The sequence below is a fragment of the Ceratotherium simum genome, chromosome 5 (genome assembly GCF_057802395.1).
Source record: "Ceratotherium simum simum isolate JZ-2026a chromosome 5, ASM5780239v1, whole genome shotgun sequence".
Classification (NCBI taxonomy): domain Eukaryota; kingdom Metazoa; phylum Chordata; class Mammalia; order Perissodactyla; family Rhinocerotidae; genus Ceratotherium; species Ceratotherium simum.
This window is the reverse complement of record NC_141904.1, coordinates 15,226,506-15,298,594: the sequence shown is the minus strand read 5'-3', so window position 1 is coordinate 15,298,594 and position 72,089 is coordinate 15,226,506. Positions and strand designations below refer to the sequence as shown.

At 42.3% G+C, this 72,089-nt stretch overlaps 1 protein-coding gene across 2 annotated transcripts; it reads left to right on the top strand.

Annotated features, from left to right (window-relative positions):
• The first annotated feature begins 42,716 nt into the window (after positions 1–42,716).
• CLDN18 (claudin 18) lies at positions 42,717–67,561 on the top strand. 2 transcript variants are annotated; one of them, XM_004419333.3, is made up of 5 exons: positions 42,717–42,936; positions 61,399–61,563; positions 62,180–62,297; positions 66,312–66,422; positions 67,390–67,561. In XM_004419333.3, the coding sequence occupies exons 1-5, from the start codon at positions 42,717–42,719 to the stop codon at positions 67,559–67,561; spliced, it is 786 nt and encodes a 261-aa protein (XP_004419390.1). The 2 variants fall into 2 exon arrangements, with proteins under 2 accessions (XP_004419390.1, XP_004419389.1); XM_004419332.3 differs by lacking the exon at positions 42,717–42,936 and adding an exon at positions 52,097–52,316.
• Positions 67,562–72,089: the final 4,528 nt, after the last annotated feature.

Here is a 72,089-nt window from a genome sequence, read left to right as displayed (position 1 = left end):
AAATATTTAGAGGGAGGAGAGGATGCTGGCACTAAGCATCCTCAGAATATGTCCCAAGCCATTAAATCTCAGGTTTGAAAAATGACAACTTTGACAAACTGCACTCTAACTGAGAAATATCATTACTCTTTCAAAATGCAGAGTCTCATGTGTGATGAGCAAATCTGCATGTATGTGCTTAAAAGCCAGATGGAAATTTGGAGACACTCAATGTACTACTGAACTTGTTTGATTAACACATCTCTTCCTGGGGTTTTTGAGGTGATGTGGCCCAAACCTAGGATGAAGTTGGTTTTTCTGCCACCTGGAATGAAATGGTTTATAAGGCAAAGTAAGAGTGCAGAGATAAGATTTCAGATGAAGATTTCATATTGAAATAACTTCTTTAAAATACTCTTCAAACACATCAGAAACAGTCATTTATGTAAAAAATAATGATAAACTAATTACATTTGTATGTTATTTATCTGAAGGTTAAACTTCCCAAAACTTCAAGCACAAATGTAGCCAAGAATCCAGAAGCAAAGATGACCACATTCCTCCCATCCATCAAGACCGAGCCAAGCCTCACCTCCTCCAGAAGCTGCACACCCTGCTCCCAGGGAGCCATTGGCCCATGCTAACACAGTGCTGAGTATTCACGTGGAGAACTGCGCATTTATTTCCCTGAATCCCCCCAGTGGACGGGGAGCTCCCTGAGAGAAGGGACCATGCCTTTTATCTCTTTGTCTAAGTGTGTTCTCCTGACATGAAGAAGGAGTCAATAATTGCAGGAAGAGAGGAGGAGGAGGAAGAAAATAAAAGGAGGAGAAGGAGGTAGGAGAGGAGAAGGAGAAGATGGAGAAGACTAAATAAGGAAGGAAAGAAAAGTCCATACAAAGGAAAAGTAGAAGCATTTCAGGTTATCATTTTTTATATGAAAACAGAGTACCACATTATGGAAAATTATGTGCTAATGGAAGGAGAGAGAAAAGAGAGCAGAGACAGCAGACAAAAGACCCGTGTGAAGCAGGCGCTTTCTTCTCTGTGCTCCAGGAATGTAACAGCGCAGCCCAGACCAAACCACTTGGGGTAAATAACTCATATGGGGCACAAGACAGAGTAGTTACTGGAAATAAGATACAAGGTGGGGGCTTAGTCGTAAACGAATATGAGAACCTCATTACTTAGATCTGGAGTACAAGGACTTGCTTAGGGGAGGATTGGGGCCAGAATCCTAAGTGGGGCCAAGTTAATGGCACTAGTTAATAGGCTTAAAAAGGGCAGGAACAACAAGCCAAGAAGGTCACTATACTTACACTTATTCTCTGTAAAGCTTCAATGATTTTGATATTTGCTAAGCTAATTTTTCTTGAAATGGTGGTTAGACCTGGAATTGTAATACAGCTAGTATATCTAAAGATGGGAGGCAAAATGTCACCAGTTGGGTTCTTCAGAGGCAAACACTTGAAGTGGAGTTTGAGGTACAAAATGTTTTTGAATCCCAATAAAGTGATCTCTTTATTGGGATTCAAAGGCAGGAAGTAGGATTGGGCAGAGAAGTGAAACTGAAACGTAGCCCTTGGTAAAACCTTAGCTAACCCGATGGAGGGATCTAGAACAAATATTGCTGATCGTAATTGCCCACATCAGTTCAAAGTGGCCAAGCTTTTATACTCCTGCTGTGCTCAGTCACCAGATGCAGGCTGTCCTGTAAAGGTTTGACCTTAGACAACATGGCTCTCTATACAAAAGAAATTTTACTTCTTCCTTTCCAATTTGGATGCCTTATTTCTTTTTCTTGCCTGATTGCTCTGGCAAGGGCATCGAATACTACGATGAGTAGGAGTGCTGAGGGGGTGCATCTTTGTCTTGTTCCTGATCTTAGAGGAAAAGCTTTTAGCTCTTCACCATTAAGTACGATGTTAGCTATGGGCTTATCAAATATGGCCTTTATTATGTTGAAGTACATTCCTTCTGTACCTAATTTGTTGAGAGTTTTTATCATGAAAGGATGTTAAATTTTGTCAAATGCATTTTCTGCATCTATTGGGATGGTTGTACGATTTTATCCTTCATTCTGCTAATGTGGTGTATCATGTTTGTTGATTTGCAAATGTGAACTATCCTTGCATCCCAGGGATAAACCCCGCTTGATCACAGTATATGATTGTCCTATTGCATCGGTGAGTTGCTACTGCCCTCTAGTGGTTATAACACAATTCGCTTTCCTCCAAGAAAAAGGAGTCCCTGGCTTGGTGACTTCCTGGGGATGTGGAAATACAATCTTCAAGTCTCTCAGCCCTATAACCAGTGAGCTTTATTGTTACATACCAATAGGATGCCACAAGGAAAGGCAAACAAGAGAAGTGCAGACTGTGGGTAAAATGTGGGACAAATATCTAGCTAATTTAAAACAGAGAATAAATAAATCTCACAACTGCCATCAAAACTTGACAATACCTTAAATATATTAGTGACATAAAACAAATCCAATTGGTGGGTAGAATCTAAGTTCTTTGTAAGATTTCAGAATCCTCTTTGGTACGTCTTAGCATGAGTGAAGATTTTGAATCAGAACTAAGACAGATTCCAACTTATCCCTACTTTACAGTGGCACCTATGTCCTCCATTTCCATAATCCTCACCACCTAGCACATGGTCTAATACTTAGGAGGCACTCAGTCAGGTTTTATGGAATGGGTAAATGAGTCCACACAATTGCATATGTCAGATGGCTCATCCCATAGACAGAACATTAACAGCTCATATTTAACAAGCACTCAGCTGTGTGCCAGGCACAGTTGTAAGCACTTAAGATGTATTCACTTATTCGATTCTCATGACAACTCTATGACATAGGTACAATCATTATCGTTACCTCTCTACAAAGAGGGGAACCTGCCCAGGCTTAGAGTAGGATTGCACTCACTACTCACTCGAAGTTAGGCATGACCATAACATTTGGTTGGGCCAATGAAATGTGAGTGGAAGCGACATATCACTTTCAGGCGTAAGTTCTAAGAATCAATGCATAAGACAATACCTTCTTTTCCCCCTTCCAAGATGATTGTGGAAGAACACGTCAAGATGAACCTCTGTCAGCCTGGTCCCTGAGTGACTAATGAACAAAAACAACCCACGCTGAACACGCATCATGGACAAGATATAAACCTTCATTAGGTTAAGTCATTGAGATTTTGCACTTGTTTGTTTCTTCAGTATAACCTGGCCTATCCTGACTAACAAATGTAATAAATGCAGTTAAGGTGCTAAGCTCTTTACTTAGGTCATCTCACTTAATTGTCAAAACAGCCTTGCAGGGTAGATATTGTTACCTCTGTTTTAAGGTTGGAGATGTTATATAGTCTGACCCAGTCCCCCAGTTGCTGAGTGAGAGAACCAGCAAAGCACATTCAATAATCATTTATCACTTGCTTGTTATTACCATTCACTGTATGGGCTGGAGAGGAAAGCAGAAAACTAATATCACACGTTCTTAATCAAGGAGATTGTTATCTTTCTTGGGGAGGCAACTAAAGATGGCTAGCCATAAAAAAAGGGGAGCTAGTGGTCTGTGATGACCTGAGTGTTCAAAGAAGACTCTATGGGAGGGCTAGAGAGGTGATCAGCATGGGTGGGAAAAATATATTTATGTTTGTGGAACAGAGAGAGAATATCTCAAGCACGGCTACCAGCATGAGAGAAATGGATAATGGCAGGAACAAGGAGCATGTTAGTAGGGAAAAAGACCCAGCCGGCTAGAGCAGAAGGTCAAGTTGAAATGGAACAGCAGATAAAATTAGGCAGGGCAAAACCAAAAGAGTATAGGACATGAGTGTCAGGGGAAGAATTTCATTCATTCATTCATTCATTCACTCCTTTGACAAAGAATTCCTGACCACCTGCAATGTGCCATGCACAATGAATGGAGTTTATGGTCTAGGCGAAAATAGATATTAATCAAATAATTACAAGGGAATTATGAGGCAAAGGAGGAGCAAGGGAAGGAGCCTCCATGAGAAGGGCCCTGGGGAGGTGGTGACTCAGCACCCAGCTGATTCACAGAGCCAGTCAACCAGTGCTTGTTGAACTTGTAAGGTGAATAGAGAAGAAAGAATGAGTCTTAGATTCATTATGGTGGATGACCAGACAAGATTAAGTGACTTACAGGACAGAAATGAGAGGTTGGTCATGGTGCTATAACAAGAATATTTTATCTGAAATCACAAGACCTGGGTTCATGCCTCCATGACAGCATTTAAGATCTGTGTGACCTTGGGCACATCACTCGATTTTTCTGTAACTTAATTTCCAGCTGTGGACTTTGGGCAGCTTACTTAATCTCTCTTCCATTTCTTCATCCGTAAACTGAGGGTAATAAGCACTACCTCACCTGGATCGTGAGGACTGAATGAGATAGTGTGTGTAAAATAGCTGGCAGGCATAGGTAGTCAATAAATATTAATCATATCTTTATAAAATTGTCAGAATTTTAAGGAAAACTATGCTTTTACATTAAAAATATTTTTGAAGTTATGTAAGGGTAAAAGAAGAGATTTCTATGGCACCAATGGAGAACATGGGGAAGACCCAGTGCAGAGCATGTACTTAATTTGAAACAAGTGTTGGTGTGCTCTTCTCCGTTTGACAGAACTCTTGGTAGCTGCTCCGCTATACTCTCGGAAACCCTGAGGGTATCAGCTCAGTTTACAGGCTGCTCACTGGGCTCTGCTAACTCAGGTGTTACCCTTCCCAAAGCTATACCTACTCTAAGCCTGGCACTGATTGCCAGCAACAAGCTTGAGAAGCAATGTGCCTATTCCAGAGGAGACATGAGCATTTCTAGAAAGCATGTCTGGTGGAGGAGTGGAGATGGGGGCAGAGAATCAGGCAGCTTCTGATGAAAGGCATTACTGCTGAGGACGCACAATAGGTGTCCACACAGACTGAAAGAAATTTCTGGGCTGGCTTCCCACTGTCAGTCCCACCCCGGGATGAGACTGTGCTAAGGATACAGGAAGATAAAGACAGCTGAAAGGGGGAGGGGGCAGCTCTAGCCCCAACCATCCCCCCAGTCCTGTGGCATCCGTCAGACCATGGACACTTCCACCATCAATGAGAGAGAGGAAGAGGGAAGGTGGTAGCCAATAGCCCCCAGCATATCCCTGCTTATTTCCGATCCTCTGGGGACTTTGCCATGCAGAAGTAGCCTCCACCCTGCCTGGTGCAGCCCAGCTCAGCAGGTACGTGAGTGGTGGAGCACAAAGCTGCTAAATTTCGGCCCCGCTTGACCTTGGAACTACAATGTACCCATCAGCCCTGGAGAAGCACCTCACTGGCATCTGAAGGTAGAAGGAACAAAGTGGCAACACTGAATTCAATGTTAAAGCAAACATGTAAGCCCCTCTACCCATAGAGGACCTTGCATGCAGCTGAGCCACCATCCTCGTCTTAGAAGACGGTGCTTAGAGACCTCACACTGGGAAGCTCATACCTAAAAGAGTCCGCTGCTGGGAAAGGCTATTTGGATCAACTTCATGTTGTGAAACTTAGATGGCAACGTCTACCTGCAGGCCAGGTAAGGAGGAGCCCTGACAAGGTGTGTGTCCCCATGAGGGAGCTGGGACCAGAGGCTTACTCCACTGCCCTCTAGTGGGTTCTTGGATGCAGTACCCAGGGCTCACCTTAGAGCCTGACTTGGAGTTGGCCTTCAGAAAGTGCCCCTAGAAATGATACTAATAACCATATCTTCCACTTATAACCACTGTGCTAAGCACTTTACATTACTTCATTTAATTCTCACTGCAATTGTATCTTCATCTTTCAGATGTGAAAACTGAGGTTCTGAAATGCTCAGTAACTTGTCCAAAATCAAACAGCTAGTGAGTAGTAATGTAATTCTACACTTAAGTTCTTAATCACAGTGTCTGAAATTGGGTCTGTGATGAAAATTCCCCATGGTTATGGGTCCAGGAAAGAAATTGTCTTTCCCTAGCCAGATACCAGGAAGCAGTGAAAGTCTCTGAAGAACATCCTTACCTTACAGAGATACAGACGGCATTTTTCAGTAGAGAAGTTTGGAAAATAAGTAGAATATGAAGAAGTTCTTCCCTCTGGGTTCATGACTGAGGGCTCTGGATGGAACTCAGGGTTAATAGGAGGAAGAGGAGAAGGAAGAGGAGGAAGAGTGACTAACCTCGAGGACCTACTGGATGCCAGGCATTTTCTAAGATAGTGGAATTAACAATACATATAAACATTACATTATTACATTTACCAATTAAGGACTGGAGATTGTAAGGATTTTTTAAAAGACCAACCTAAAATAAAACCATAAGAAAGATGGAAAATAAAGGAATCAAAAAAGATATAGCATGCAAGTATTACCAAAAAGAAAACCAGGCAAGCAATATTAATTGCATCAGAAAAAGATTTTAAGATTAATAAAAATAAGGAGGAATACAACATAATAATAAAACGAACATTCAAACAAAAAAATATGTAATAATAAAGGCTGTAAATATGCACCCAACATCATGGACTCTGAGACAGATTGTATTTTCCAAAGCTGGCCACAAAAATATCTCCCATCCCACATGCTCCTCTGCAATGTGACCCTGCCACTCTGCATCAAGAAGGAGAGTCTGATTTCCCTGCTCTTGAGCCTGAGTTGGCAACGGAAGTGATACTATAAGGCTTCTGAGGGGCAAGGTCAGAAGAAGCCTTGCAGCTTCGCCTTGGGCTCGTAGAATGCTTGCTCTCCAGACACTCCCCCTTGGCATGCTCCCTCCCAGCTCCCTTGGGGCTCCAGCTGAATGCCATCTGTGAGAAGGCCAAGCCCACAGAGGGGTCATGTGTAGGTGCCCCAGACATTAGCCCCAGTCTTTGAGTCACCCCCACTCAGGCCCTAGACATTCGAGTGAAGAAGTCTCCAGGTGATTCCAGCACCCAGTCACTAGAATCACCCCCACCCATTTGTGTCTTCACTGCTGAGGACCCACAGGCTGTGGAGCAGAGACAGCCCATCCCCGATGTCTCCTGTTCAGATTCCTGACTCAGAATCCATGAGCACAATAAAAATGCTTGCTGTGTTATGCTACTAAGCACACTCTCTTTTTTTTTTTCTTGCTAATTATTTGTTAAGGAAGGCTGGTGTTTTTCTTGCAGAATTTCCCACAGTCTGGATTTTATTGATTCCATCCCCATAGGGTCATTTAACATGTTACTTTGTTCCCTGTACTTCCTATAAACTATTAGTTAGCTGTTGAGATCTAATTGGATGAAAGTTTGGATTTGGGGCAAGAATCCATCATAGGTGGTGGCATGTACTCCCAGCACATGAACTCGGGAGACTTTAGAAGCCACTGAGAATCATTGCCCACCTCCATTTGCTCATTAAGGGCTGCAAAGCGGTGATCTCCTATGTATATCATTCTTTATTTATTAACTAAAATTATTCTGAAAAGAGCTTTCCCTCACCAACTATTTAGTTACCCTGATGTATAGTTTGTATAGGAAAAGCAGGATAAATACTGACACTTTCCCTTTTTAAAGTGTTTGTAGAATAATGAGTTGATATCCTAACATCAAAGATTACCATAAGGGATATTTTTAGCATCATTGAGTTCATGGATTTTAATATACACGATGTATTTCAATCCACTGCAGAAATTATTCTTTTTGATGATCATATTGTCCCATCTCTGGCCAGTGAGAATGAACTCCTTTAATTAGGCTTCAGGGTCCTATTGTTATGACCATGGTAGTCTTTGATAGCTTCTTTGTTATCTTTTGTGACAGATGTTCCAGGCTCATTTTGTACATTTTTCTGCCCCAGATCTGGACTCACCGATTCTTCAAGAAACTCTGATTCCCTTCAGTGGGAATGATAGTGAGAGAAATGCATTTTTTAGTGGACAGATTAGAAATAAACTAGTTATGTGGTCATTTCAAGAAGATAGGAGGAAAAATTTCTTTGAAAAAAGTGGAATAGTAAAGTTAAGGACAAAAATTAGGAACTAAAAGATGGTTCCTTGCAAAAACTAATAAAATTAGTTTAATAAATAATAAAATAGACAAAACTTTAACCAGGCCTTTAACCAAACTGAGCAAGAATAAAAAGGCAAAAATAAGCAATATTTAAGAAAAAAGAAAGGAGACAAAGTTACATCCATAGTAGAGACTAAATATCATAACTTAATATTATAAATAATTTTATCCCAATACGTTGGTAAACAGCTATGTAAGAAAAGTTCCTAGCAAAAATCTAGAAAACAAATTGATGAAGAGCAGGAAGCCAGAATAAACCAAAAACCAGGAAAGAAATTGAATAGGAAATTGAAAGATTCTTCCACACTCCCAAAGACCCAGAGCTGGGGAGTTTGGTCAAAATGTTAAGGGAAGTGTAAGGTGAGACTTTCCTCCAGTAACTAGAAGAGGATCTGATGCATAGTGAGTACTCAATAAATACGTAGTGAGTAAACAATCTTAATCACACATAAACTGTTTCAAATTTGAGCGGAAAAATATGGAAAGATGGAAATTAACTTACAGAGGGGGGTAAGTATACTCTCAGTACTAAAATGAGACACGGATGGAAGCAAGAAAGGAAGGGAGGGAGGGAGAAAATTATAGATCAATCTCATTTATAAACATAGACGGAAAAATCTTAGGTAAAATATCATTAAATTGAATACAACAGTATATCATGATAAGAGAGGGTATATCCCAACAATGCAAGGAAATCTATTAATATAATATAACACAGTATCAGATTAAATGAGAAAAACCATGTGATCGTCACAGTAAATGCGGAAAAAGATTTATGAAATTCAACACTTATTCAGGATGAAAAATAACTTCTTTAATCTGAGACAGGGCATTTATCAAAACCTAAAACAAATAATATACTTAATGGCGAAACATTAGCGGTTGTCCCTTTAAAATCAAGAACAAAGCAAAAATGCCCACATCATTGCTTCCATCCACCATTGTATTGAATACAAGCAATTCAATTCTAAAACAAGCACAAGAATTGAAAATAGGAAACAAAACTGTCTTTATTTGCAAATAAGTGCATTAAGCATGCTTGCTAGACACACAATTTATACACAAAAATCAATTGAAATTCTATACAATAATAATAATCAGTTAGAAAAGCTAATAAGAAAAAGATCCCATTCACAACAACAAAATATAAAAATCTGTAAGGAGTCTTGGAATAAATAGATTTGCTTCATGGAAAAAAATTATAAAATATTATGAAGTACACGAAAGGAGAACTGAATAAACACAGAGATACTCCAATTCATAGATAGGAAGACTTAAACTCGTAAAGATGTCGAGCCTTCCCCAAAGTAACCTATAAATTTAATGTAATTCCAATCAGTATCGCAACAGGGGTTTTATTTATGGAACGTGAGAAGCTCATCCTTAAATTCCCATGGAAGAGTAAAGGGCCAAGAAAATCAATGATTCTTCTAAAGAAGAGGAACGCGGTGGGTGGGTGGGGAGAGGATGAGACCACCGGGTGGCAGGGGGCAAGGAAGGAAGGTCCTTGCCCTACCGGATATCAGACTTTCTACAAAGCCATTGTAATTAAGGAAGAATGGTACTGGTGCCAAGATGGGCAAGCAAATCCAGCTGTGCCACCTATTAGCTATGTGACCAGGGGCGAAATCCTTAGCCTTTCTGAACAACTTTCATCCCACCTGGAAATTTAGCTTTATAACATCTACATCATAGGTGTGTTATATAAACTATATAAAATAAATGTAACTATATATGTAAAGTAGTCAGTTCAGTACGAAATAGTAGGGGCATAATAAAGAGTATTTAGACACACCTCTGAAAACCAAAAATAGTAATTCAGCTCTAACAAGCTCTATTAAAATACCAGTTAGGAAAATTGCACTTCCAAATCTTTTGGCTTCTCCCAGTCTTCGCTCTACTGCCAGCCCTACATATCTTGTGTTTAAACAAAGAAATCCAGAGGCTCTTGGCCCAGCTCCTCACTTGCTACTAGGTCTTTACCACCACTTTGTTTCTGATGCTGGTCTGCACCAAGCACAATTCCTCACTCTCCTCTGAATCTAGAAGTTCTCATAGGTTTCTTGGCCCTGGGTGAAAACACATAGAGCTCAATAAAAACCTCGGTCCTTTCCCTGGACCCTGGGACACCATCACAGGAGGGAGAACACACGGCCCATCCTCTCTGTGGCTATGGGCCAATAAGATGCTCACAGTAACAGGGATATTGCTACCTAACTTTAATTAGAAATAACTTTTTTAATACTAGGAGTATTGCATGAAATCCTTAACAGTGGTTATAGGTAACTTGATTTGAATTGATTGTTTTTTTGCCTAGTTTTAAGTCCCAAATTTCCTTATCTTCTACAACTAATATATTATTTTCTAAGCAGAAAAAAAGGTACTTTGGAGGTATAAAAATATCAAATGATATGTTTAATTTAATTCTCTTAAATGGAAAAAATACATGGCAGTAGTTCATCTCTTTGTTTCAGGAAGGGGCCCTCAGTTTTGTCTGTTTCTTGGACAGGCACAGGTTCAAGATTTCATTACTGCCATTGCCTTCCATTTCTTGAGACATAATGTTTCTCACCAGAGCCAGAATTAGGTCAGAGACACCAGGAGTTTGTTACTAAGGAACAAGAATTATAAATAATTTATTTTAATTGTGCAAGTTTAAAATTATTACATGTGACATGCATGCCTTCAACAGCACAGAATAAAACTGAAGCTATTAACTCAGAATATCCAGTTAAAATAGCAGGCCAAGGTCCACCAGTATTTGGATAACAACTAACACCTTACATTACTTCTCTGAGGCCAAGAATTGCTTTTTACTGCCCTGGGCCTCACAAAACTGGGGACCAAGGCTCTATGGAACAGTCCTGATTGGAACCTCTAGAGCCCAAATGTTCTCAACCCTTTTTTCCACCACCACACACATGACCCTGGTGTCCCCCCGGGGATCATACTCCAAGAACATGCTCCAATTATGGGCAGCACCAAAAAAACAGCCTATGGTTTATGCGTAACTCCTAGCAATTCCTTTCTCTCCTTCTCAAGAAAGCACAATGAAGGCAAATAAGACATATTTTAAGAGGAAAATCCTGAAACTGCTCTAATTTTAACTGAATTTAATTGCTCAAAACTTCACACCTTTCTTTCAGTTGTCATTACTGTCGCAAGAACACAACTGAGAGTGTGGCTCTAAATATTTAGCCTTGGGCGTCAGCTCTTCTAGTGACACTACCTTCCAATGGCAAGAACACCCTCCCCTTCTCAGCAGTCACAAATTTCAGGAAGAGCCTGGAACTCTCTCCCCCACACCCGTGGTGGCGGTGGTCACCTCCAACAGGCTCCAATTTTTGCTATCTCTTGGTAATTCTCATCACGATGTCTAAATTTAGTGCAACTAGTTCTGAAGGTTGGAAATCAAACTACTACTAGGTCGAGTTTAGGGTTTCCTTGTAAAAGAAGAAACAGGAATCTTTTGGTTCAGTGGCACTTTTAAAAAGAAGTTTAATTGAAGTCTGAAATGTTGCATAAATGGAAGATATAAGTTTTAATTGAAAAATAATTATAACCACTTAATCATTTTTAAATGAGGGCTGTAATTGCAGTCAACGCACAATAGCCACATACAGACACTGAGATTTCCGCAATAAAGCAGGGATGGTACAGCTTGATTTGCTAATAGCACTTCCACTTCTCCTCCCTTTTGTCTCAAAGATTAATTCAGGCAAGGGCTATTAGTGCTGTTAATTGGTTCTGCAATTTAGACCTTGTGCCTGTGAATGAATGACTGATGCAGTCGCTCAGCCAATAAATGGGAGCACTTCGTCAATGCTCCCCATTGTCCGGCAGGGCATCGTTCTGGCCGCCCAGGCCTCCTCCCACCAGCCCTTGGGGACAAAAGCCCAGTGCCTCTTCTAGGTCACAGCTTCCGCAGGACCCAAGATAGGACAACAAGATACCTTTGAAAGGAGGCTGACTCACTGAATCTAATGGATATTCCACTAGCGCTCTCTCCCCTCCCCAGAAGGAAGATTTTTGTTTTGTTTTGAACCCTCCTCTCACTCTGTTATGAGGCTGTGAAGGAATAGGAGGCCCAGTTGTTAGGAAGCTTGGCAAAAGAAAGCACCAACTGTAACATTAGCTTGAAGATAAATATACCCCAGAGCTCGGGGAGAAAACCTTCTTTAATTGCTGCAGCGCCTTCTTGGCATGGGCACCGCATCCCCAGGGAGGCTTTGGAGAGTTATCAGGCCCGATGGGGGACCATACTGATTGTGCCTCCTCCTGAGGATTTTGGAGATAATTGCAAGCTGAAACATCACCAAAGAGGCTCCCTGATTGAAGACTCACTCACCAGCGGTCATTTGCAAAGCCACATTGGATTTCACTATTCAGAAAAATTTCCATTGCTCTACAAGAGAGCCCCTCACTCCCAGATCAATGCTTTTCAGAACGAAGACACTGGGAATCAATGGCCTACCTGCTATTTTAGTTCCCTAGAGCAGTCTCAGGCGAGGAATTGCCAAAGAAGATGAGGGTCTGGAATGCCCTGAATCATGGGAGGGGAGTGAGGATGAAGGGGACGTCTGTGACCAACTTGACATTGGCCATGGACATTCCTGGAATTCTGTGCAGATTGTGTACTGAGGATACACATTCATGCTTCTGCCCAGGGGAGCATCCGTGTTCAGTTTGGATCCCTTCATGAAGCGATTCTTCTCTCCAAAATACAAGTTTAAAATCTCTTCTGTCCATACACCAGCAACTGCACTGTATGGAAGAAGATCCAGGGCTCAGAGGAGAGAGAGAGGAACGCCACAGCACCAAGAAGCAGTTTCTGGAATAACAAGTTACTGAGCACAAATTTCCAACCACAAACTCAGATGTTTAAGAAAATAACTTTGTCCATTCTTTAATAACTGAGCATAATTTTTACTTCGAGGCCCATTTCAGTCAATGACAGAAACTTGGATCTCCGTCCTGTGTTTTCCTGAAGGTTGATCCAAACTTGGGGGTTTATATGGTACCAAGGCACCATCCATAGAGAATTTAAAAGCAACAATAAAATCTACTCAAAGTTGGTCTGCTTTTTAGTTTCATCATGTGATAATTCTATACAATGTCAATGATAAAATTCTCCTCCCCAAAAATATCTTTTGTTGGTCTAATGTCTAAACAATTGCTGTGGTTACTCTTGACTATTAATAATATTTATGTAGGCTTCAAATTGGCACATTTTTGTTACTTCTTTAATAAACATTTTCTGCATAGAAGTTAATTCAGAAAGTTGCCTGCTGTCCAGCTGGCCCTGACACACTTGAACTTAGCTGCTCACTTTTGTTTCAAGAGTAAGTTCTCAAGGGTTCGGAATCATTTACATTTGCTTCAGGAACAATTTAATATCTCTAGCTCCTGTGGTACTACATATGCCTGCATTTAATTAGTAGATTGAAATAAGCCGTGATAGCATGGTTATTGCAAAGACAAAGAACATGTGTTATTTCAATTCTGTCATTCTATGAGAACACTTGGAGTTTTTCTAGTGTTTAAAATTTAAGGTTGGAAGTCAAGATGGCGGCGTAAGCAGACTCTGAACTCACCTCCTCCCACGGACACAGCCAATTTACAACTACTGGTGGAAAAATTACCCCTGAGACAGAACTGAAAACTGGATAAGAGGAACTCCTGCAACAAAGGACAATCCTAATTGAGGTGGAAGAGGCAGAAACTCCCTTCTGGAGAGAAAAAACGCTGCCTTCACAAGCCGCAGAGACTCACGGCTGCCAGGAGCAGCCCACAGGTACGCAGCCCTCCCTGGAGGCGGGGGGCCCTGAGCCAGGAGCGCCCCCACTGTGGGCATTTTGTGGACCCAGCACAATCGAGGCGAGTGGCAGAATATCTGACTTTGCCTGCTACTAAAACATTGGGGAGTACCCCCAGAAAACCTGGTTCACAAAGAAACTAAAACCAGCTCTTAAAGGGCCCACGCACAAACTCACCCGTTTCAGAAAGCAACCTAAAATCACCAGAAAGAAAGGTGCATAGTGCTTTGGTGAAAAGAGATTCACCTGATAGGCCCTGACTGCATCTTGGTGAGAGGTGAGACCTCTCCAGGTACTGAGACAGTGGTGGTAGCCATTGTTGTGGCCTGGTGTAGGCGTGCTGACACAGACGCCATTGGAGTTCTCCCTGGGGCCTGCTAGCCCAGGTCTGCCCCACCCACTAGAGCACCAATTTAATCCAGCTCAGCCAGGGCAGGCAGCCCACCCTAGAGACTGGCGCCACCCAACAACAAGCCCTCAGGCAACTTGTGGGCCTGCATAGATTGGTGACTGGATTCTCTGCAGCCTGGCAACTGAGCCCACTTCAGTGGGGCAGGGCGTGCACAAGGAGCAGGTGGAGAGTGTGGGGTGGTGGTGGAGTGTGTGGGGCTCCCACAGTGGAGAGACTGGGTCCACTTCAGGAGGTCGGGGCACGCACACGGGGCAGGACTGTGTTGACTGTGTGTGTGGACCTGTGGGTGGTGGGGCTTGTCAGCTGCAGAAGATTTGTGCTTCTCAAAGACCCACATGGGGGGTTTGCCCCACCTTCCAAAGCCTGAAACAATTGGGTGCTCCCATGCCTGAGGCCAGCCCCACCCAGCTGCAATCCTCAGAGAGCTAACAAGAGACCTAAAGGCTGGAGGCTTATAGCAATTGTAAGCCCCTGAGCCTAACAACCTGCCATGCTGGGGGCCTACTCACTTAAAAGAAATACTGCAACACAAATGTGGTATTAGAACTTGCAGCCAACTGTGCTGGGGCTCCCCACACCTGATAAAGAGACTGAAGGGCCTACAACAACTACAAACAGCTGAGCATTACAACAGCTGACCGGGAGCATAACTCAGCCTCCCTGGGCACCTACAGGGAGAGCAAACAGGCCACAACAGAAGGACACACATAGCCCACGTAGGGGTCACCCCTGGAACATTGAGAACTGAGGGAAGCACACTGCAGGCCTCCTAAGGCATCACTTATATAAGGTCACCTATCCAAGAGCAGGAGACGTAGCTGACCTACCTGATACGTAGACACAAGCACAGGGAAAGAGGCAAAATGAGGAGGCAAAGGAATACATTCCAAGTAAGGGAACAGGACAAAACCCCAGAAAAGGAATTAAGTGAAACAGAAATGAGCAACCTACCCGACAGAGAGTTCAAACTAAGAGTGTTAAGGATGCTCACTGATCTGGGGAGAAGAATAAATGAACTCAGTGAGAATGTCAACAAAGAAATGGAATATATAAAAAAGAACCAATCAGAAATGAAGAATACAGTACTGGAAATGAAAAATTCACTAGAGGGACTCAAAAGCAGAGTAGAGGATACAGAAGAACGGATCCGCGAGCTGGACGAAAGACTAGAAGAAATTACCCAAGCTGAACAGGTAAAAGAGAAAAGAATTAAAAAGAATGAGGACAGTCTAAGGGACCTCTGGGACAACATCAAGCACACTAACATCCGTGTTACAGGTGTCCCGGAAGGAGAAGAGCGAGACAAAGGGGCAGAGAATCTATTTCAAGAAATAATAGATGTAAACTTCCCTAACCTAAGAAAGGAAACAGACATCAAAGTACAGGAATCACAGAGAGCCCCAAACAAGATAAACCCAAAGAGGCCCACAACAAGACACATCATAATCAAAATGTCCAGAATTAAAGATAAAGTGAGAATCCTAAAAGCCACAAGAGAAAGACAAGTTACATACAAAGGAAACCCCATAAGGCTATCAGCTGACTTCTCAGCAGAAACCTTACAGGCTAGAAGAGAGTAGCACGATATATTTAAAGTGCTAAAAGGAAAAAACTTACAGCCAAGAATACTCTACCCAGCAAGGTTATCATTCAAAATGGAAGGAGAGATCTAAAATTTCCCAGACAAGCAAAAATTAAAGGACTTTGTCACCAAGAAACCAGTGCTACAAGAAATGTTAAAGGGACTGATTTAAGGGGAAAAGAGAAGACCACAAATAGGAAAAATTATCTATTTCCATGATAAGAGGGTAATGGATACAAATGCACAAAAAAGAGGTTAGATATGATATCAAAAATATAAAATGAGGGAGGATGGGAGTTAAAGAGTAGAGCTTTCAGACAAAGGTCAAACTAAAGAGACCATCAATTCTTTATAGACGAAGAAAGGAACAGAGAAGGACTACTAAAACATTGAGAAAAATAAAAGTTAAAAAATGGCAGTAAGTACATACTTATCAACAGCTACTTTAAACGTCAGTGGACTAAGTGCTCCAATTAAAAGGCATAAGGTGGCTGATTGGAGAAAACAACAAGACCCATATATATGTTGCATACAAGAAACACACTTCAGACCTAAAGACACTCACAAACTGAAAGTGAAGGGATGGAAAAAGATACTCCACGCAAATGGCAATGAAAAGAAAGCTGGAGTAGCAGTACTCATATCAGACAAAATAGACTTTAAGACAAAAACTGTAAAAAGAGACAAAGAAGGGCATTACATAATGATCAAGGGAACAATCCAACAAGAGGATATAACACTTGTAAATATCTATGCACCCAATGTAGGTGCACCTAAATATATAAAGCAATTATTAACAGACATAAAAAGAGAAATAGACAGTAGCACAATAATAGTAGGGGACTTTCACATTCCACTTGCACCAACAGATAGATCATCCAAACAAGATCAATAACGAAACACTGGCCTTAAATGACACACTAGAACAGATGGACCTAGTAGATATATACAGAGCGTTCTATCCAAAAACCAAAGAATACACATTCTTTTCAAATGCACATGGAACATTCTCCAGGATTGATCACATATTAGGCCACAAAACAAGTCTCCATAAATTTAAGAAGATTGAAATAATACCAAGCATCTTTTCTGACCACAATGGTATGAAACTAGAAATCAACTATAGGAAGAAAATCAGAAAAGCCACAAATACGTGGAGATTAAACAAAATGCTACTGAACAATGACTGGGTCAACGAAGAAATCAAAGAAGAAATCAAAAAATACCTGGAGACAAATGAAAATGAAAATACGACATGCCAGAATTTATGGAATACAGCAAAAGCGGTTCTAAGAGGGAAGTTTATAGCGATACAGGCCTATCTCAACAAACAAGAAAAATCTCAAATAAACAATCTAACAGTGTACCTAAAGGAACTGCAAAAAGAAGAACAAACGAAGCCCAAAATCAGTAGAAGAAGGGAAATAATAAAAATCAGAGCCGAAATAAAGGAAATAGAGACTAAAAAAAAATAGAAAAAATTAATGAAACCAAGAGCTGGTTCTTTGAAAAGATAAACAAAATTGACAAACCTTTAGCTAGACTCACCAAGAAAAAAAGAGAGAAGGCATAAATAAGTAAAATCAGAAATGAAAGGGGAGAAATTACAACAGACACCTCAGAAATACAAAAGATTATAAGAGAATACTATGAAAAGCTATATGCCAACCAATTCGACAATCTGGAAGAAATGGATACATTCTTAGAATCTTACAACCTTCCAAAACTGGATCAAGAAGAAGTAGAGAATTTGAATAGACCAACCACCAGTAAGGAGGTCGAAACAGTAATCACAAACCTCCCCAAAAATAAAAGTCCAGGACCAGACGGCTTCCCTGGTGAATTCTACCAAACATTCAAAGAAGACTTAATACCTATCCTTCTCAAACTCTTCCAAAAAATTGAGGAGGGGGGGAAGCTCCCTAACTCATTCTACAAAGCCAACATTACCCTGATACCAAAACCAGACAAGGACAACACAAAAAAAGAAAATTACAGGCCAATATCACTGATGAACATCGATGCAAAAATCCTCAACAAAATACTAGCAAATCGCATACAACAATACGTTAAAAAGATGATACACCATGATCAGGTGGGATTTATTCCAGGTATGCAGGGATGGTTCAACATTCGCAAATCAATCAACATAATACACCACATTAATAAAATGAAGAATAAAAATCACATGATCATTTCAATAGATGCAGGGAAAGCATTTGACAAGATAGAGCATCCATTTATGATAAAAACTCTGAATAAAATGGGGATAGAAGGAAAGTACCTCAACATAATAAAGGCCATATATGAGAAACCCACAGCTAATATCATCCTCAATGGTGAAAAACTGAAAGCTATCCCTCTAAGAACAGGAACCAGACAAGGATGCCCACTGTCACCACTCCTATTTAACATAGTACTGGAAGTCCTAGCCAGAGCAATCAGGCAAGTGAAAGAAATAAAAGGGATCCAAATTGGAAAGGAAGAAGTGAAACTGTCACTATTTGCAGATGACATGATTTTATATATAGAATACCCTAAAGAATCCACCAGAAAACTTTTAGAAGTAATAAACGAATACGGTAAAGTTGCAGGATACAAAATCAACATACAAAAATCAATTGCATTTCTATACACTAACAACGAAGTTGCGGAAAGAGAAATTAAGAATACCATCCCATTTACAATTGCAACAAAAAGAATAAAATACCTAGAAATAAACTTAACCGAGGTGAAAGATCTGTACACCGAAAACTATAAAACATTTCTGAAAGAAATTGCAGAAGACACAAAGAAATGGAAAGATATTCCATGCTCTTTGATTGGAAGAATTAACATAGTTAAGATGTCCATACTTCCTAAAGCAATCTATAGATTCAATGCAATCCCTATCAAAGTTCCAACGACATTTTTCACAGAAATAGAACAAAGAATCCTAAAATTTATATGGAACAAGAAAAGACCCCAAATAGCCAAAGGAATCCTGAGAAAAAAGAACAAAGTTGGACGTATCACACTCCCTGATTTCAAAATATACTACAAAGCTATAGTCACCAAAACAGCATGGTACTGGCACAAAGACAGACACACAGATCAATGGAATAGAATCGAAAGCCCAGAAATAAACCCACACATCTATGGACAGCTAATCTTTGACAAAGGAGCCAAGAACATACAATGGAGAAAAGAAAGTCTCTTCAACAAATGGTGTTGGGAAAACTGGAGAGCCACATGCAAAAAAATGAAAGTAGACCCTTACCTTACACCATACACAAAAATTAACTCCAAATGGATTAAAGACTTGAATGTAAGACCTGAAACTATGAAACTTCTAGAAGAAAATATAGGCAGTACGCTCTTCTACATCGGTCTTAGCAACATATTGTCAAGCACCATGTCTGACCAGGCGAGAGAAACGATAGAAAAAATAAACAAATGGGACTACATCAAACTAAAAAGCTTCTGCACAGCAAAGGAAACCATCAACAAAACGAAAAGACAACCTAGAAATTGGGAGAAGATATTTGCAAACCATACATCTGATAAGGGCTTAATCTCCAAAATATATAAAGAACTCATGTGTCTCAACAACAAGAAAACTAACTACCCAATTAAAAAATGGGCAAAAGACCTGAAGAGACATTTCTCCAAAGAAGATATACAGATGGCCAACAGACACATGAAAAGATGTTCAAAATCATTAACTATCAGGGAAATGCAAATCAAAACTACAATGAGATATCACCTCACGCCTGTCAGAATGGCTATAATTAACAAGACAGGAAACAACATGTGTTGGAGAGGATGTGGAGAGAAGGGAACTCTCATACACTGCTGGTGGGAGTGCAAACTGGTGCAGCCACTATGGAAAACAGTTTGGAGATTCCTCAAAAAATCAAGGATAGAACTACCATGTGATCCAGCTATTCCACTGCTGGGTATTTATCCAAAGAACTTGAAAACACCAATGCGTAAAGATACATGCACCCCTGTGTTCATTGCAGCATTATTCACAATAGCCAAGACTTGGAAGCAACCTAAGTGCCCATCAAGGGACGAATGGATAAAGAAGATGTAGTATATATACACAATGGAATACTACTCAGCCATAAGAAACGATGAAATCCAGCCATTTGTGACAACACGGATGGACATTGAGGGTATTATGCAAAGTGAAATAAGTCAGAGGCAGAAAGTCAAATACCGTATGATTTCCTTCATTAAGTAGTAGATAATAACAACAACAACAAACACATAGAGACAGAGATTGGATTGGTGGTTACCAGAGGGGAAGGGGAGGGGGAGGAGGACGAAAGGGATAATTCGGCACATGTGTGTGGTGATGGGTTGTAATTAGTATTTGGGTGGTGAACATGATATAATCTATGCAGAAATAGAAGTATAATGATGTACACCTGAAATTTATACAATGTTATAAACCAATGTTACTGCAATAAACAAAAAATTTAAAATAAATAAATAAATAAAATAAAATAAAATTTAAAACTGAGTGCAAGCTAGAGTGTAATTTTTCCCTTCTTTAAGAAGAGCGCTGGGGTCGGCCCGGCGGTGCAAGAGGTTAAGTGCACGCACTCCGCTTCGGCGGCCCGGGGTTCGCCAGTTCGGATCCCGGGCGCGCACCGATGCACCATTCGTCAAGCCATGCTGTGGCGGCGTCCCACATAAAGTGGAGAAAGATGGGCACGGATGTTAGCCCAGGGCCAGTCTTCCTCAGCAAAAAGAGGAAGATTGCCAGATGTTAGCTCAGGGCCGATCTTCCTCACACAGACACACAAAAAAATAAAAGCCCTAATGTCAAGAGAAAGTATTAATTCATTACTTTCCTCCTATTCTTTATTATAACATTTGTTTTATTTTTATTTACTTTTTGTTGACCAACATGATTATACATGGAAGTTTGACAAAAGAAAAACTTCACGGTTCACGTTTCTTCCTTGGCCATTATTATTTGTTTCCTTTAATGATTATTGGTGAAAATAATTTGGCCATATCACGGGAGGAAATGTTAACAAATGATCCTCTGTGAGTATTAAATATATTGGGCACAGGGCTGGTCCGGTGGCTCAGCATTTAAGTGTGTGCACTCTACTTCGGCAGCCCGGGGTTCGCAGGTTTCGATCCCAGGCATGCACCGATGCACCCCTTGTCAAGCCATGCTGTGGCAACGTCCCGTATAAAGTAGAGGGAGATGGGCACAGATGTTAGCCCACGGCCAATCTTCCTCAGCAAAAAAAAAAAAAGAGAGAGAGAAGAGGATTGGCATCAGATGTTAGCTCAGGGCTGATCTTCCTCACAAAAAAAAAATATATATATATATATATTTTGGGCACATCATTGTTAGAGTGGAGATATTGATCACTGAAATGTGACTGTTTTTTGGTTACTCTGATGTGTGGATGTTTTACTACCTAAGAATGATTGGGAAAGATACAGAGCCCACTTGGGAAGTCATCCACAAAAAGGAAAGAACTAGTCCAAGACTGGGTTTGAGTGGACACTGGGGAAGGAAAGTTGTCTTGGGCTTGCAACCTATGGATTCAGCTTGTTCGCTATATTTTGCAAAGCATACTGGAGGGAAGAAAACCCCTAAGCTTCACTCTCATGATTCCACTGGGCCCCTACACTGAACTGAAACACGCTGGAAAGAGCAGCAAAGTGCCAACAAGCGGCACCATTGCACCTCGTGTAAGGATGTACCTGGGCACAGCAGGAGCTGCTGAGACGCACAGAGAGGGTCCCCAGGAACCTGGTCGCTGCCAACAGACCAGAAATGGCCACTCTATTCATCATCCCAGGTGAAGAGTTTCAACAAGATCCTTAGTGAAGAAAAAAATGAAATTGATCACCAAACCCATCTGTATATGCTTAATCAGATGTATATATTTATATTCAAGTTGGCTGTCTAGTAAATTGAGTTCTGTCTTGTTAACAAACCACTTTTTAGTCTTTATAAACATCCTTAAAGATTGTTTCAAATAGATCTTGACTGTCTGACTTGTAGAATCAATGAGTGGGTCCCATAGAGAGTGAACTAGGTAAGCAGCACCTTCCCCCACCAAAAGGCATGTTAACAACCTTATTTCTGTCTGAGTGAGCTTCATGCTACACTCATATTCTTCCAAAAAATATAGAAACACCATAAAACTTTGTTACACAGAAGATAAGAATCTAAAAAGTACTGTAATCTAAAACAGTAATTGGAGGCATTAATCTTATGTAATTGGAGGGTAAAGACCTCTGCCCACCAATTTGACATTAATTTCACTAAAAGAAGATATTAAAACACAACCTTGTAATGGATTTATTAACCTGATTAAGACTTTATTCACCAACATGAACAAGCAAATCAAAAGAGAAGAAATAAAAATACAGGAAATGGTGCTTATTGGCAGGCAATAGTCAAATAACTACAGGTTGAGATGGGACATCACTTCCAACTGCTCTTTCTCAAAAATAATAAAAATATTAATAATCCTCGATTTTCAAGGATATGGAAAATTGTCATTTAAACATAACTTTTTTTAGCAAAAGTATAAGCTGATCTAACCTTTTAAAAGAATAATGTGATCAAAATTTTAAATGCCCATCTTTCTTATGTTTATACCAGATATTTCACTCCTGGGAGTTTATCTGGAGGAAATAATGAAACAAGTGGGAAGAGATTAATGTTCTAAGATATCAATATCATTGTTCTTTATAATAAAAAACATTGTAAACAACTAAACATACCATTAATATGGAATTGATTAAATAAATTATAATATAGTCACATTGTCACCCAAAGAAGTCCGTAAGATATTTTCCACGTCTAATGCTTTGATTTTGTTTTTGTTTTGTTTTGTTTTTTGGTGAGAAGATTGGCCCTGAGCTCACATCTGTGCCAATCTATTGTGTACGTGGGACGCCACTACAGCATAGCTTGGTGAAAGGTGTATACGTCCATGCCTGGGATCCGAACCTGTGAACCCTAGGCCACCGAAGCGGAGTGCGCGAACTTAACCACTACACCACTGGGCCAGTCCCCTGGCTTTGTTTTTGATATGTTTTGCTGTAGAGCAAATCTGTTTGGGGCCAGAAACCTACAACTGAAAAGGAGGGTGGGGTTGTCTTCTTCACTCCTCTCCATGTAGAACTTCTCCTTCTCCCCTCCCCTATGGCATCCATCCCTTCCAGGAAGACCTGCAGCTAAGTCTGGCTACTTGAGGTTGGGTGGGGGGTGGGGATAGAATAGAAGGAATGGTGAGAGGATAGGAAAGACTGTATTTGAACTGGTCCAATGGCAAACTTGTTGCTCAGTCAAGGAAATTGAGTCAGAAACCAGGGTGGAGGAATAGGACACCAAAGACAGGATCTAATGTGAAGTCCAAGGGAAGCAGGTGGGGCTAGTGATTTAAGCTGGCCCAGCTCTGACAGAGAAGGGAGAAAGGAGTAGAGGACATCCCAAGTGGCAAGAAAGGAAAGGATGGTGTTTGGGAGATGAGAAAGAAGGGCCTGTACAAGAAACAGTAGGTAGCCCAGGGCATTAGGAAGACGGAGGACAGGAAGAGGGCAGGGAAGGAGAGACCGTGGCTGCCCAGCCCTCACTCTGCCTTACATGTATTACCTCCTCCTGAGCAGGCGTCTTATTTGTCTCCTCTAACAAATGGCATACCTGAGGCTCAGAGAAGTTGAGTAAACAGCAAAGCAAGAAGTTAAGCCCAGGACCCCTGATTCCAAATCCCCTGTTCCTTCCACATGTCAGTGGCTCCCAAACAACCCACAACACCAGCATTAGGCTGGCTTCTCAGAATCACTTGGAGAACTTCTTTAAAATTCATAATCTGTAATCCCTGGTCTCATTGCAGACCTACTGAATCAGAATCTCTGGGAGAGAGGATCAGGAAATAGAATACCTTCATAAGCTCCTTAAGTGATCCTGTGGAGTAGCCAAGTTGGGGAGCTAATATACTAGGTGAATCATATTACCTCCAACGTATCTGTAGGGCGGAGGAACATGAACCATTATTTCCTGAGCACCTACTTTGCTTTACTTTATTACAAACATCTCCAGGGCACTGCTCTAAGTCTATCATCAAAGGTGTCCTTCCTCGACATGTTTATGAGGTTGGTACTATCTCCATGCTAGTGAGGAAGCGGACAGCCGATATGTGATGTGCTGAACAGACCTTTAGTCAGTAAGTAGCAGAGCTGGGATTCAGACCCCAATCTGTACGACTCCTGGTTCCTAGTCTTTGCACCTTACCACACTGCTACAGGGGGAAAGACCTGATGGTGGGAGGAGGGAGGAGAGATCAAGATACTGCAGATGAAAGGGATAACAATGGAGCAACTTAACAGAGAGATCTGCCGTAGTGGCCCAGACTGTGGGAAACCTTGGCTGAGAAAGCGAGTGGGAGGGAAACAAGAACAGGTCCAGGGGTTGTGCTTCTGGATTCACCCAGCATTTCCTGAGTCCCTGCCTAGTGAAGACCAGGTGGCCTTGAGAAGCCTTTATTCCGAGGGGCTGGCTCCCTCTTGTGGCGGCTGCCGCTCATCCCTGAATGATCTGGGATCAAGCTGTCTTGCAGAGCAGTGGTGGCAAACTGGCTGCACACTGGAATCACCCAGGAGCTGTTAAAACGTCCCCATGCCCCGGGCCAATGAAATAAGAGTATCTGGGGAGATCTAGGCCTGCACTGCCCAATACAGTAGCCACGGCTGTTGAGCACTGGAATGTGGCTGGTTCAAACTGAGATGTAAGTGTAAAACACACACTAGATTCCAAAGACTTAGCACAAAAAAGAGATATGTTGGGTTAAATAAAGTATATTATTTAAACTAATTCACCTGCTTCTTTTACTTTTTAAAATGTAGCTACTAGAAAATTTAAAATTACACATGTGGTTTGCATTTGTGGCTCAGATCGTATATAAGCTTGCCAGATTTAGCAAATAAAAATACTGGATGCCCAGTTGAATTTGAATTTCAAATAAACACAAATAATTTTTTTAGTATACTTAGTACATTTTTTGTATAAATATGTCCTTTGCAAGATTTGGGACATACTTATACTAAAAATAAAATTCATTGTTTATCTCTGGCTTTACCCCTTCTATCTTCTCAGGGACTTCAGTCTCTCAATTATCCCCTGTCTCTTGTGAGTCTTTGTTCCTCTTCCTGTCTCCTGGTTTCCCATCAGCATTTACACACTTTAGCCATGGCTGCTCACCCCATCCCATTTTCCTTCAACCACATGTCCCTTTCTCATCTCTCCTTTCATGGCCAAACTTATGGAAAGGGACATCTACTGTAATTCTCTTCCCTTCCCCACAACCGATGCACTCCTCCGCTCCCTACCTCTGACTTTCTTCTCTACCATTCTACTTAAGTTGCCCTCAGAAGAGGACAGAAGAGGAACCAGTGGCCTCTTTGTCATTCAATCCACTGGACACCACTCAGTCCCCCACCTGCTTGACCTCTAGTAGCATTCAACATTATCACACTCTCTCTCTTCTCCTCCAAGCACTCTTTTCTCTTGCCTTCCCTGACTCCACATCCCCAATCTCCTTCTACCTCTCTGGCCAACCCTTCCCAGTCTTTGCTGCTACCTCTCGCTCTGCCTGTCCTCTAGTGTTGGTAGTATCCCCAAGGTTCTGTCTTTGGCCCTCCATGCTACAGATTCTACACTCTATTCCTCCATGATCTCCTTCCTCTAATGACTGTCTCACCTCTCTCCTCAGGTGCCATCCATATGCTGATGTCTCAGAAACCTATACTTCCAGATCTCTGCATCTAACTCTCTGTGGGACACCTCCATATACACACCCGACAGATACCTCAAAGTCAGTACCCAGATGAACTCAATTGTCTCTTTTCTCCAACCTCCAAAGTGGTTCTCCTTCTACCATGTTTTTTATTTCAATAAAATCTACCACAATCTTCTCGTTCATTAAGCTAGAAATTAGCGATCTTTTCTTAACACTTTCTTCTCTCTTACTCTCCTCAAAATCATTCACCAAAACCTATCAGCCCTGCCACCTCTGGGACAGATACTTCATGTTGGCTCACTCAACGCCATTCCAGTTACTTTCTAGCATGACTACCTACCTGTACAGAAGGTTGTACCCTTCTCTCACTTCCTTGCCACTAGGGGAGACCTATGTGATTAAAGTTCTTCTAATTAGGTGAAGTTGCAGGATGCTTTGATCAGAACTGAGCTATATAGGAAAGGAGGCAGGGTATGGGGCATCCACATTGCTGGTGTGGGTAGCAGCAGAGACAGTGTGGTTCTGGGTTTGGTAGTGACAAGAGCAGCTGTCTGGCCATGGCAGAGGGATTTCCCTACCACCTCTTCTTGGGGTTTTTCCAGAAGCTCAGCCTAGAATCTATTCCATGAGTCTTCCTATACGTTCTGTGAGCTACCTAATAGCCTATAATAAATCCCTTCCTGCTTAAATCACCTGGAATGGATTCTGTTTTCTGCAACTAAGAACCCAGACTAATACAATCTTCTAAGTAAACCTCAAATCCATCTACTTCTCTCCATTGACTTTGCCACTCCTTGAGTCCAGGCTACCATGAGTTCTTGCCTAGCCCACTCAAAAGCCTTCTGGATTTCCTGCTGTTAGTAGTCACCCATTAGTCAATTTCATTCTCCGTATTCAACCAAAGGAATCCAGTAAGATGCAAATATGATCGTGTACCTCCCCTTCATTGGCTTGCCATTACCCTTGGGATGGAGTCCAAAACACTTAACAGGCCTATAAGACCCTCCATGGCCTACAAGGCCTTCATGTCCTGGTTTATGCCCAACTCCCCACACTTCCCGCCTCACTCTGTGCTGCAGCCCTTCCAATCCTCTTTTAGGACCTGGTCCTCACCAGACTTACTCTCATTTCCAGCCTTTGAACAGCTGCTGTTTACCTGAAACTTTTTTTAACTGATTCTTCCCCTCCTTTTATGGCTTACTTCCAATCATCCTGCAGGTTTCTATTGTCATTTTATTCAGGAAGTTTCCATAACTACAAAGATTAAATAAAATTCTCTGGAGTATCACTCTGATCATCTATTTCAAGTTTTTGGTAACTTTGTAATTGTCTATGTCCTGCCTCTAGATGATGAGCTCTCTGAGGGCCAAGACCATGTCTATGTCACTCACCATTGAAACCCTGGCACCTCACAGAATTATTAGGATGCTACTAATTTTTAAATAAATTAATGCTTTAGAAAACTTACTTGTACATAAACTGTACCTAATCTCCATTTCAGTGCCTCCATTTCTCCATCTGTGAAGTTGGGATATTTAAGTTCCTATCTCATAGAGCTGATATGAAGATTAAATTGGGCAATACCTCTAAAGTTCTTATAATAATGCCTGGCAAGGTGTAAGTGCTCAGTAAATGCCAGTGGTCATTATTCTTATTTCTCTACATAGGGGTGCTCTATGTGAGTTGGTATCATGGAAATGGAAGAAGCAGCTAGACTTGAGATCTAGGTACACATGGTACGGAACAGCAAGAGCTGCAGGGGAGCAGGATCCCAGAGGCAAAGGTGATGTGAGAACATAAGACCCTCAGGAAACTGCAGAAATCATGCACAGGGCTTTGGAGACCCATGAGCTGTAGAACAAGTGACAGAACTGGTCTGTTCTCAAGACCAGTTTGTTCTCAAGAGGCTGAGTGCTCGGTAACCACAGCATATACACTAATATGCATATCCAAATTCGGAAGAACACCAAGCCTTTAGGCAAAACGCAGCTTCATTTCAAATTGAGAAAAAACTTTTTTTTTTTTACTCCATTCACTTCTCCTTACGAAAAAGAAAAGAAGAAAAGAAAGAACTTCTGCAGAGACACAATTTTGACTCAAGCATACACCAAAAAAAGTACCTTATCCATCAGGATACTTGGATTCTCACTCTACAAACGTTTATATTATGGTTGGTGATGACACCGCATTTTCCCCAAGAATGGTAAGTGAGTAAATAATTTACATTTGTGTAATTATAGTGTTAATTATATGGTGCCCAGAACAAAATACAGCCTGTCTTGAAGGAGTAATAGAGCCTCTGTCTCTAGTGAAATACAAAACGGCTTGCAGCTTAATGCTAGTTTTTTCAACTTCTACTCATCAAGATTTCAAAATCAGAGGTTCTGGTTTTTCAAAAACCATATTACACATAAAAAATAAACACTGCAAATAGTCTAAATACTCAACAGTGGGAGAAACATTAAACAAACATGGTACATCCACACAATAGAGTATTAAATTTACGCTTGCAATGAATTTTTGATGAAGTAAGAAAATATTTTTGATAAATATAAAGTTAAATGAAAAAGTACGATAAAAATCATGTGTGTAGTATGATTCTAACTAAGCAAAAAAAATATGTATTTGAGAAAAAAAGACTAGACGGAAATAAAGCCAAAATGTTAATATGATACCTGTTAGAGGTAGAATCACAGTTTATTGTTTTATGCTCTATGTGTTTCTTGTTTTTCAGATTTTTAAATTTTTTTCCTTTTATTTTATTTTTAAAAGTTTTCTATCAGACTCTATTTTTTTAGAGCAGTTTTAGGTTCATAGCAAAATTGAGGGGAAGGTACAGAGATTTCCCATATACCCTCTGCCCCCACACATGGATAGTCTCCCCCCTTATCAACATCCCCCAATAGAGTGGTACGTTTGCTACAACTGATGAACCTACATTGACACATCAAAATACCCAAAGTCTGCAGTTTACATTAGGGTTCACTCTTGGTGGTACACATTCTATGGGTTTAGACAAATGTATAATGACATGTATCCACCAGTGTAGTATCATACACAGTAGTTCCATTACCCTAAAAATCCTATGCTCCATCCATTTCTCTCTCTCTTTTGGATCCTTAAAATATTTTATTCTTTAACATTTTCTACCATTTTATATTACTTTTATGATGAGAAAAAAAATAAATACAGTCACTGAAAGAAACCCTTTTGCGAAGGAAATTGTGGGTTGGAGCTTTCACTTTTCTCGTGACTTAGAAACTCTTTGAGTAGATGTTCAGCTCCCCTGAATAAAAGCACTGAAAGTGAACACGCAGCTGGTGCGTTGAGAATCAGGAGGAAGCAGGGAGTCTCGTGGGTGTACGGCTAGTCAAACAGAAACTGGTCCTCCCCACCTGTTTGCTCTCTTGCCTCATTCTCTTTCTGAGAGCGGGAAACAGAGTACCACTGCTTCCTGATTCTCAGTGTCGGCTCAGATAAGGTGTGTGCTGGTGAGTAAATGAAAACTCCTACCACCATCACCCCAACCTCTTCCCATATAGAGTTTTTTTCTCATCTTGTTGCATATGTTAACTATAGGTGACATAATTTTACATTAATTTTTTTTTTCATTTAAACTAGTCAAAAGTCAGGGAGAAAAACCACTCCTCAGTCCATGTACACAAACTCTAGTTTGGAAAACACAGTCACCATACAGGACCTTTATCAGGAATGTTCTGAAGCATCATTGCACTCTCTTTGACCAGCCCAACACACAGAAATCTTACCGGGAGGACTAGCAGCATATTTTCCTTTAGCATACCTCCGTTCTTCAAAGCAAAATTTTGATTTCAAATTCTAAAATAAGGTGATTTCTCACAGTATCACATTCTGTAGGTTCTTTTCACTGTCTTTCTTTTTTTTTTTTTTTGGTGAGGAAGATTGGCCGTGAGCTAACATCCATTGCCAATCTTCCTCTTTTGCTGAGGAAGCAAAAACAGCATGGCTCTATGAGCAGTGTGTAGGTCCGTACCTGGGATCCGAACTTAACCACTATGCCACGGGGCCAGCCCTCTTTTCATTTTCTTGATGGCATCCTTCGATGCACAAAAATTTTAACTTTGATAAAGTCCAATTTCTCTGTTTCTTTTGTTGCATTTGCTTTTGGTGTCATATTTAAGAAACCATTGCCTACTCCGAGATCACAAAGATTTATGTCTATGTTTTCTTCTAAGAGTTTTATACTTTTAGCTCTTATATTTAGGTCTTTGATCCATTTTGAGTTAATTTTTTGCTTATGGTGTAAGGTAGGGATCCAGCTTCACTCTTTTGCATGTGGATATCCAGTTGTCCAGCACCATTTGTTGAAGAGACTATTCTTTCCCCTATTGAATTGTCTTAGCACCCTTGTCAAAAATCAGTTGACCATAATGTGAAGGTTTCTTTCTGGACTCTCAATTCCATTCCATTACGCCTACCACACTATCTTGATTACTGCAGATTTGTAAATTTGTAATAAGTTTTTTTCTTTCTTTAAAGTGACAGAGCTAGAGTTTTTAATTTTTTTTTTTTTGCAGGGGAAGATTCACCCTAAGCTAACATTTGTTGACAATCTTCCTCCTTTTTTCTTCCTTTTTCCCCCCGAAAGCTCCAGTATGTGGTTGTGTATAGTTGTAAGTTCTTCTGGTTTTTTCTATGTGAGCCACCGCCATGCATGGCTACTAACAGATGAGTGGTGTGGTTCCACACCCAAGAACCAAACCTGGGCCGCCAAGGTGGAACGCACTAAACTTTAACTGCTAGGCCATCAGGGCTGGCTCTGTAATAGATTTGAAACTGAAAAGTGTGAGCCCTTCAATTTTGTTCCTTTTCAAGATTATGTCGGCTATTAGGGTCCTTTGAATTTCCATATGAATTTTAGGACGAGCTTATCATTTCTATAAAGAAGTCAGCTGGAATTTTTATAGAGATTGCATTGAATTTGAAAATCAATTTAAGGAGTACTGCCACCGTAATAGTATTAAGTTTTCTTATCCACAAATAGGGGATGTTTTTCCATCTTCTTTAATTTATTTCAATAATGTTCTGTAGTTTCCAGAATATAAGTTTTGTACTTCTTTCATAAAATTTATTCCTAAGCATTTTGCTCTCTTTGATGCTATTTTAGATGGAATTGTTTTCTTAACATCATTTTCAGATTTTTCATTGCAAGAATATAGAAATGCAATTAATTCTTATATATTGACCTTGTATCCTGCAACCTGCTCAACTCATTATTAGCTCTGTTAGTTTTTTAGTGGACTCCTAAGAATTTTCTATATATAAGATCATGTCATCTGCAAATAGGGATAGTTTTACTTCTTCCTTTTCAATCTGGACACCTTTTCTTTCATTTTCTTCCCTAATTGCCCTGGCAATAGAGTGATGAATGTAGACATCCTTGTTCCTGATCTAAGGTGAAAACATTCAGTCTTTCACTATTATATACAATGTTAGTTATGGGTTTTTAATAGATGCCCTTTATCAGTTTTAGGGTGATTGGAATCATTTTTTTACTATCTAAAAAATTCCTTTAGAATTTCCTCTGTTACAGGTTCTGCTGATGGAGAACTCACTCATATTTGTTTGTCTGAATGCTTTTTCTTTATCTCCAGTCTTGAAGGATATGTTTGCCAAATATAAAATTGCAGGTTGGCACCTATCTTCTTTCAGCACCTTGGAGATATCATTCCACTGTCTTCTGTCTTCCATTGCTGCGAACAGTCTAACTGCTGCTATTTTGAAAGTAATCTCTTTTTCATTGGCCACTATTAAAAATTCTTCTGATCTTTGATTTTTGGCAATTTCATGATGTGTCTAGGAATATATTTCTTTTGACTTATCTTGCTTGGGATTTGGGGGCTTCCTGAACCTGTGCATTGGTGACTTTCATTAGTTCTGAAAAACTCGCAGTGATTATCTCTTCAAATACAGCATCTACTGTATTCTTTCTCTCATCTTCTTTTTGAATTGCAATTAAACATATGTTTATATCTTCCAGGATTCTTACCAATTCCTCTCTCTCTCTCTCTTTTTTTAATCTCCATACTATATTCTGGATAATTTCTTCTGATGGATCTATCAGTTCACTAATTCCCTCTTTGACTACGTCTAAGCTGCTCTTATGCTGTGTTTTGTTTTTGTTGGCCCTTTCCATGGAATCTTGTTTCTGTGTATGCCTGGTTACCTTTGGCTATATTTTGTATATTATACTTTTAAAATTATTTGAAGGAATAATTTGAAGTCCATAATAAAGAGACAGTCCTCAAGGGAGAATTTCAGTTTGCTTTATGCCAGGTGCCTGGGGTTATTGCCAGTCAGAAATCACCTTAAATCAAATTATCTGGAATGCCAGGGAATTTTTTTAAATCTGAAATTCTAAACTTCTGGATCACCCTTGTCTTATGAGTTTAGACTTGTGAGGTCCCAGTTTATTGTGGGATAGTCTCTTGTCTCTTCACCTTAACTCTCAAGTAACTTTGATTTTTGTCCTCCACACATACCCCACAAGATTGTCAAAACAATGGTCTTAAATTTGAAGAGTCAGAAAATGCTCTCACTTAAAAGTGACTTCCATGCTCATTTACATTCAGGGTTTTGTTTTTCCTTCACTTTTGGCCTGGAGATTCCCTATTATCTTGTTACTTTATTTTGTTTTTAAGAAGCTTTGTTCTTAATATCTTATTCAGCTTCTTAAATAGTTTTCAGCAGAAGGATTAATCAAATTACCTAGCCCACATTTCCTAGAAACAGGAAACCTCCCCACCTGACATTTCTATCACTTCTACTGTCCATCCTCAGGACAACAGACCAGTTTTCTTTACTCTTTCAAAGCACCCTTTCCCACATATGGAGGGATCCAGCTTCTTCTCCCCTTTAGTCCCTGTTCTACTTCTCCCCAGAGCCAGATTAGAGCCAGGCTATGCAGGCAACGGACAGTGGTGACCGTCCATATGGGATATTAACCCATCACTGAATAAATTGGAAATATAATGTCAATTAACTCAGGTTTCTTCACACAACTTTTTACCTTGTTGGTGAAAAGTTAAATAGCCCCACTGCTGGGCCAGCCCCGTGGCTTAGCGTTTAGGTGCGCGGGCTCCGCTGCTGGCGGCCCGGGTTCGGATCCCGGGCTCGCACCGACGCACCGTTTCTCCAGCCACGCTGAGGCCGCGTTCCACATACAGCAACTAGAAGGATGTGCAGCTATGACATACAACTATCTACTGGGGCTTTGGTGGAAAAAATAAATAAATACAATAAAAAAAAATAGCCCCACTCCTTCCAAAGTAGAATATGCCCTCCACTAAAAATTTTTAAAACATATCTGTCTAGCACCTATATTTTTCTCTTAACTTCTCCAACCCAAAGCCAGCCTGCTAATGATTGCCAAAGTTCTCTCACAGAGAATTGAAATTATAAAACTAAATGATACATAGCATAATGCCATTTAATGAGACTTATTTTTTAAATTTTAAACTTTTTAATAAGCCTGCCAAGGAGATGTCTTCTTCAGAAAATCACAAAACTATAGGGGAGAATAAGAACTACAAAAAAGTGAGGAACATTTTATGGAATATTTTTAGGACAGCTTTAATCAACGGAAGTGAATTATTCATAACAATAAGGTTTTTGCCACTTCCAAATAAATGTTGAACAAATATTTAGAGAATTTTGGTTGGACAGAGGGCTCCAAAGTATTACTCTTCCTCGACGTTCCTTGACTTATTCTTCCCCTAGCTTAGCTGCTACCCAAGAGATACTTACAAGCTAATTTTTAATGCATTTTTTCAAGATTTTACTGTTAATCACTCTGAGCAGGGGAATAAATAAAAATAAATACAATGAAGTAATAAAAATCAAGAATTTTCTGAATCTCTTACAGCATTGGTCCTGCAATACTCTTCCTGACTACTTTCTGGAATAATACCCAAGCCCAATTAAGCATCAGCTCTCCACTTTTATTCCTGATCATTAAACTCCATACACCCTTAGGGGAGGACTGGCAGCTATATGTACCAAGCATCAAGATGCAGAATAAAAGATGCCTTGTGGGTAGGACAATATGAATTTCCTTGTCTCTGTCTGATCACCACAAGCTGTATTTGTCAGGACTCTATCAATTAAAAGTTAGAAAAACCCAATTCCAACTGGCAGAGAGTGGAGTTGGGATGGTGGATGTGGAGGAAGATTTGTTGGCTCATGTAACTGAAAAACTTGAAGAGTAAAGCTCTCTTCAGGCATGGTCTGGTAGAGGGGCTCAGACATCAAGAACCGGTACCTCTCTCCATCTCTCCTTTTTACTTTTCTCTAACATTGGCTTCATTCAAGATTCCAATCAGTGGTTCCAGCACCTCAAATTGTTCATTAGACTCGATGCCAGTAGTCCCAGTGAAACCAGCTCCTTTGCTTTCCCAACAGTCCCAACAAAATGTTCAGAATTGAGTCTCAGTGACCTGGTTTGTATCACATGCCCATCTGTAATCCAATCGCTGTGACCAAGAAGGTGAAAGATGCTGATTAGCCGCACTTAGTCACATGTCCACTCTAGAGACGAAACCACTCCACTGGAACCTAACAGATTGAGAGAGATTAAAGGTTGGTCCTCTAAAGAGCAGGAAAGACGCTATAACTTACGGTGACCAACTGTCCCAGTTTGCCCAAAACTAAGGGGTTTAAAGATATAACTAAGACAATCTCAATTAAACCAGGATGGCTGGTCACCCTAGCGCTGTTATCAAATGATTCAAAAAGCTAACACTGAGCCACAGTGCCCTGTGACCTATATGTCAGAATCAGCACAAGTTTCTCCCTCCAGATTTACGGCTTCTCCCTCTTTCAGGCCTCACGTACGCCCTTCCCACCCTGTCCTGTATGGTTGAGCACAAGTTGTCAGTTACCACTGTATTACTGTGTGGGGCAGAGGAGGTAAATCGCAGACCCAGCCTCAGGCTGCTCACTTAGCTGGGTCCAAATGAGCCCAATCCACTCCAACCAGTTTCAATCTCCCTTTCTGTTGATAGGCTCTGCCCAAGGGTCACTCACCAGGTTTCTTGATCAGTCTACTTCTTCCCCCAGGCCCAAGCTACACATTTTTCTCTCTTCTCTTCTTTTGCTTTGTCTTACTACTGTTCACTCTTTTTTCCTCTTTTCTCTTTGATCCCAAAGAACTTGGGCCACTCTCTCTTTGAGCCCCATGTCTGTTCCACAGCCTCATGCTAATACTCCTCTCTCCAAAGCCAGCCGTTATCACTATTTGCCAGTCTCTCTCTCAACTTGCTCACAACTGATTTGGCCAATAATTTCCACATAGGGAGTGCACACAGCCCAGAGACAGACAAAACAATTCACTGGGCTACAGGAAGATAACTTCAGAACTTCTATTTATAATCATTTTTGTATTATCTTTCTTTAATTTCCATGTTAGGCTATGTTTTTTAGTGTATGTAATACATAACTATAGTAGCACATATATATCATTTATAAACAGTTATGCGTATCTAGGGGCAAGGACTGTATGTTATTCATTTGCATATTCCCAGAGCTTAGTGTACTGCCAGACTTGACAACTGCTTTTTAGACAAGAACGTCCATGAGTGTATCAAATTAATCACATGAAATCAATCACTCAATCAATGATGTTCCTTAGTCCCTGCCCACAGAACCTTATAAGGTCATAGTCACTGCCCTTAGGGACATTTCATTGCTTCCCTTCTCTTCTGTGCCTGATGTGAACTATTTTTCCAGACACACTTCACTTCTACCCACCTTAATCTCTGCCCCCTCAACCAGATTATACTGAGTCCTCACAATCTGCTATCTTTGTCCATCTACATCTCCTCCCAAAGTTTGCACCTCTCCTCAGGACCACCAAAACTCCCACCCTCACCTTCAGCTCAAGAGGCATATTTCTAGCCCTTATATCTTGCATTACTCTCTCTCAACAAATCTTAGCAGTGAGCATCTCACTGGCTATAGGCCAGCTCCAGGCTTCTGCACCGATGCTGGTCCATGGACCATGATGGCCCACGATGTTGCCTTTCCCATCTGAAAAGAAATGAGGAAAAACGTGAAGACAATGTGGAACATAAATACAAATATATATGTCCTAGCTGCCCATAACTGTCCTTTATGATGAGATAGTGGTTTTCCATCTTTTTTATATTAAAATATTTTTTCTTTTATAAATGATGGTGATTATGATAATTAGTTATTGTCCTTACTGGGCAAAGTCAAAATTTGGCAGTCCTCTTTGGGTCCTGGAATTTTTTATGTGAAAATTTACCAATTCATACAATCCAAACATGGGGCTCACCAAACCATCAGCAAACAGAAAATGTTTTGTTTGATTGTTTTTAAGGTGGAAAGAGGAGAAGTTGATTCATGGGGTAAAATACAAATAGTCCAGAAGAGATTACAAACTAAACTTTGCCATTCAATCATCACACCCTAGAACATCTCTTTCCTAATATCAGATTTTAGAGCTGGGAGGGAACATGAGGAGCCTAGGGCATGGAGCATCAGTGGGGAAGACAGCTAGGTGAGGGCAGGGGAATCTGAGGATCATCTGTGATGTCATCACACCCACGCCAAGGGCTGATTCTGTCTTAGAACTTTCGCCCTAAAAGGGCCTCTTTTATTTCAGGGTACACCTTGATATTAACATGTGCTGGCAACAGGAAAAACATGGACATGGTGGATAGTGTCCATATTCTTGCTGCATTTTGCTTTATCACCAATGGGAGCAAGTTTTGGGTTTCCCAACTGAAATCCTGCTTGGCAAACAAATAAGGATCTAATTCTTGTCTAGCCTGAGAGGATGCATAACGTTAAATTCTTTTCCAAATATGCTAGGTGTATTTCTTATTAAAAATCCATGTGCTATTAGTCACTCCAACCAAAACTCAAAAACATAGTCAGGTCTAGAAAGTCAGTGAACAGTGGGCAGTATTTTGGTTACTGGCTTCAGAACTGAATCTTGAAACTCAAATGGGGTGGGGTACTTGAACCATTCATACCCCTGTCCACAGTCAAGGGAGTATTATTTTGTTACTCCCACAATCCAAACCAAATGGAAATGAGTCACTGTGTGGCTCAATCCTGTTCTTGGAACACCCACGTTAGGCTGAAACTCAGGGTTCAATGGTCGTTTTTCTGAATCATATCTGACTCGGCAGCACAAGCTCATGACAAGAACATGCCAAGTTTCTCCTATAGAGTCTGGGACAGACAATTTCACCCGGAAAGAGCAGATGGGCTCTCTCACTTCCGGAAAGTTGAGTTTGTTTTTTCAGAACCAGACTCAGTGCTGAAGACCTCTGGACACAGTGGTGCTCGGACTGTTATTTTCCAAAATGTTCTTAAACTATGGATAGGAAATATCCCTTATTTCTCTGGGAAACAGAGGCCCAGTTTTGGTGAAATGATATAAGTAAAAAAGTTAGAGTTAGGACATGAACTTCCTCACATGTCGTACATACTGAGATTGCTTTGCCCCTGATTCCCAGATTTGGTTAAAAAAAAAAAAATCCTACAAGTTTTCAAAGCATTCTTGACCACTGACCATCTGGACAAAAGGTCAGATATAAGGAGTGCTTTCTTGGCCACAGGGCTAATGTGTACATCTGGCAGTCAGTGGGGCAGAGCTACAAGGAACCAGCCTCGCAGCCACTGAAGAGCCATTTGAGTCAGAATTCTCTCTTCCCAATTCAGGCCTCACAGTTTCCCCATTACTGAGAGTTGAAAGTGTGTTCTGACTTCAGTCCTCCCCAGGACTGAGCACATCACCAAGATAGGACCCTTATTCGTTCTGCTTGTCATGTAACTAGATTTCCCCTGGGTCTCCCTGTCCCCAAAGATCTAAAGGAGATTGTGTTGAACCCTCATTCCACACCTTGAGAAAGTCTACTGTCCACTCCAAGATTTCTCAGACTTCTCAGGAATTTTACATTTTCATGGCCACCTCTAATTCCAACTCCCTGCCCCCATTGAAGTCTTGTTCTCTGCTCTGCCCTTCTGGAGCTGTTCTTCTCTCTCCATTCAGATATCAACCCAAATATGGAACTCAGCCCTTTTTTAAATAGACTTGATTTTTTAGAGCAGTTTTAGATTCACAGCAATAGTAAATGGAAAGTACAGGGAGTTGCCATATATCCTCTGCCTCCACACATGCACAGCCTCCCTGACTATTAACATCTGGCACCAGAATGGTACATGTGTTACAATCAATGAACCCACATTGACACATCCTTATCACCCAAAGTCCATAGTTTACAATAGGATACACTCTTGGAGCTGTACATTCTATGGGTTTTGATAAATGTATAATTACATGTAGCCACCCATTATAGTATCATACATAATAGCTTCATCGCCTAAAATCTTCTGTGCTCCCCCTATTCATCCCTCCAGAGCCCTGAGCCCCTGGCAACCACTGATCTGTTTCACTGTGTTCATAGTTTTGCCTTTTCCAGAATGTCATGTAGTTGGAATCATACAGTATGTAGCCTTCTCAGATTGGCTTCTTTCACTTAGTAATACACATTTAAGTTTCCCCCATGTCTTTTCGTGGCTTGATATCTCATTTCTTGTTAGCACTGGATAATATTCCATTGTCTGGATATATCACAATTTATCCATTCACCTACTGAAGGACATCTTGGTTACTTCATATTTTGGCAACTATGAATAAAGCTTTTATAAACATCTGTGTGCAGGTTTTTGTGCGGATATAAGTTTTCAGTTCATTTGGGTAAATACCTAAGAGTGTGATTTCTGGATCACATATAATAAGAGTATGTTTAGTTTTATAAGAAACTGCCAAACTGTCTTCCAGAGTGGCTGTACGATTTTGCATTCCCACCAGCAGTGAATGAGAGTTTCTGTTGCTCCACATCCTCTTCAGAATTTGGTGTTAGTGTTTTGGATTTTAGCCATTCTAATAGGTATGTAGTAGTATCTCATTTTTGTTTAAATTTGTAATTCTCTAATGACATATAATGTTGAGCATCTTTTCAGATGCTTATTTACCACCTGTAAATTTTCTTTAATGAGATACTGTTCAGATCTTTTGCCCGTTTTTAATCAAGTTATTCATTTTCTTATTGTTGAGTATTAAGACTTCTTTGTATATTTTGGATGAGTCCTTTATCCAAATATTTTTTTGCAACTATTTTGCAACTTTAGCAAATATTTTCTCTCTATCTATGGCTTGTCTTCTCATTGTCTTGAGGCTGACAGTTATTTTTACTCTCAATTTTTAGAGATGTAGTTCTGTCATCTTCTGGTTTCTATTGTTGCAATTGACATAATGGCTGTAATTCCTTTCTTTCAGGTTTTTAAAAGGTTTTTCTCTTTATCTTTGGTATTTTGCAATAGTACAATACATCCAGGTGTTGATTTATTTTTATTTACCTTTTGTGGAACTATTGTACATCCTTAAGCTTTTAATTACATCCTTAATAGGGGATTAATGCTTTTCATAAATTCTAGAAAATTCTTAGCCAAGAACTTATCAAATGTTGTCTCTCTCTCATTTATTCTCTCCTTCCGGTCCTCCTATTAGATGTATGTTGGAACTTCTCATTCTATCCTCCATGCCTCTTACTGCCGTTTCATGCTTTCCGTCTCTTTATTTCTGTCTATATTTGCATAATTTTCTCAGGTCTATCTCTCAGTTTATGAATGCTAACTTCAGCTGTGTTTAATCTGCTAATTACCTGTTGTTAGTTTTCTATTGCCGCCACAACAAATTTTCAGAAACTTAGCAGCTTCAAACAACACCCATTTATTATCTCACAGTTTCTGTAGATCAGATGTTTGCCATGATGTGGTTGGATACTCTGCTTAGGGTCTCACCAGGCTTAAGTCAATGTATCAGCCATGACTGTGGTTTTCATATGGGGCTTGAGGCCCTCTTCCAAGATCACTATTAATTGGAAGAATTCAGTTCTTTGCAGTTGTAGAGTTGAGGTCCCTGTTTCCTTGACTTGTGACTCCTTTCATCTTCAAGGCAACAATGTGCATAGACTCCTTCTCATTCTTCTAACCTCGGACTCACCTTTCTGCTGCATTTCTCTCATTCCCTGTTCCGCCTTCCTCTTTTTCTTCTTAGGGTTCATAGGATTACATTGGCCTCCCTGGAGGCCATGTAGGGTAACCTCTATTTTAAAGTCAGCTGATTAGTAACTTTAATTACAACTATATAATTCCTTTTGCCATATCACATAATATAACCATGGAGGCAGAAATCATAGGAGCCAAAATTGCGCCTACTACACTATCCACTGAGTTTTTTGTTTCATTGCCTATATATTTAATTTCTAGAAATTCTTGGGGCAGAGTGCTTGCCCTGTTGCAAAAATGTTCCTGTTGTTCTTTTTTCATGGTGACTTTTATTTACTTACGATTTTAGTACCTTATTTTATGTCTTTAAGCAATATTATCTGAGTTTCTTGGGGGTCCATTGCAACTGTTTGTTAAGTCTTGCCATTTTATTCACAATCAAGTGGTGTGCTGGAGTCAGCTTCCCAACTTTGCCTTCAATGATCTCACATTGATAGCTTGAAGTCAGTCATGGTGAGAGTATTTATGCCATGAAAATTGGCAAATGCTATAAGTCAGCAACTTTTTTTCTTTTGAGAGTTGGTTTACCAGTATGTATACCACTGTTTACAATAGACTTCAAATTTTAGGTTTTGAGCTGAAGTTGGACAGGGCTTTAAATGTAAAAATCCTATTCAAGCTGCATTGAAGTTTCTGCAGCTGCTTCTGCAAGTTATTCCAGATGTTATCAGCCTGGAATCACCTTTTAATGCTATTTTCTTAGTGTGGGTGTTCCGGGACCACGACGTGGGGTGTGCAAATGTAAACCCCAGTCACATGTGAAACAGAAGCTCATAGTCATATATTCTCAGAAGACTTTTTCTTTTTCCCCATACAAGGACCAGATCAGACTAAACCTAACAAGCTTTCTTGTTTTCTCCCAGGGCCAGTGAGCTGAATTTTCTAGTCCGTCCCTTCACTGTATGAATTGTTGAATAGATTATTGAATGAATCTTGTCCAGGGGTTTTCAAATTATATTCCCTGGAGCCCTGTAGGATTCTAATAAATGATCCAAATGGCTACTTCAGGGAGCAAGAGACAAGTGTGCAAACTCTTCCCTTCATCCTATAAACCAGAGGAGCACACCCTTCTCCCCTCCTCACACTGCCGCACAAGCACACACATGCAAGCACACACACACAAACACACACATACATACTTTTATCTACATGACATATTAATCTTCCCAACAATATCACAAAGAAAGGTGTTTCTCTTTTTTAAAATTACAAAATTTCTGAGATATTCCAAACCCTTTACTTTAAAAATGGAGAAACTGAGGCACAGAGGTGTTAGCCAATGATGTAAAATATAGTTCTGCGAGTTGGTAAAAAGAATTGAGATTTGAATCCAGTTTTAAAACACGTAGGAATAACATTTGGACTGAAAAGATTAAAAAGCCTTTCTGTAACTAGAGACGCTTTGTGAGAGAAGGCTGGGGCTTAGTTTCTGATCAATGTGAAGAAACACACGGTGAGAGTGATTAGGCGCTAAAGCTTTTAATTATGTTACTCTCAGTATGCCCAAGTAATATTTGCTATTATTTTCTGAGGACAGTGCTCCACAGGCAATGCTTAGCATTTCATATGCATTATCACATTTAATCTACAAAGCAATCAGGGGAGATAATCACTATTATTATCCATTTTACAGATGAAGACAATGAGGCTCAGACAGGTCAAGGCATTAAGCTGTGGTCTCACGTGGCTAGTCAGCAGTGGAGCAAGGATTGAACTCAGGCTGTCTGGCTCCAGAACCCAAAGGCCTTCCCGCTGCCTATCTCTGCTGCCTTCCCTCTGTGGTCTGACTGCTGGAGGCAGAGCCAGTGCCACAGACAGCCTGACCACTTAACCACTCTGTTCCATCAAATAACTAGTCGATTATTTGCAGATTCCATACTGTGAATTCTCACTAAAATGTATTTTACTCCCAAAATCAATACTCCAGATGTTTCCTCAGTCGTTATTGGACGTGTGCATGTGCAGAGGGCAAAAATTTGAGTCAAGGAGGCGCATGTTCCCCGCTGAGTGGAACAAGGTGACGCTCAGTTTCTTGTTTCAGCTCCCACAGGGTAAACAAGGGTCCTCCTCGCAGTATATTTAGTACCACGTTTTTCACACTTTTGTGCTTTTGGTGGGTGATTTCTCTATTTAAAATGGCCCCAGGCATAGTGCTGAAGTGCAATCTAGTGTTCCTAAGCACAAGGAGGCTGTAATGGAGAAAAGGATGTGTTAGATAAGCTTCGTTCAGGCACGAGCTATGGTGCTGTTGGCCGCGAGCTCAATGTTAATGAATCAGCAATATGTATTAAATAAGATGTCTTTGAACAGAAACACACATAAAACAAGGTTATGCACTGATCGGTTGATGAAAATGTGACCAGAGGCTCTCAGAAACCTAACCCTATATTTCCCCTGGGGGCACTGATTCAGCATGTGCTAATTTGGTGTTCCTGGCGACGCTATAGAACATAGTATGGTGATTAATGAGAATCAACTGTATTTCATCCTGCCTTAGAACCAGCCTTACCTAAGTTTTTTAACTGAAGCAGCAGCCGGTACCTTTGGAGGACCCCGCGGATAAAGCCCTTTCATCTCCAAGTCTTTCGTGGCTTGGCTGCTGGAAGCCCTGCTGCCCTACCTGCAAGGCCTTCCAGGTATCGCCATCCGCTCTTGCTTTACCCTTTACAGAGGGGAACCTGGCTAATCAGGAAAGAAACTCCCTCACAAGGTAAACAGTGAGTAGAGTGTACATATGATGGAAAATAAATGGCTCTTGGTACCATGTTGTGGAAATTATCTCACTTAGGTCGATAAAGGAGCAGAGTGAACCTTGGTGGCACTGTTGAGTCCCCTCCTCCATCACACGGCCCATTCGTGACGTGTGCACCAGCCTCTTCGAGAAAACTCCATCGCTACACTGAGCACTCTCAGAACTGGGTTGTCCCTCCGTCGTGTGGCACTCTGTGTCAACACTGTACCCCACCATGGCCGTGACCGCCTGCCAGGGCTTGGGGTTCATGGTTTCACTGATTGGGATTGCGGGCATCATCGCTGCCACCTGCATGGACCAGTGGAGCACCCAGGACCTGTACAACAACCCGGTGACAGCTGTATTCAACTACCAAGGGCTGTGGCGCTCCTGTGTCCGAGAGAGCTCTGGCTTCACCGAGTGCCGGGGCTACTTCACCCTGCTGGGGCTGCCAGGTAAGGGCTGGCGGCCTGCTAGGCTGCAGGGGGAGATGCGGGAGACAGGAGACTGCAGCCTCTGCCTGGGCACCACGGGGTGGGGGGGAGGAACAACAGCCCCCATCAGCAGAGTGGGAACAGGAGTGCAGGAGCCTTAGGGAGATGAGCTTTCTGGAGCTGTCAGACTCCTGTTCCCCTAACTGGATGGTGCCCAATTCTCCCCAAGGGGCACTTTTTAAAATAACTCTTTGTGAGCAATGGCATTGAGTGTCAATCACCACAGAACAGGATTCAGGAGACCTAGACTTTAGCCATTTCCTTCCTTTAGCCCCAAGATTCCTCCTCCCTGAATTGGAGACTATGAATCTCCTGAACTAAGTTCCATCTCCAATCCCCTGTGTGTCTGGTCCCAGCTTCCAGGGAAGCCTAAGCATGCAGCGGCAACAGAAATGGGGCAGAGGAAAGGACCAGAGAAAAAGAACTGAGTGCTCTATTTCTCTGGGTTCTGCCAGATGGGCCCCTTCTCTGTGGCTCCAGGCTCTTGACCTCCAGAAAATATGGGTCACCCAGAACTAGATTCAGGGCACTCTCTGCACGGAGGACTCTTGTGGCAAGTGAACTCTGCCACGCAGGGAAAGGTGTGTGGGCTGTGATGCCCGCCTCCCCAGATGAGCGTATTAGCTACACAGGATTGTGTGTTTGCTTGCTTAGTAGAGTGGTCGTTTTAACTTGAAGAAAAATTCAAATCACAAGAGTAGAGAATATTAAAAGTGTCTTTCACTCAAGTAACAGAGTAAGACAATAAATAAACTTGTCATTTTTATTTTTTAGTTCTTTGTTCCCTACATAGATACATATCAAAGTCTTGAGAGGGGTGTCAATCTAAGGCCGGCATCGTAAGGAGGATCAGAAATAGAAAGCAGGACTGTCTCCCCAGGAACCTGTCATTTGACTGCAGGGTCAAGACGTAGACACACACAGAAGGTAACAAGTGAAGACTTCAGGCACACGGTGATTCGTTCTTTTATACCTTACACACTTATTGATGTGAGCTCACTACAATCTCAGGGTTTAGTGGACCTGGCACCCCCGAAAATATGAAAGCGCACTCCAGGCTGGGTGTGACAAGGTGCCAAGTGAGGAGGACAGAAGTCAGTGCTGCAGGAGATGAGATGAGAATGGAACTGCTCAGGGAAGGTTCCACCAAGGAGGAAAAACCACAAATGAACCTTGAAAGATAGTTAGGATTAGGAGGGGCAGCATCACAGAAGGAAAATCAGCATGAGCAGAGGCTTGAGGGTGCTGGCACCCACGTCTTACTCAGGGGAAAATGAAAGACTGACCATGGCTGGAGGGGAGGGTGTATCTGGGGACGATTATGGAGAGCACTGAATGCCAAGCTAAGAGGAGAAGGGACTGGATGTAAACAGGAGAATGTGAGCCAGATCAGTGGGTGCCAGCTGCCAATTCAGTGGGGTCTCCCTCCACTAGACACCGGAGGGAAGGTGAGCCACTCCCTGGTCCCTGTGTCCTGCTGACCCCTCCTTCACTCCGGGTCTAACCACCCGTCCTGGGATTCTCCCTCACCTCAAATGCAAAATGCCCACGACCTCTCCAGAGGCTAGGAGCTGGGTCCATGCAGAGCTAGAGGCCACGACAGAGAGAATCAGCCTGGGGCTGACCTCCTGCCGCACACAGCACCTCCGTGACATCTGAGGAGTTCATACTGCTTCTCGAAGGGCAAATAACCACGGTAAATCATGCACTAGCCTTGAGTAAACTTGTATACCGTGTGTAATCTCCACAAACCACCCTGTGAGCTTGGTGCTATTATTACCACCCTTTTAGAAACAAGGAAACTGAGCTTGTGTAACCCGCCCAAGGTCGCACACAGATGGAGTCAGGGCCCAGACCCTGCCCTGCCTGCACCTAAGCCCCAGCCCACAGCCCCAACAGGGAGCCCCGAAGCTCTCAGACACAAGCAGAAACCTCTCCTCACCCAAGGCAGAAACCCCCAGTGCAGAGGCGCCTTCCTAGCCTCACCTCTTGCCTAAGTTTGGTGCCGCAGCCCCACACAGACCTCTCCTTGGGGGTGTCCTGGACTAACAACAGCTGCCAACACACTCCATATTCATCTTACACATGGAGACTCACAGGGGCAAAGAGACTTGCCCAAGCTCACAGAGTTAAAACTGGGCCGGGCTGAAACTGCCTGTTAGGCCTTCTCTTAGAACCTGTGTGTGTGTGTGTGTGTGTGTGTGTGTGTGTGTGTGTGTGTGAGAAAATCCTGTGATTAGGTAGTTTAGAGAAGTATTTTTCAAAAGGAATTTTGTAGGAATCCCTTTTAAAGGAAAAAAATTCTTGCAGATCCTCAATGTTGATTTAAATTATACTTATTTTAATGTCATTTTAACATATACAATAGATTTAAATTCCTAATGCATATAAATCTTACACGAGTACAAAACCACATTTGCAAATATAACATAAATAACACTAAAAAAACTAATAAATCTAAATTTAAAAATAAATTTGGTGTGAGGGATAGTGTTAATTTGCATTTGGAGATTAACAGGACAAAGACACAGCCTCCAGTCCCATTTCGTCTTTCACCTGCTTCAGTGTTTTGACTTCAATATTATTAATTTGCATAGATTTGTTTTACAAAATGGTGCTAATAAGTTCGAGGTACTCACACCTCACACTTAACCTCAACCCTGTCAAGGAATCATCCTCTCACATCTGTGGTAATGAGGTGTCTGCAACTTGATAGCTCTTTGCAGGTCTTCATCCTAGGAGGTGAGGTGTGTTGTGGTGCTACTGAAATGCGGCTCAAAGGCTATCAACATAATTATTTCTGGAATTGGGGAGGGAAAGTTCTCTGCTGTGTAGTTACTGCCACTAATTGTTGCAATCAGGTATGTGCAAAGACAGGATGGTACAGTGCTTGCTGGTGATGCTACTGTGATATTGACCACCAGGGCACAGGTGTCTGAGCTTGGAGGGCCAGTACCACAAGGTGGGGAGAAATCCCCCCAACTCCGTGTTCTGTGTGAGCTAGACAGAACCCTTTGTTAATGTGGCAGTTGAGAATATCCCTTGGCTGTCCCCTGGTGTAAAAATGATCATAAACACCAATATAAACATAAACCATAAGTGGCCAGCCAGAGGATCTGGAACGTGCTTGTTTTAGTTTTCTTTCCTTTAATTGAAATGAAAGCACAGAATTTTAAAATTTCCATTGAGAAGCTACACACTCCCAAGAATGCAAACACAGATTCTCAGGATCAGAGGGAAGAAGTCAGGCACAACCAAACCCTCCAGAGAAACCCTAGGCATATGACTGGTGGCCACCTTCCTAGATCAAATCATTTCATGGCCCATAACCAGCAGCCAACCTGTCCTGGACTGAGTGAGTATAGACAAGGTCCCCTCTTGGCAGGGATAAGGAAGGAAAAGCAAAGGCCTTTGGTCCTCTCACACATGCAGAAGTAATAGGGAAAGAAAGAATGACACAGAAATTGTGGCATTAGAAGGAACAGTTATTCATTCAACACACAGTTGTTGAGCACTTACTAGTTCCAAGCTGTCTGCACATAGATATCAAAAGGCTCACAAATCTAGAAAGAGAGACATAGAGGAAACAGACCATTGCCATACAAAGTTCCTCAACCTCAGCACTATTGATATGCTGGGCCATATAATTCTTTTTGTAGGAGGCTGTCCTGTGCATTATAGGTTATTTAGCAGCACCCCTGGTCTCCACCCACTAGATAGAAGTAGCAGCACCCTCTCCCTTCCCAGTTGTGACAACCAAAAATGTCCCTAGACATTGCCACGTGTCCCCTAGGGTACTAAATCAGCCCCAGTTAAGAATCATTGCAATAGGGCTGGCCCAGTGGTGTAGTGGTTAAGTTCGCGCACTCCGCTTTGCCAGCCTGGGGTTCTCAGGTTCGGATCCCGGGCATGGATCATGCTACGGCAGCGTCCCATATACAAAATGGAGGAAAATGGGCACAGATGTTAGCTCAGGGCTAATCTTCCTCACCAAAAAGAGGAAGATTGGCAGCGGATGTTAGCTCAGGGCCCATCTTCCCCACAAAAAAAAAAAAAAGAAACGCTGCAATGAAGTATAGCAAGTGTCATGGTGTCATGTATGGTACAGGGTGTAGACATAAGGAAAGAGAAGACTTCCTAAAGGAAATGAGAGCTGAGCTGAGTTACCAATGACATGTGTGAGGTACCCAAGAAAATAAAGACGTAAACAGAAACACCATCTGGAAAAGACACAGTGGCATGAGAGAGTGTAGTGTGTTAAGAAAATTAAAATAACTTAGTTCTGTTTGTGTGTGATATGAGCTGGGGAGGGGGGTACAATACAACGACATGCGTTAAACACTTGGGAAAAATATCTGTAAATATTTGGCAAGAATCAAAATGATTTTTTGATTTTTTTTTTACATTTTTTACTAAAAAAAATGTACAAGTCTTACTTAAAGGGAAATATATACTACAGTTTCCTAGATAGGAATATTATAAAGATGGGAATTTGTCCCTAATTGATGTATAATAATAAATAATATATTCATTAATTTATTAATAATAATAAAAAAATTTATTGAGACCTTACTATGCACCAGGCATTGGGTTAAGGAATTAACATATATTACTATACCTAAGTTACATAACTATATATACCTACACTTTAATTTTCACGACAACCCTATGAGGTAAGTAGTATTATTATCTCCGTTTTATAGATGAGGAGACCGAAGCCCAGCAAGGTTACAGGATGTCCTAACGACCCTATAGTACTGAGCAGTAAGTGTAGTAATGGGTGGCAGGGGAGGATTCAAACCCAGGGCAGACTTCTTCCAGAGCCCAAGTGCTTCTCCATTATGAGCATTCTAACCAAAACACCACTAAGAGTTTTCCTTTGGGAACATGACAAAGTGTTTATCTACAAGAAGAGCAGATGAAATTAACTTTTAAAAGTTTTTTTTTTTTAAAGAATAAAATAAAAGTGGGGGCTAACTCTTTCAGATATTCAATCGAATTTTAAAGCTGTGAAAATTAAAGGTGTGCTTTGACCCAAAGATGGACAGACAGGTCAATGGAACAAAATCTAAAATTAGGAAGACACACATGTGAATTCAATACAGCATTTACTATAATACAGCATTAATAGAGCATTTACAAAGCAATGGGGCAGGGGAAGGTTAGTCAATGGGGGCTGCAGAAATTTTTGATTATATACCAAAATAGATTCCAGATTAATTAAATGTAAAAATACATAAAATAGTTTTAAATCTTCTAAAATTCTAAAATAACCCTAAAATCACTTCTATCTCCTAAATGGAAAATAAATTCCTAAGCATAGAAATGATGGAGGAAACCACGAAGGAAACATAAACTCATTTGACTATATCATTCAACAAATATTTAGTAAGCATGTTTTACGCACCAGGGACTGGTGAGCACATTTTTTTCTAAAACCATTGAAAAAGTTAAAAAGCAAATAATCAATGGGAAAAGATCTTTATCATAGCAATATATTAAGATCCTTAACAAATAAATAATTCATATAAATTTATAGGAAAAGTGCTAAAATTCCAGTAAATAAATGAGGAAGTACAAACTGACGATTCAAGAAAAGGAAGAAAACAAATGCTTCATAAATATTTGTTAAAAAAAAAAGAAATCTACAAATTCATTAGTAATCAAAGTGATACAAATTAAAACAAGTGATCATGTATAACTTACCGAATTCACCAAGTAGTGAGACAAGATCTTTCAAATACTGCTGCTGGGAATGAAATTTGTAGAAAACAATCTGGTTCTACATAAAAAAGATTTTTTAAAACTTCACACCTTTTGACATCTTAATTCCACTCTCAGGAATCTATCCTAAAAAAGTAATCAAAAATGCCAGCAGAGAGTTACATGTAAAAATGTTCATCATAACATTGTTTTTCATACAAAATATTTGGAGGAAGGGTACAATCCAACTGTATAAGAATAGACGCCATTTAGGTGAATAAGAGCATTTCCATGTAACGGAATACCAATGTTTTTATGTTAAAATACTAATTTTCTCATATCAAATTAAATGTTTAATATTAAACATATTAAATGATGTTTACAAGGAGCTTTAATTGCAAATGTATGCAATTAAGTGAAAAGAGCACAACATCAAATTGTATAATCTCTTAATCATGAAAAAATATATACACAGAGAATAAATAAAAAGGAAGTATGCCAAATATTTTGTCTAGGATTTAAAATTATGAAGGATTTGTTAAAATCTTCTCTATTTCCAAATTTTCTATTATTAGCACCAAACGGTGGAATCACAAATTAGGGATATACAATGTGGTAATATTTTAAAAGAAAAAAATTAATAGATGTATCAATTATTTGTCTTGCTAGCATACTAATCTTACTCCTCCCTAATTCCTAGCCATACCATTGTATATTGCTATTTGACCACCATTTTTGCCTAATTTTACCATAGATGGTGTTACGTTAATATTGCTAGAAAGCTATAAAGAAAAAGTAGGGGAAATGTTTTCTCCAATGTCAATAAAATAATATAAGCTCCTGGAAATTTATAACCCAAAATGACACTGCCAGAGACGCATTTAACCCTCAATATAGGAATTATTTCTCCTAAGTCAAAAAAAAATTTGCTCAATTTTAAAGGTGATTAAACAAACTTGTACCAACCCCATTATTGTTAAACAGAATCAGACCATGAATTATCAGAGATACATTTAATACCTTTTAACAAAGCCTATTGCCGTGATCAAGGAAGCCAGATTTTCCTCTGTGGATCCCCAATTCACTCTTTGGCAGTGACAGCTAAGGCAATGGTCCACTCATTTCAGAGCACAGAAAACTCACCAGAAAGTAAAAAATCTCATCTTCCAGATGTTTTAAAACATGTCAATATTTGTTTCACATAAAAAAAAAAATTGTGCAGAGTTACAATTTCTCTCTACTCATTCAGTATTCTACCCAGATAGAGATAGCTTTAGTTTATCCTTTAAAATTAACTTTTCCTTCTTCCAAAAAAATCAAGTCACTGTCACCATTTCAAACAAGAAAGAAAGCTTAATTCATTACTCCCTAAACAACTTTTTTCCCTGTCTTACAATTTTGCATAAAAACATTTGCATAGGGAAGCAGGAGGGAAAACTACCATGGGTGAGAATAGATAACTTGTAATAACCTATTTTTTATATTTTGCCATTTTTGATCTATTATTTTGGCAGTATTATTGTCAATGTGTTTGGGGGGTGTTAGACAAATGTCATAAAATGAAGTCTGGAAACCAAACTGTGACAGATCTCTTTATGAATAAAAAGCCTGCCTCTTGGTTGACATAAGAGTAAAATGGATTCCGTCCACAGAAACAGTGGCAAATTCACTCCCAAATTATTCCAACATTTTCCAATCTAATTGATTAATACCCATCCACCAGCAGAGACCAGAGTCCCTTTTTCTAGTCGCCGCCTCCCCACCTCTTAGATGTGGCCTTGTAGCTCAGTTTAGGGGATACACAGGCACCAACACTATTCCATTTTAAGTCACATACTCTTGCTTACACTCTTATTTTGAGTTTTCTGGTTCATGCTTCATTCTTGACACACACTGATCACAGAACCTAGAGCAAGGTGTGCAGTTGAGGGGAGTGTCGCCTCCATTCAAATTAGGCGGGAGCCCTTCCATATTTGCTCTCTGTGTTTGCTGGGAGTAAAGCTGTGGGAGTGGTGGCAGTGTGCACCCAAGATAACGTTGCAATGTCCAGATGGACGGGCTTGTTTCCTGGACAACATGTACAGGTTAGAGATTGGGGTGTGGGGGTGTGGGGGTGTGTTTCAGGACCTTGAATCCAGATTTGGGGAAGGGCTAATTCAAATGTATCTGAATTCAGAGACCAGACACACATGACCACAGGAAGCTGCAGGTCAATCAATTCTCTAACAAAATCGAATTGTGTAGACAAAATGCAACGGCTGATCTCCAGCCAATTTTCTTTTTCATGATTATATAACACCAATATATTTTGACCAATTGTAGTGAAAACTTTTCAGCAAAATGTAGAAGACAGTGTGTGAAATCTCAAAGGACTCTGAAGTATTTTAGTCTAGTTCCCACATGAAAACACACCATGTTAATGACAGTGTCCGCAGAAGATCCTAGGTCTCTCAGTGACCTGGTCAGGGTCTTTGGCCCCGCCAGCCCTGGTCCCTCCTCTGGCCTTTGTGGAACCTTCTGTGTCTACCACATGGTTCTGTGGTTCTTGTCGCATGAGCGATAGGGTGAGATGGAGGTCAAGAGGATGGCTTGCTCCTTCTCATCCCAGTTCCAATACCTGTGGACCAAGAGCTTATCTCCAGGCCTTGGCTTCCTCTTCTCAAAAGTCGGGACAACTGTGCCCGCCCCTGCCACTTCCTCACTCCATATGCAAGAAGAGAAAGAGCACCAGACTGGAGGTTGAGTGGAGGGCTCCACCTCTGTGCGTTTAAAGCATCGGTGGCTCAAGGCACTTGAAGAAGTTTCTTAACCTATTTGCACCTCACTTGACTCACCCAAATATATATATATATATGTGGGGAATAATAATACCCGCCCTACCCATTTCTGTCAGGTCAAAATGGAAAGATGTAAGTGCAAGTGGTTTATGAGTTGTGAGGGGAAAGTGTGCAAGTGTGGTTTAGGACGGAGCTTCCTGGGGCCATTTTATTGCACCGAGGTCAGCCCGGTGGTTTCCCGTGAGGAGCAGAGCCCGAGGAAGGGCCTGCGGGGTCTCTCGGCGTGCCGGATGTCAGCTCTGCCCCGGATGGTGGCGTCTCGGGGCGGAGCCCAGCCGGGATGGGGGCGGCTGGCACGGCCGCGGGGAGGCGGGGGAGGGCGTCCACTCGGGCCGCTCAGCTCTCCACCAGCTGGGCCTGCGCAGCTCAGCAAGACAAGTGCCTCTTGGGGCCGCTTCCCTGACAAATGAAAAAATAATGCCCTTGAACCAAGAGTGAAACTGAACTATCTAAGGAAAACACTGTGAGCAAACACCGAGAGCCAGGGAACCCGTCCGATTCGAGCGGCTCCCCTGGGGAGCGCGGTGGGCCCACACCGTCCAGCCGGGGCGGGCGGCGGCCACAGGCCCGGGGCCAAGGCCATGTCCACCACCACCTGCCAAGTGGTGGGCTTCCTCCTGGCCGTGCTGGGCCTGGCGGGCTGCATCGCCGCCACGGGGATGGACACGTGGAGCACCCAGGACCTGTACGACAACCCCGTCACCGCCGTGTTCCAGTACGAAGGGCTGTGGCAGAGCTGCGTGAGGCAGAGCTCGGGCTTCACCGAGTGCCGGCCCTACTTCACCATCCTGGGCCTGCCAGGTAGGCGCCAGCGGTGCCCGGGCCAGCCCGGAGGGCGGGCAGGGGCTGTGCTCTCGCTGCGGCCGGGAGGGACCCCACCGCAGGCCCGGAGCCCGCACCCACCTCTCAGTGTGACCCCGCGGCGTTGGCTCCGAATAAAAGATGTGAATCAGAGAAGCTGGCCCAGGTCAAAGACGGCCATAATCAAACAGGAGAAAAGCAGAGAATTCAGACTCAAGTCAGAGGAATCAGTAGTAAGGAAGCAGGTCCTGAAAAGAATGGGTCTGTTGTGGGGTCATGCTAGGAGAATAGACTAGAATAATGTTCCTCAAGGAGAAAATTAATTGTGTGCATGTATGCGCGTGTGACTTGCCCCTGCCTGCACATCCATGAGATCAGAGAAGTGGGATGGTGAATATTTCTTATAGCCGAAAGAGTTTTTTGAGAGCTAATTTCATTTCATTTTCAGTTCAATTCAATTTTTCTTTGAAAAGTTGGAGGCTCTATAAGTGCCAAAAAAAATATTGCCATTAAATTAGAAATATTCTTTTTGTGCATTTGTGTTGAAAAGTTCTGGTATGCACTCACAACGTATGTCAGAATAGAATTATAAAATTATAATTATATTATAATAATTTCAGAATATAAATATAATTATAAATGTGATGTCCTTTCACCCTTGAAGGTGAAATAAGTTAAAACTCTGCTTTTAATACAGATACCTATTTCAAATATGCATCATAGGAATTTTGCATTCTGGATACTATGGGAGCTTTACTTGTATTTTTTTTTTTTTTTTAAGCAAAAAGAAAATAAAATGTCAGGCTAATCAGTGGCTGCAAGGAGTGGCCAAGATGTGAGTTTGGTGAGGAAAGGAAAAGAGTGTTGGGTTTTGCCTCTCTGAAACAAACACCTTGAAAAAAAGGTAGATGGAAATAAATTTGCATGAAACTATTAAGAGCCTGTGAAGCCCTCGAAATTGAATTGTGAAAAGCAATTCAAAAATTCATCTTCATTTTCAGAAAGAGATAGAAGATAGGTGACAGAGTAGAAAAATTGGGTTATTTACTGCATTTTTGGAAGCCACTCATATTGCAGGACCAACAGGATCACGGGTTCCATGGAAAGACCTGCTTAGGGAAGCAAGGGAGGTAGACCCCGGCCGGAGGGGAGGAAGCCACGGAGGAGGAGGGATTATGCTATAGTGGGAGAGGAGAGGTCAGAAGGGAGGAGGTGCACGACCATGGATTGTTGACTTGCTAGCTGCACCCAATTTTAACTATTAAATGAAGAAAAAAAGATTGACCTCATATTCAAAATTAAGGCATGACATCCCATAACTTCATGCTCAATAATCTCTTCCCAAGGCCCCATCACACGTTATCAATCTCTGCTCAGTCTGTATCTTTCCATACGTGGGGCTCCCAAATATTCACAAGCTCCTAAATGGCCAAACCCCTTCACTGCCACTCTCACTTGTCTTTCCTGTTCTCCCGAGGGATCCCATCCTCCATGAGCCCTCTCAGAATCTCCCCTCCTCTCCCCCTTGGCACTTCTACTCCCTACAGAACAAGATTCCCTCCTCCTCTCCCGTCCAAGGCCGACCTCTGCACCAGGCTCTGCAGGCCCCCCACCATCCTGTCTGCTGGTCCAGGCTGATCAGCCCCTCTCCTTCTTGCCTTGTTCTTCGCTCCTCCTCACTTATGCCTGTATCCTGCTTTCCTGGAAAATCTCTCGATTCTGATCATTGTCAAGTTCTGTCTCTCCCTCGGTCACTAACAACCAAATTAAAGGACTAAATTTTTCTACCATCTCTCACTCTTAACTCTTCTCAATCTGGTTTCTGTCCTTCATCTCTTTAGAGCGTTTACTCCTTTGACTATAGCGAAGGCTCAGGTGGTATCTTAGTTCTCATCTCCCTAGGTATTTCAAAACCCAACACCTTTGATAGCTCCCCACTCCCAGCTTAATTAGGTGAAGACATGACAGCCTGACACCCATACCTTCCTACCTCCCTCACCTCCCTTCCCTGATCTCTCTCTTACTGTTCCTCTGCCCTCAGCATGTGCTTCTCCCTGTCCCTTTACTATACTCTGGGCTTGGTCTTGGACACCCATTGCCCCCACTGCCTGAATGCCCCCCCTACCATCTCCATCTCCACAAATCTTCCCATGTGCGTGCGAGGTCCAGTTCAAATACCACCTCCTCCCAGAAGCCTCCTCACATCCCCACATTGAAGAGGATCCCACAGATCTCTGTACCAAACCTAGAGTATTCTGATAGCATTGAGCATATTCCCCCCTCATGACACTGCTCACAATTCTGACAAGCTGAAAAACTCCTGGCAGCCATCACAGAGGTGTACCCCAGCCCTGCCTGTCGGGAGCAAGGGAACAAGATTCCACCAAAAGCCAGGAAAGACATTTCTTGGGACCCACTTTGCAGAAAAGGGGATACTTGAAATCACTGACAATCTGTGGACATGGAGAACAGCGTGGACTTAAGAATAGCCAGTCCTTGTGCAGCAAGAGTGACTACAATGTAAATCAGCATCCCGAAATGCAAATATTTGTTTCATGACTTAAGATTTGGCCGACTGAGGTAAGGGTGGGCGGGAAAATTACCGGGAGGAAAAGGCTAAAAAGAAACTCAAAAGCTGAAGGCAGGAACATAAGGAGATGGAGCAGCCAGAAAGGAGGCCAGAGCGTGGTGTGTGGACACTTGGGATCCTGGGGGAGCTGGAACATTAACCAGCCAGGACCTGAGGCCTAAAGGGGATTCAGCCATCAGAAACAGCCGCTGAAAGCATTTTCTTGAGAATGACAAGGGGCCTAGGGAAGAGAGACTTGACGCAGAGAAGCTGGGTGAAATGCCTGGAGAGAGAAATGGAAGATTATGGAGAGTTTAGTTTTGACCTGGAACTCAGAGGAGTACCACCTTCCAGCAGAAAAGTAAGCCTTATAGTGCTATAAAGGCATGAGGCAGTTAACATTATAATACTTTAGTTAATAATCATAATAATCACTACCAATTATTCAATTCTTCCTAAGTATAAGCTCTTTTCCTGCAAAATCTCACTTAACTTTTCATTCATCTGATAAAAATGTATCACATTTAGTTGGAACTTACAGCCATAGAATAATTTCATTCCATTCAGCTAGCTGTATGATGTAACCTACAGATAGAGGAATGAGGCAGACAGTGGCAGTAGCAGGACTGTTTACCTGTGTACTACCGGCTCCATGTAATTTATAGCCCAAGATTCCCTCTCACTGTGTTCCAAACATTCAATGTAGCATGGAGTTCTCCAAGGACAGTGCACAGAAATAAAAACAGCTACCATTTATTGGACTGCACATAGACTGTCCAGTTTAATTTTCACAACGATACAGGGAAATATGTATTAGCTTTATTTTTACAAAAGTGGAAACTGAGGCTCAGAGAGGGGGGCAAGGTAACATATCTAAGCTCCCATGGATAGAAGATGGCAGAAGCAGGATATGAACACAAGGCTGAAAGATTTCCAAGTCTGTGTCTTTCCCCTGCCCCATGCTCAGGCCCTGTTTCTACATTCCAGCTGGAAGCAGCTGCCTTAGAATTGAAGAGACTGGTCTGGGCTTGAGCACAATAAGAGTAGAGAGAGCATGGGCACCTTGACTCATTTATAGCAACATCACTAACAATGCACAACTAGGAGTACTTAGTACTTAACTTAAAGGAGTACTTAGTTTAAAGTACTTACTTTAGTACATTCTAAATTCCCCTCCATGGAGACAGTGGAAGGAAAAAGCAAAGGGCAGTCAATGAGCAGGATGGAGAGGGGGCAAAGACCTGGCAAACTTATATCCCTGGCTCTTGTGATGACATCATAGTCAAGTAACGTTTCTTCTAATGTGTTTGCAAATATTTGGACTGAATTTGGTGCAGTGGCAGGGCTCTACGGTTAGAGGCAGGTGAGTTGGGTTCAAGGGCGTAGCTTGGTCACCTACATCTCTTGACCTCACTGTCCCCATCTGTGAAATGCCTCACAATAAGGCATTTGTGTCAAAGTGCTCTGTGACCCATTTACAAGCTCTAACTCTTGATGTCATTAAATCATTACTTTCATGTCTACACCACCCAAAACTCTCAAACGGTTAGGACATTTGATCTTCCAGATTTTTTTCTTCTCTTTCTTCTCTCTTTTATGAATCCAAATATCCAAAGTAAAAACTGTTTAGGATCTTTTTTTTCTCCTTTCCATCCCGTATTCCACCTGTGTTCTGAGCACTTCACTGGTTCTCGGCCCCTTTGCAGGCACTGAGAGTCTTGATTTTTTTTCATACAACTGGCTGCATTTCCCGCTTTCTACCTCAATGTGAAAACACTCAGCCACTGGAGAGCTAGGGAATTTCCCATCAGCTGTCAATCATATTTACCCACACAGGAATGGGGGGTTTTAAGGAAACCACAATTTAACCACTAGAACAATCCCACAAAATCTAAAGCAAAATTCCATAAGGGAAAATAATATGAAACTGCTCTCAGGTATCCTTTCTAAAGGAGCTTCCCTGTTTATTTCTTCTTACAATTGGCTGAATGTTTCACATCAAGTCTAGTGCTCGTGATCCTGTGACCCCGCTTGTCTTTCCCCAATGTCTGGTGGAAGAAACTGGCCCCGGGAGGTGGAGTGCTTATAAGTTAGTCATCAAGTTGAAGTGAGATCTGGGGGAGCCTCTTGGTGTTCAGTCCAGCTGCTTTCCCTTTCTTCAACAGAGACATGTTTTAGCAGAAATATGCCTTTTTAAATATGTGGACAAACTTCTAAATGTGTACACACTATTGTAGATCTGAAGGTGATCCCACAGAGAACTGAGAACACATCCACAAAGCCCAAGAGAACTTGTACCTTAGGTATAAAATGAGGCTGCTTGCCCTGATTTCTCGATGGTCAAAGCTGTGTTGGAATCCAAATGCCTCCTCAGCTTGTGGCTGTGGAGGTTGCTGCTTTGATGGCAAGGACAGCCACCCACAGAGCATGCCCCGGCTCAGACTAGTCAGTGGTGGGGCATCATTTCTTGGTGGGGACACACATCCTCAGAGTTATGTAGTTGGACCCCACCTTAGCAGTGAAAATGAAGAGCAATGAGGATGGAAGCCATCCACACTGCCTCACCCATCAGCCTGCTCCCCGGCTCATTGCCAGCCAGATCCTGAGCCCATTTTTCCTGATCTTCCCGCCACCTTGGTCCAGGCCTTTCTCCTCCTCCTCCTCTTAAATCTTCTTCAGCTCTTGCGTGTTGCATTCCCTCACACAGGACTCTTTCAAATCCTCAACCATAATTTATCACCATGTGAGAGGATTCAGGTTTGTACACAGTACAAGCCAAAGCCACGTGGGGTAGGAGAGAGATAACTTCTCTTTAGGGAAAGGGAGGGAAGTAGTATTTACTGAGCCTGCCTTAGTCTATGCTGGTGCCAAGTAGCATCTGATCCTCACAACATCTCCAGATATCTCTATCCCACTCCAAAGTCGAGGAAACTCAGCTTCAGTGAGGTTAAAAGATCTGCCTAATGACACTCACCTGGTACCACATCGTTCTGTAGGATTTCACGAGATACAAAGGACCTCCATATTGGTTCCCTGGGATCTCTGGAGAATCTAGGCCCTTCCACCCTATTCTGAAGGGCCTTTCCTCTGAGGTCTGGCCTCTGACTTCCCTCCTCTGGGCTCTCCTCCTTGAACTCCTCCACTAGCCTTTCCTGCCTCCAATCTGAGGCCAAGCTGTGCCTGAAGGTATGGGTCCTCTCCTCTCCCCATCCCCCCCCCCAGCCCCCCAACAAAAGGCCCCAGGTCCAGGCCTTTGACTCCTGGTGACTTGCTGTCTTGTCAGCCCCACCCCCACCCCCCACCCCCCACCCCCCAGCCAGCTCAGTGATGTCAGCCACTGGGAACTCTCTTTCCTCTCAAATCCCCACTCTAAGCACCTCTTCCTGAGCCCTCTTGAGGGCTGTTTTCCCAGATTACGTCTTGAAATTTTATGTTATTGAACAATTAAATGAAAATCTCCAGGGGTGGGGTCAAAACATTAATATTTCTTTAAAAGTTTCCCCAAGAGATGCCAAGGTGCAGCCAGGGTTGGGAACCACACCCAAAGGCACCTTGCCTGTCAGTCCATTGCTACTTTGGGGGAATAAGATATTTTGCAACAGGGCGGGAACACTGAGTTCCCATTTTTCTGTTTCCTTCTGTCAGCCCTGACTCCTGCCCACCCTTCAGGTCTGATAATGCCTCATTGTTCTTGGGAAAGAAGGCTGTAGTCACACCTTTGGTGCAGGGAATCAGTCTGTAGAGCCCGTTGACTCACCGTTATCAGCTGATAAGCCTATGCCTCTTGCTCAGAATATCAAATAAGAGACAGAGTGGCTAAAAGAGAAACCTATCCTGAAGTCTGGGGCTGCCCCACAATGTCCTCTCCATAGCTGTCCTGAAGCACAGGCTTATAGTTTAATTATGCGTGTTAAAGAGAACTAGAACAACAGCGTGAGCTACTGTCAGAAAGTAGTTCTATTATGATTCCTTAGCCAAGGTACTCCCAATGTGAAAAGAAATTTGAGGTTCAAGATTCCCAGTAAAAATATAATCTTCCCAGGTTGTAAGCTGCCTGATGGCAGAGATTATTTCTCATGAAACTTTATACCTCCTACAGCATCTGGCAAAGGGTTTTGCAGAGAATTTGAGCTTCAAAATACTTAATGAATGAATAAGTGATTTCATGGATGAGTGTATGAATACGTTAACGTTATGACTGTGAGAGTACACAACGTGTGCTGGATGAATACACAAAGGTGTAGACGAGTACACAAGTAGATGACACATGCTTGCATTTGTTAGTGAGGAAATGAACAGGGTGTTTGTTCCCAGTATCTTGGGCCAGCAAAGCCAATGGGCAAGGCTTTGGAGAACAGAGGTGACATGCTGGAGCCCTCCCATGTTAGGAGTGGATCCAAGGGCCACTCCAAGGCCCTCATGAGTTCTCTTTCCCTTACTGTGATCACCGTGGCTCTCGCATCAGAACTCAGCTGCAAGCCCAAGATGCCAATGTTAATCAGTTCTCCCAGGAATGAATGGTCAGATCCTAGAGGATTGATCCACACCAGAAATCAACACATTTACCCTAGGAATATAGTTGTTAATAGGACCAAGACTGATGATGGCTGCTTGTAGAATTCTCTTCCCAGCAGAGAAGCAAAGTTAAAATCAGAAGTTTCTTCAGGGAGAAGAAAATCAGAATCAAGTGAATGGAGGTCAGTGGCATAGAACTAGAGTAGAGGGATACCATCATCTCTGCACAGGGAGATACCTGATGAGAAAGGGGCCAGGGCCTCCATTCCTCAGACACTGCAGAAGGTTCTTTAATGATTCTGCATGATCTACCTCTCCTTTTTCAATATAATTTAATTGATCGCCAATTCTTCCATCGTCACAAATTGCTTTGTGATACACACTTTAGAGTGAATGAGCTGGCAGCTCCGCTGATATTGGCCATATTTGAGATGGAAATCTTCCCAAAGAGATGAGAGAGAATTCCCTACCAGGACTCCCTTGTCTTGAGAGTCACATTTATAAATAGTCTTCTGGGACAGGTTATTCCCTGAGACGATTTTTGGAGAATATTCCTTTATACATTCTTAGCATCCCTTTCAGAGCATGACATTTATGACCGAGTCTCCAAGTTAGGAGGGTACAGCCTGTTAGGAGTTTACAGATCCCTGTACCTTGACGGCAGTCAAAACTCTGCCAGTTTTTCCGGGGTAAGGTACCTCAAAGCAATGTACTGTGATGGGAGAGTAACCATTTTGAGACATTTCTGGGTTTGACCCCCAGCTCCGCTTTTTCCTTGATGTGTATCCTTAGGTAAGTTACTTAACCTCTGAGTCTCGATTTCTTCAACTATAAAACAGAGGTAATAATATTACCTACACTGCAGGTGGTTTTTTTAATGTGGATTAAATTTTTTAATGAAAAATTCTTTAATGAAAAGCCCCTAATAGCTTTCAATCAAAAGCAGCAATTGGCTATGACACCCAGGGCAGGACGGAGCTTTGTGCTTTCCTTCACACAGTTCTTCAGTTCTGCTCTCCCAGAACAGCCCACACTAGGGGCCTTTCCCTCTGGAAGACACCAAAGATTCACTTGTCTTCCTTTTGTAAAATTTGTTATGCTTGTAGCGGACATGTTTAATGACTGTCTTTCCCCCTTTGGCGAAGCTCCATGAGGGCAGAGACCCCGTCTGACCTGTTAATTACTGTCAATCCTGTGCCTAGTCATGGGGCTCAGTACGAAACTGTTGAGATGAGTCACTGCACTTTAAGGAAGTACTGGAAACTACTTAGATGTACCTGGAGGGGAGGTCACGCAGGAGAGTCCCAGCAGGACCAACAGCTTCCATTGATTCCTGGAAAGGGAAGGGCCAAAAAACTGTGGTTCTGTTGAAAAGCCTGAGATTGATATAGTAGTTTTTTATATATACCCAAAATCACAGCTCACCAAGACCCTAGTAGTCCCTTTGGAAAGAGGTAAAAATACAGTGCCTTTGGTATATCATCTAGTGACCTTGCTTCATTATATGCTATAAATGAATACTGGGTTTTCCTAAAGTGGACCCAACTATATGAAGCATTGAGCCCATATGGAAAGACTAGAGAAGAAAGATGTTTGGGTTAGAAGTCAAAGCAACACAGTTTTACTATAAGCTCTATCAATAAATTTTAACGTCACCTTAGTCTAGCCGTTTCCCCTTCCTGGACCCCAGATTATCAAGCTTTAAAATGAGGAAATGAAATAGTTAAATTCCATTGGCCCTCCCAGCTCCAACAGTCCATAATTTTCTCATTCTACAGACATTCACATGCATGTCCTTCATCAATCAGAAGATTGTAAGTGATGGTTTTGCATTTCCCACATCTCCACATCCTCTGACAATGACAGGGTTCACGGTTTATGGAATTGCTATCTCTCAGAAGTTTGGTGCTGGTTGGTTGTGGTTGCTTTGTTTTATTAACAAAGCTTTGTTCAGGTGGTCTTATTTGTTCTGCTTGTGTCTTGCCCCTTGTCCCACAGCCATGCTGCAGGCAGTGAGAGCCCTGATGGTGGTGGGCATTGTCCTGGGTGCCATTGGCCTCCTGGTGTCCATCTTCGCCCTGAAGTGCATCCGCATTGGCAGCATGGGGGACTCTGCCAAGGCCAACATGACACTTACCTCTGGGATCATGTTCATCATCTCAGGTAAACAAGGAGCCCTCTCTCAAATGGGCTTCTGGGAATGTCAAAGCAAGATCATTCTGGCAGAGGAAACATGGCTTCTCCCTACTGAATGTGGTTTGAACACGGATCAGAGCTTTACACACTTGGATTCAAAATCTGAGATTAATGCCCAATTACACTCTACAGAATCATCACAAGTGCTAAGGTCCTCTTAGCTGCCAACCCCGCCCAATTATAAGAGACTCTCAACCCTAAGGTAGCATGTGACTCAATCCCTAAAGGCATTACTTTGATAAGACTCTAGAAAGTGATTTTAAGGGAAGAGCTCTTGACATAGTCAAAGGACCAGGCCCAAAATATTTGTACTATTAACCCCTGGTCCCAAAATGCATGGAAAATCTCTTTCTGCGCACATACAAATCCTCCCACAATTAGGGAGATAAGAGAGTCTAAGCACCTAACACAACATCTGGCACATAGTGGGAATTCAATAATCGGTCCTTGGATTGACCGTTCTGTTATGGGAATGGGGTGTTGTGCAGCCTGCTCCTCTAAACTCATTTAAGCATACATTGCCCCAGAAACACTGTGATCCCTTTAAGACTAACTCTGGAGCTTTCTTATTCTTTGCTCACAGGTATTTGTGCAATCGCTGGAGTGTCTGTGTTTGCCAACATGCTGGTTACTAACTTCTGGATGTCTACAGCTAACATGTACACCGGCATGGGTGGGATGGTACAGACTGTTCAGACCAGGTAACCTCCTAATCTAGTCTCAGTATTCCTGGTGAATATTGTTGTAAAAATCCGATTAAACACGTATGCCTAATGTGATTGTCAGTGCCTGAAATAGCAAAAATTTATCAGAGGCAACCATGCCATATCGTAAATCAACAATGATCTGTAAATTCATAAACTTCATTTCAGTGAAATATCCTTGGTGATATGACTTGAGGCTGATCTGACATTTGCATTGAAATATAGCGACAGTTCACAGTATTTATCTAACACTCTTACACAGGCCCCATTGTGGTGGCAATGAAACAGGCACTATTAACCCAGGCATGTAAATGTGTATCAACCCACATCTCCAGTCCATGATGGGAACCTGGCGAGGGACAGGTAAAAGCTTGAATAGAAAGGAGCAAGATGCAGGATAGGTGAGAAAAGTAATGTTTCTTCCTTGTACAGCTGCTTCTTTCTCTCACTCATTAATTCACTCATTTTACAAAGGTATTGAGCACCTGCGGTGGGCCAGGAACTGTTCTGAGTGCTGGGGATAAAGACAAGGTCCCCATTCTCATGGAGGTTACGGTCTAGGAGAGGGAGATGAAACCCCACTATAATTTGATGTCTGAAGGAGGGTAGAAATTTTAAAAGAGGGAAGAGCAATTCCAACACCTGTATTCATTTAGCCGCTTCAAAGGAACATATTTCATGGCAAGAAGCAGCAGCAAATTCCTGAAGGAGAAAGATCTTGTTCTGGGAGAACAATGTAAACATTATACCTAAGTGACTTGTTATCTCTGGAATGGATACACTTGGTATTTCTCCAGCCACACCATCATGGGATACAGACAGGGTGTGAGGACATATAACTCCATTACTTTCTGGCTCCCTGGAATTCCAGTCCCCACCCATGTTTCTCTTTGTTTCAAGAATGAGAAGGAAGTGATCCCCATAAGCTGCCCTCATCCTCCTCCGTGGGCCTCCCATGGTCTCCTGGTTACAAGGGCAACTTAGAAGTACACTGACTGACTCGTCCTGGTTTTCCTGGGACTTTCCCAGCTTTAGCACTGAAAGTCCCATGTCCTGGGAAACTCCTCCATCACAGGCAAATCAGGATGGTTGTCAGCCTATTTAGAAGAGCTCACCTTTTCCCGAGTATCTGGGTACCTACTGTCACTGCTCCTGACCAGAGGAGTCACCCACCCAGCTGGCACCCAGCACTAATGCCTGCCATCACTCTCTCACGCCATCTCCCTGGAACCTGCCCCTGTCCCTTGGGCAGGCAACTTCAGTCCTGAGATTGAAATTATAGGATTCTGAAAGGCCTCCAGAACGTCATCCTCCACGGATGGGCTGCAGTTTTCCCCCTTCCTTCTGTCTTCTCATCTTCTCTACCCAGAAGTCACACAAGACAGCATAGCTGCCAAGAAAGATCTTGGTCCCAGGATCCTCCCCTCTGCCATTGCTGCATTGAGTGTAACATGGGCAGAGTCTAAGCCCTGGACCAGAGCTACAAACTGCCGGCCTTCACTCAATACATGGCTTGTGAGGTGTTTTGTATTAGCCTTTCATTTTATAACCTGAATTAATCACCAACTTTTAAAAATTAGGAGTGTCACAGGTTGGGTTACTCAGAAACAGATCCTGAGGATCTATGTGCAAGTGATTTATTAAAGAAAGGGAGACTGGATGGGGAGTGGGACAAGCAGGACAAGGAAGGGGATGATTTCAGATTAAGTCTTGGACTCAGCCTGATCCTAGGGAGCTGTGGGGCGTGAATTATACTTCAGAGTTGTCTTGACTCCAAACTTTCACACTTCAGTACCTGTCAGCCTCTGTGCACCCTGAACCAAAGCCAGAACTCCAGGGGGTGTCACGGGGGGCCGGCAGGTAAAGACAAAAGAACATAGGAGCTGGGGAAGAGACACTGAAATGTTACAGGGACAGAGGGGACCTGGGCAGAGCACCATTAGTGCCTGCTACAAGGAGATTTCACACCACACACACACACATACCTGTTTTTCCAGCTTCTTGTAAAAAAATCAGAAGATCTGGCAGCCCTGTGCCCTCATTCTCATATGGCAACAATCTCTGCAGCCGAGAGGCAGCTGCCCCTTTAGCTGGACTCACACTCTGCAGTTTACCCCAGGCCCCACCACGTTCAAATGGCCCAACTCAGAGGCCATTTATCATCATGCTTATGGGTTTTTCCCCATATGAAAGAGTTAAGAAAATGAAATATTTTCTTATACCCAGCCCACTTCACTCATTTAAGTTTCTTACCTGTTCCAGGTAGGTATCTAAGTTTGCTAACCTTCACCAAGAGGGTCTAAGTGGAGGAAGCGGCCTCATTCCCCATGCACAGAGATAGTATAGCTTAATGATTAACAATGAGGGCTTTGGATGCAGAGGGACTTGCATTTGAGTTCCGGCAATGCCATGTCCTTCCTGGGTCTTTGGAAAAGTTACTTAATCTCTCTGAGCCTCAATTTCCTCATCTCTAAAGTGGGAGTGATAAATCCTATCACAGTGGCTGTTGGGAGAATTAAATGAGATTGTGATAAAAGTTTCTATCACAGTGTCAGTAAGGACTCAATAAATGGTAGAGATTGTTGTTATCATCATTAACATTAGGCAGTCACTCAACCATCTATAGAGGTATCAAGGACAGGCGCTCTGTCTGTGCCAGGGCAGAGGGGCGAAGGCTGTCCCCAGGAGACTCACCCAGGGCCCCCCCAGGAGGAGCCCCAGGAAGAGGTCAGCTGTTAAGCTCCCAGCCCCACTGGGGAGGACAAGAGGGTAGGATGGGGTTCTTCATTCCAAGGCAACAGCCCTCAAACCAAATGTCTGTCTTTTCCTAGTCCAAACAAAGTAAAAATAGCCTACAGGTAAATTTTCTCCCAGAACTATTTCAAGGCCTGGGCTCTGTCAGCCAGCTTTGCCCTTCGCATTACCCAGGTCCTCAGGTCTGCACACATATTGCTGTCTTCCGACTGCTGATATAATATTCTTAGTTTTTGATTTTAAACATACCAGCAGTTCATGGTGTTCCACAAACATCCCCATGCTCTTGAGGAAGACAAAGGGAACCTCTGAGAGCAGGTATCCCTCGAGCTGTGCTCTCCTTTCTCCAGGGCTCTTGGAGATGAAGGGAAAGTTCCAGCAAACACTGAAGTGCCCACTGACATCCTAACAGTTTTTGGTCACCAAGGATTTGGTCCCTCTCTCCACCATCCACAAATGTCCGTTTGGAATCAGAATTATTTTATTCTCGGAAGATTTGTTCTCAGACAGTCCTGTTCTGATGTCACCGAGTCCCATTGGAGGCAGCCCTCTCAGGGGAAGGGCGCCAGCTTTGGAGTCAGGCCACCAAAGGTTAGACTCCAGTGTAGGCTGGGACAGAAGCACCCTGATGGTGGGTTCTGTCTGTCTTGTTCACCCCCACATCCCAGCGCCAGGGCAGTGCCAGGCACATAGTAGAGTCCAATAAATACTTGTTGAACAAATGAGCAAACAATGAATGAGAGAATGAACAGTCACTTCCCATTAGTTCTTTCTGCAGATAACGCTCCTGCCTGCAGGGGTGGTTGCCGGGGGTTCCTTGAGTTAGATAAGACGACAGCTTCTTGGCCCACAGTAAGAATTCAAGGGACGAAAATCCCTTCAGAAATAACTGGAGACATTCCATATCTCTCGAACTTCTCTTGCCAAACCTTTAAGACACTCTCCTTTGGCAATAGGGAGGGAGGGGGGTTTCCTGAGATATTTCTCTGAGCTTAGAGACTTGTAATTACTTCTCTGCCTGAGTGATGCCAGGGGCCCAAGAATCTCCCTGCTGTTTTGCTGACTAACTTCAGTTCCAAGACTATTCTCCAGGGCACCTGAGCATGATGGCTGTGACCCAAAGGAGTGTGTGCTCAGGGGGCATGGGTGGGGATAAGCTTGGAATCCAGAGAGGACAGGCGTGGCCAGGTGCAGTGTGTGGAGCCTGGAGAGTCGAGTCACCCACATTCACAGCCACATTCACATCTCCCCACTCAGGTACACCTTCGGTTCGGCTCTGTTCGTGGGCTGGGTCGCTGGAGGCCTCACGCTAATCGGAGGCGTGATGATGTGCATCGCCTGCCGGGGCCTGGCGCCCGAGGACACCAGGTGCGTCTCCTCGTCCAGTGCAATCAGACGTTTGATCCGAGTCTGTCTTAACCTATAATTTGCAACCAGAATAACAGTCTAGGGATATGGAAGAATTTTATTGACTAAAGGATCATGAACCTTCCCTTTTATGGGGAACCTAAAGAACAGAAGAGGAATATTTCAGCCTGAGCAGATTTAGGAATGATCCTGTTTGAAGGAAAACCCCATCCCTCTAGGTTCCCTCTGACGCCAGTGTCCTGTTACTCAACGGTTCTCAGCTGGAGCAGTTTTGTCCCCCAGGGGATATTTAGGAACATCTGAAAACTCTTTTGAGTGTTACCACTTTAGGGGGGTGGTGGGTGCTACTGGCATCTAGTGGATGGAGGCCAGGATTCTGCTACACCTCCGACAATGCTCAGGACAGGGCCCCGCAACAAAGAAGCGTCCGTTCCAAAGTGGCAGTAGTATGTACCGCAGCTGAGAAACCCTGCTCAACTCTGTAAATGGACCTGGAGCTGGGAGACCTGCATTCAAGTCCGGTTCTACTGCTAACTCGCCCTGGGACCTCCAGCCAGTCACCTGCCATCTCTGGGCCTCTGTTAGCTCCTCCATAAACTGAGCAGATTAGAGGAGACAGGCTGCATGTTCGTATCTTTCAGCTCACAAATTCTGTGATTCTGTGGCATAACCACATTCCCCTGGACATTATTTCTGGTTCAGCCTCATTTTAATTGATTAACAGAGGGAACTCACCAGTCGCTAACTATCAGCTTTAATAGAAAGCAAGAAATTCTGCTCGACTGCAGAGGCAGAAAAACCAGGGTCTCAAAGCCAGGGGTAACCAGCTGCCTCAGTCTGCCTGGGACCAGGGCTTTCCTGGGACACTGGACTTGCAGTGTTAAACTGACACCTGCCAGGGTAAATGGGGCGGTTTGTCCTCCTACCAAGTACATCTCTGCTCATGGAACGTTTCTTTTTCTTTCAGCTACAAAGCCGTGTCTTATCACGCCTCAGGCCACAACGTCGCCTACAAGCCTGGAGGCTTCAAGGTCGGCACCAGCTTTGGATCCAACACCAAAAACAAGAGGATATACGATGGGGGTGCCCGCACAGAGGACGAGGTACAATCTCATCCTTCCAAGTACGACTACGTGTAGCACTCCAAGACACCTCGTGTGGGCAGAAGAAACCCCCCAATTAGAGGTCACCCAAAAAACAAGGACATTTACCTTGATTCCTGATTGCTTCTGACTCACAGCTGGAAGTTAGCAAAGCCTGTGGTGAGGCCAGATGGTCTTGGCCACACGTCTCTGTCTCTAAATGTTCCATCACAAAACAGCTGGGTTCTCAGATATGAATTAGAGGCTAGAGTTCACATTTTCCAATCCTCTATTTCTTTTCTTTTAATATAACCTTCCTAATCTGATGATAGAATGTGGTTTGAATTCCTATCAGACACTTGGATGATTTAGGCAGACTCTCTCTCTCTTCTTTCTAGCCAATAGCCCATTGATGATCTATTTCCCAACTCATCTCCCAGAACAATTCTGAAAGGAAAAAAAGAGAGTCAGTCGAAAGACATCATTTTCTGCTATTTAATTTTTGCCTCCCCCTCCCCCAGCTTGGCTACTAATAAACACTGAGCAGAAGAGGTGATGGAGAAAGATATCTGTAACATCTCCAGCTCATTATCTGAGTTTCCTCACACTGTGATCTTGAATGTTACCTGACCAAAGTGATTTCAAGTTGTGGAAACCACACCTTTCTGCTTCTGTTGGCATCTACTAATTCCAGCGAGACTCTCCCAGGATCTCCTGGGCTCTCCACTGCAGGGCTTCTTTCTGTCACAGGCCAGAAAGTGTCCCTAGAAGAATGAAGAAAGGATTTTTTTTTTTTTGTCATCTAAATATATTTGGTATTCTAAATATAGTTAGAATAAATAATGTATTAGTGAAATGACACACTGTCTGTGAATTAACCTCATCCCTGCACATGGATAGAAGAAAATGAAAAAATAATTGCTTAGATGTTACCTCTATTATACTTCATAAAATCACACAAGTCCAAATTTCATGAAATGCTCACTGATCCTAATTCTTTCCCTTTGAGGTCTCCAGGACTCTGATTATACATGATAGAGTCAGTGTAACCCATGTAAAAACCAGATAATGGAACACAGCAGATCCTAGGAAGCGAGTTGAAACCAGTTCTTTAAAAAAAAAAAAAAAAGTGATGAGACAATGTAATCTTACGTTTCCAAGTGACACATGTCCACACTTGCATGGCTACCGGTCACTGTCACTGGACGGTAGCACTTACTGGGCACTGTGGTCAGCTTTGTTACTCTGAGAACTGTTCCCATCACTAAATTCACTAGCGTGGTTGGACTGTTGGATGTTCAAGACCCGAAAGCTCTTTGCAGCCACATGCCTTCCCCGTGTTTACATCACTGCTGTAGAAAGCTGAACTCCTCCTTCCAGGCCACCAGAATTCCATCCAGCACCCGAGCCAGAATAGGCCCCCAGGAAACTGAGGTCAGGGCAGCCTCTCAAAACCACAGAATCAGGGAGCAGCATTCACACTGGGGAAATCTGACCATTGGGTTATTATTTGGGAAAAAAAACTCCTCACACCAATAGTGCATGTGAAAGTGGCCTCCAAGGAGATGGCTGAGTATCCATAGGGGTCTTCAGGCTGAACGGACTATGTCTGGGGGAAGACCAGATCATGGCCCATTAAACAGAAAGGAATTGTGTTCACCAAGAGCCAAAACAGTAAACTCAGAGACCTTTCTCACTAGTCAGCAATGGTTTCAGGCCAGATCAGAGAGAGTACTCATGGGACTCATTGTCTGAGATGGTGTAAAGGATGGACAGATAAATCAATTCAAGTAAAGGAAGTGGGGATCAGGGGAGAGGAAGCTGAGCAGTCTAGGGCATGGAGATTGTTAAGGGTTCTCAGGATTTGAGTTGAAGGTCACAGGGTACAGTGAGCTCTCCCTCCCTCCCCCAGAAATCCCCTGGTCGGTCTGAGGCACTAGGGTGTGGCTCAGCTGGGTTTCTAATTCGCACATTCTCTATCCAACACTTAATTGTTTGAAGGCCTCCATGTAGTTAGATTATGCTTTGTAATTTTTTTGTTGCTCTTATTGTATATGCATTGAGTATTACCCTGCATGTTTTGTTACTTAAATATTAAAAATACTGTTATCGCTCATTTGAACAGCTTCTGCTCTTTTTTTCCTAAGCTTCAGGAAGTGGAGGTGGGAGTCTCAGGCCCTCAAAGCTGAGTGCATCTTCCTGGTATGTTTCTGTTTGCAGAATCTGTGTCTGCTCAGCAGCAGCGTGGCTGCCTGGAGGCCAACCAGGTCTGATCCAGCACAGGTAGTGGTTTCTGCAAGTTGGGAGGCCTGAATAAAAAGGGATTCCCACAGCCGCCAGGCAGGCAGCATGGGATCCAAGGACCAAATTTAGCCTGTCTGACCCTGAGTGCACCAGCCTGAAGTGTCTAATGTCATTGGCCTGCCCATGAGCTAGTAAAACAAGAGAGCCAACGCCTGTCCTCTTGGTGATGTCAAGGGCTGGGCTCACCAGCTCAGTTAGCTGTACTGAGGCTGCATCTGGCTATGGAAACAACATGAGCTATAGTCAGAACAGGCCAACCTCAAATCCAGGCCACACCGTTTCCCAGCTGCATTAGCTTGAACAAAGCACTTTCTGAGTCTCAGTTTCCTTATCTATAAAATGAGGATAATAAGGATAATGGAATAATGCAAGTAAAGGACCTATTTAAGTGACAAACACCCAACTTTAAGTCAAACAAGGCACTGGCTTATGTAACTAGGATATCTGAGGCCAGGATTGGCTTCAGGCACAGCTGGACCAAGGGATCTGATCAAGACTCTACCTTTCTCTGCCCTTATCTCAGTTCTGCTTTCCTCTCTGTTGGTTTGCTTCTCAGCGCAGGTTGTCCTCACAGGATAGTGATGGCCGCTCATATTTCTAGAAATATGCCATCTTTCAGCTAGGGAACCTTGCCCAAAGGAGGTATCTCCTTCCTGATATCTATAAGAGAGTAAAATCCTAATAAAACTCTTTGGATTATTTGAGTCAGGGATCCATCCCTAAACCTCTTGCTATAGCCAGAGCAGTGGCATTTAGCTTGGCCAAGCCTGGGTCCCACAGTCAAACATGGAGATTTGTCATGTGCCACAAAGACTGTATTCTAAGGACCCAGAGCTTAGAAATAAGGCAAACTCATTGCTTTGCCTAATTTTTTACCCCTTTGGTTGAACATGAACTCCAAGAAAAGCTTAAGAGGCACAACCTCAGAACCTCTCTGACCAGTTACCAAACAGAATGGTATTTATATACAGAGAGGAAGGACCTGAGGGATTACTCTGCTTCTCACAGAAAACTGATAATGAAAACCTAAAAATGGCACAAACTTTACATTCAATTTTAAATAAGTAGGATTACAAAACTGGTTAGTAGAAAACTATTTTCAGTTATATCATTTTGAGCTATTCAAATTTAAATTTCCTAAGATTAGGGGCATTTTGAAGACTCCTGTGCAAAGACAGAAATGGAGGAATCAAGTCATAATGTACATGCTCAAAATATGATTCACCACTGTTATCCATAAAAATCCCTGGGGGGACCAACCCCATGGCTTAGTGGTTAAGTTCGGCATGTTCCACTTCAGCAGCCCAGGTTTGGATCCCAGGCGTGGACCTACACCACTCCTCAGCCACGCTGTGGCAGCGACCCACATATAAAGTAGAGGAAAATTGGCACAGATGTTAGCCCAGGGCCAATCTTCCTCAAGCAAAAAAAGAGGAAGATTGGCAACAGATGTTAGCTCAGGACTAATCTTCCTGAGCAAAAAAAAAAAATCCCTAGGGAGTCCCAAGTTGCTGGCTACTGAGTGTTTTGGTGTCATCCACCTTGAGGTCCAAAAGGAAGGGTTTAATCAATGTCTCTGCGGAATGCCCAATACTTTTGCCTTTTTCTTGGGTGATGTTCAGCCCCGTCCTGCCTCCACAATCCATTACCCAGAGTCAACCAGTGGCCACAATTTTTGCCAAAGTGCCTGGCATCTCAGAGTTCATGCATTCCACTGGAGAGAGCACTGACTTGGAATCAGAAACCTGAACTTCTGGTCCAGACTCCACTGCCAACCAGTTACATGACCTTGAAGGATCAATTATAATAATTCACCAATGTGTTTTCATTATTTTGTTTCCTTATTGAGTCCTTGTGATCATCAGTACTGTGTTTAGTGCTTTACATACTTTATCTTTAATCCTGCAGCAATCCCAGTCTCACCCCCTGACCTCCAAACCTGTGACCAGTCTGAGTGGCCCGAAGCCTCCAGACACTCATCAGGAACCGCACACACACACACACATTCACACACACACAAACACACACTCACAGATACCTACACACACTCAAACACCCAGTTATATTTCTAGGTCCTCAGCAGGGACCATAGTTTCTTTGATTTTTCAATTCTTAAGCATTTGCAGATGCCTCAGACCTGCTCTTGAGCTATTCCATTCCTCCGGCTGTAGCCAAGCTGGTTTTCACACCTCCCAATCCACAGTTAGAAAGGAAAGGGATTATTCTCTTCATAATAGCCCAAATTAATAATAAACGTGCATAAGAGATATTAGGAGTTGAG

Bases quoted from the DNA above. Each gene is read 5' to 3' on its own strand.
- CLDN18 (XM_004419333.3), top strand. From the start codon at position 42,717: ATGGCCGTGACCGCCTGCCAGGGCTTGGGGTTCATGGTTTCACTGATT. The intron at 42,937-61,398 runs GTAAGGGCTGGC...CTTGTCCCACAG, and splicing joins CACCCTGCTGGGGCTGCCAG to CCATGCTGCAGGCAGTGAGA. The intron at 66,423-67,389 runs GTGCGTCTCCTC...TTTTTCTTTCAG, and splicing joins CTGGCGCCCGAGGACACCAG to CTACAAAGCCGTGTCTTATC.